The sequence below is a fragment of the Bubalus kerabau genome, chromosome 22 (genome assembly GCF_029407905.1).
Source record: "Bubalus kerabau isolate K-KA32 ecotype Philippines breed swamp buffalo chromosome 22, PCC_UOA_SB_1v2, whole genome shotgun sequence".
In the NCBI taxonomy this organism is placed as follows: domain Eukaryota; kingdom Metazoa; phylum Chordata; class Mammalia; order Artiodactyla; family Bovidae; genus Bubalus; species Bubalus kerabau.
The window spans coordinates 40795087-40867175 of NC_073645.1; the positions used below are offsets into that span (position 1 = coordinate 40795087).

Below are 72089 nucleotides of genomic sequence, written 5' to 3' on the forward strand. Positions count from 1 at the left end.
CTAATGGAGAAAGGAAATAAAAGTGCAGCTGTATGGGGATATTTAGTGAATATGTGAAAGTGCTGTATACATCTGCCCCAGGGACATCCCTGACATCACCATACAGATCTACAAATGATGATTATAGTGATTACTCTGATCCATTACCCAGTCTCAATTACGTTCAGTTAAATCTGGTTAAGAAGGAAGAGACATTTATCACTCATTTTAGAAATACTTCCATAAAGTGTTTATTTTCAACACTAACTATTTTAGGTTACCTGGATAATCTGTATGTTTTGTTTCATCTCCCAGTGATGCAAGATACATTGCATCCTGTTAACTATGTCCTACACTCCCCTGTCCTCAAGGACGTCCCGCAGGTCCTCCTGGATCCTGATCCAGTCATGTCCATTCACTGTGGCCTTGCCTAGAATCAAGAGTTCCTTTACACTGTTTACCCCAGTTTTTGTTGTTTGTTCTTTTAGCTGCTAAGCCATGTCTGACTCTTGTGACCTATGGACTGTAGCCCACCAAGCTCCTCTGTCCATGGGATTCCCCAGGCAAGAGTATTGAGTGGGTTGCCATTCCCTTCTCCAGGGGATCTTCCCCACCCAGGGATCGAACCTGTGTCTCCCAAGTCTCCTGCACTGGCAGATGGGTTCTTTACCACTGAGCCACCAGGGAAGCCCCTTACCCCAATTTACTCTTAATCTATTTGAGTGAGTCTGATAACTTTTTTCTCCTGCACTGGACTGTAAGCTTGCAGAGGAAAGTGATGGCAAGAGGGAAGCCTACATTCTCTTTTCTTTTTCAATGTAAAGACAATTTTTTATAGAGCAGTTTCATTTCAGTCCAAAGACAAATTAACTCATTAGCTTCTGTGGCCCTACAAAATAGGTGAGCCCTGGACCTTCTCATGGAGAAGGCAATGGCACCCCACTCCAGTACTCTTGCCTGGAAAATCCCATGGGCGGAGAAGCCTGGTAGGCTGCAGTCCATGGGGTCGCGAAGAGTCAAACACGACTAAGAGACTTGACTTCTTTGACTTTAGGTTTCTAACAAAATTGAGAGGAAGATTCAGAGCTGTCCCATATGCCCTGCCCCCACACGTGCATAGCCTTCTCCATAATCAGTATTACTTCTCAGAGTGATACATTTGTTACCAGGATGAACCTAGACTGTCACATCATAATCACCCAAAGCCTACTGCTTACCTTAGGGTTCACTCTCGGTGTTCATTCAAATGTATGACACAGATCCATCATTATATTATACAAAGTGCACTCACTGACCCGCAGATCTTCTGTGCTCCACATTTTCATCTCTTTTCTTGTCCCTCAGCCCCAGCCCTGGTAAACCCTGATTATTTTTATTGTCTCCAAATCTTGGCCTTTTCCATAATGTCATATAGTTGGAATCATATGGTATATACACGCTTCCAGTCCAGATGAAGTTGCATTTACAACACTAAATACAGTCTGGAAGAATAACAGACATCTGAAAGGGGCAACATGACCCAGTGCTTCTCTACTGTAGAGAGAAGCATTACATTGTTTAGTTTTCATAACAGCCCTGATGAAGTAGGTATTATTACCCTCACTTACAGATAAACAATACAGGAAAGCTGCCCAAGGTCACACAACTTATTAGCAGGAGAACCAGGCTTGAAATCTATTTAGCTGCATGTTTCACTCTCCCAGACCTTATATCCACTCTCATCTCCTTTATCTTGGATATGTATGGAAGTGAGAGAGCTAACTTTATAAATGCAGCTTTAAGTGTTTGAGCCCCCGTCTGTGGAATTCACCTTTCTCCCCCAAATCCCTTCCCAGACAGGTCCCCTGAGCCAAACAGTGAACCCACTGAAATTCAAAAAAAGACCCTATGTGCATGGTCCATGGCAGGCTAACAGTATATCTCCTAGTTCTGGTTCTGTACCCTTTTTGCTGAGTATCTCCTCATCCTCTTTTGTAAAAGTCACAAATGTATCTCTAAAACTTGAATGCACATGAGTTCCTGAACAAAGACTCATATTGTCTTTCGGGTACTTTTCATTTTTATGTTCCAGAAATTGTTCCTTACATAAACAGGTAGTCTTTCTCTATCTCTCTGCTCAGATACTGTGAATAACGTGATTTCAGTTGCCTGCAAAGCTGAGCAGAGCCAGAACTCCATTTCATCACCTTGAACAGCCATTCTTTGCTGATAAACTTGCTTTACAACAAGCTCTAGGTTGCGGTAGGTCATAGCAGAGCATGGAGAGAATGAATCAAACTGAATCAATGTAAACCTGTGACCTTAAGTTTTACAACCTTCAGAGATTATCTTCTGTCTCCAGTGTTATTTTTGGCACTGGGAAACATGAGGTCAAGTGATGAAATGTTTGAGGGAAGAGGTTTTAGTCAACGGTCACTAATTTTAACATCTCACCCAAGAGTGATCTAACCTTTGCAAAAACCTTTACCTCAAATGCATTTTTAGTGTTAGGTCACACTGATAATTCTCTGTTGCCTTAACTTCCCTGTTTAAAAATATAAATTAAAACCATCTAGGAAGGCAGATAATGTTTAATGGGAAAGGGCAGAGTGATGAGCTAATGGTTGCCTAGCAACCACTAGACATTGTTTTGCTGCTTCACTCTAGAGAAGCCAAAATGGCGGCTCTAATCCTCCTCCAGCCCCCTGGACAGTGCAGGTATGAGCGACAGTTCCCTCTGGGCCCAAATCATTTTCTTCTTTGTTTTGGGCAGCAGATCATTCTCTTTTTTTAAGCTTCCAAATGGAGAAAATTCACTGCCTAATTTGTGAATATGTGAAAGCCTATACTTTCATCTTCTCAGAAAATCTATGCCTGAACTCTTCAGGTTCTTCCTTTGGGCAGTTTTACATATTTTCATCCATTCCCCACTTCTCCCTTTGAATTTCCCTGTCAATCAATTGCCAACCCTGGTGAAGTGTTTTTTGAGGTTAAACATGGCACTTGATGTGATGTATTTTAGAAAGTCTTCTCCTGTTCAATTCTCCTTTCGGCTTCCAGACACGTCTTGACTGCCCAGTTTTCTAGGGCCCAGAGAAGGCTGATAATTCTTTGACCATTGGGTGTTCCCACAGCTAGAGAATGGAAGGAGAGGGGAAATATAGAAAGTACATTAAGACTTCTCAGGATGATAAGCATGATCAGTGAGACTGAATGAACCTATTTTTACAAAAAACATTTCCATGAGCTTTTTCAAAGATCACAAGCCTATTTTAAGGAACCTAAAATATCTGAATTCCTTCAGCTTTGCTCCCCTAAATCACAAATAGATGGGAAGTAGGTTTTATGTAGACTTGGCTTTTGCTGTTGTTCAGTTGCTAAGTCATGTCCGACTCTTTGTGACCACCCACCCCACCCCCCGCACCTCCCCAAGGACTGCAGCATGCCCAGGCCTCCCTGTCCCTCTCTATCTCCTGGAGTTTGCTCAAATTCATGTCCATGGAGTCAGTGATGCTATCTAACCAATTCATTCTCTGCCACCCCTCCTCCTTTTACCTTCAGTCTTCCTCTTCACTATGACACATCCATCTTGGGTCATCTTGGGTGGCCCTACACAGCACGGCTCATAGCATCATTTGAGTTATGCAAACCCCTTCACCACGACAAAGCTGTGATCCATGAAGGGGGCAGACTTGACTAGAAGGTGGAAATAGCCACTGTGTTATACAGGTTGTCCATAATAGCTTGTTGATTTGGGACAGAGGGGATGGGCTTTCTTGGCCTTCTTATCTTGGTGGACTGTGTCCTGTAGAACGGAAGTGTTTAAATGGGGTCTTCTAAATTGGATGGGTTTAGGAGAACCAAGAACCACTGGGTTCATGCCAGAATTCTGTGTATATGTTCACATGTGTGTTTTTTCACAGAGAGGGTCTTTCTGTGGCCTGTAGAAGTTTAAAAGCCAGTGGCAGAGAGGAAGTTGAGGAAATGAGGAGCTTTGTCAAGAATTTTTGATTTCAGAAAAATGTACTGAGGACATTTTAGAGCAGAAACGTCTCCAAAGGAAGAGAAAATAGGAATTAGGGTCTTCCCTGGCTGCCCAGTGGTTAAGACTTTGTATTTCCAGTGAAAGGGGTGTGGGTTCAATTCCTGGTCAGGGAACTAAGATCCCACATGCCACATGGCATGGCCAAAAAACTTTTTTTTCAGAATTTATTAATTATATAGTAGATACTTGGGTTTGTTCAGTCAGTCTTTTTTTTTTTTTTTTTTAATTGAACACCTGCTATGTGCCAGCCATTATAAAAAGTCTTTGGGACGCAGTCATGAAAAGGAATGGTCCACTAAACCACACTGTTGCAGCCAAGGGGACTGAATAACATTGACTGAATATAAAGTATGTGCTGGAGTTTTATGTACAGTAATAAAATCTTTACAAACAACCAACCATATAATTGGGAAAGGGGTAAGTCAAGGCTGTATATTGTCACCCTGAATATTTAACTTATATGCAGAGTACATCATGAGAAATGCCAGGCTGGATGAAGCACAAGCTAGAATCAAGATTGCTGGGAGAAATATCAATAACCTCAGATATGCAGATGACACCACCCTTATGGCAGAAAGTGAAGAGGAACTAAAGAGCCTCTGGATGAAAGTGAAAGAGGAGAGTAAAAAAGCTGGCTTAAAACTCAGCATTCAAAAAATGAAGATCATGGCATCCAGTCCCATCACTTCATGGCAAATAGATGGGGAAGCAATGGAAACAGTGACAGACTTTATTTTCTTGGGCTCCAAAATCACTGCAGATGGTGACAGCAGCCATGATATTACAAGATTCTTGCTCCTGGGAAGAAAAGCTATGACCAACCTAGACAGCATGTTAAAAAGCAGAGACATTACTTTGCCAACAAAGGTCTGTAGTAAAGCTATGGTTTTTCCAGTAGTCATGTATGGATGTGAGAGTTGGACCATAAAGAAAGCTGAGCGCCAAAGAATTGATGCTTTTGAACTGTGGTGTTGGAGAAGACTCTTGAGAGTCCCTTGGACTGCAAGGAGATCCAACCGGTCCATCCTAAAGGAGATCAGTCCTGAATATTCATTGGAAGGACTGATACTGAAGCTGCAGCTGCAATACTTTGGCCACCTGATGCAAAGACCTGACTCACTGGAAAAGACCCTGATGCTGGGAAAGATTAAAGGCAGGAGGAGAAGGGGAAGACAGAGGATGAGATGGTTGGATGGTAACACTGACTCAATGGACCTGAGTTTGAGCAAGCTCTAGGAGTTGGTGATAGACAGGGAAGCCTGGCATACTACAGTCCATGGGGTTGCAAAGAGTCGGACACGACTGAGCGACTGAATTGAACTGAACCATATAAACTTCAAATTATTATATTATCCTATTAAACCTCAAATTATATATGAAATGAGAGCTTTCTGCCTCTAAAGTCAGTCCTCTACCCCATCTATAGGAGCTGAATTTGGAGAATTTTTTTGGACAGAATCCAGGAATACACTGAGTAGGTGTTTGGATAGTTGAAAGGCAGCTTCTGCCTGGAATGTGGTACAGTATTGGGGAATGACTTCCCCAAAGATCCAGGGAGAGGGTAGAAAATGCTCTGATCATATTGTATACACAACATATAGTAATGCCAGCAAATGATAACTGAGTGTTTACTGCACACCAGGCCTTAGGCTAAACTTTCTACATGCATTATCTTAATGCCCACAACAAGTTCACACAATAAGCATCATTACTAACACTACTTGACAAATAAGATATTGAGGCTTAGAGAATTCCCATAGTGGGTAAGAGTCCAGAACCTAGATTCAAACCTGCTTTACTGTCTTTCATGTCATCTTTACATAGATATTTAACCTCTTTGGGTCATTAGGAAACTCTCTGAAGGCTGGAGTCACCAGGTGTATTTTTGTTTATTATGAAATTTGGCACAATGGGGAATAACAGCAGCAATACTATCACAGCTTCAGAGAAACATTCATATGTTACCATCAAGAGCTCTGAAAGGGCTGAGATTCCACCCTATTTAAAGCCAGCAAGTCAGCTTGCTACTGTTTCATGGATGTTGCTAGAGGATACTAGACTCCTGGGTCAGAGACCAAGGACAATTTATTACAGTAAATCCCCTGCATATGAATGAGTTCAGTTCTGAGAGTGTGTTCATAAGTCCAAGTTGTCCATAAGTCCAACAAAGTTAGCTTAGGTACCCAACTAACACAATCAGCTATATAGGACTGTACTGTAGTAGGTTTGTAATACTTTCTCACAAATAATATATAAAAACAAAAAAGTAAACATTTTTCATCTTATAGCGCAGCACCTGGAAAAGTACAGTAGTACAGTACAGCCACTGGCATCCAGGAGCTGGCAGCGAGTGAACGGGCAAGAAGAGTTACTGACCGGAGGAGGGATAAGAGGTGGGAGGTGGTCGAGCTGAAGGATCAACAGCAATAGGAGACAGAGGGCAAGCTGCAATCTCACTCACAACTGATGTTGATGGCATAAGTTCTGGTTTCTTGCTGGATTCAATTCTATCTATCCTGTTTTTTAAAAAAAGAAAATCCAGTATGTCTGAGTAGTAGCTCTTTTCTTCCCGTCATAGAAGACACGGCAGCACTGGATTGCATTCTGTACGGCTGTTGCAACCTTCATGTACAGTTCTACGTTTGGACCCTGTGTCTCAAAAATCTAACAGTGCCTCCTCAAGTCAGGAAAATCCCTTTGCCATTTCTTGCAAAGGCAAAGGGAATCTCTTTGGTCCTTCAGGTACTTCTTCTTCTTCTTATCTCTCTTTGTCCTTCCTCTAGGCCTTCAGTTTTATCAGATCTTCACTAGTAAATTGCACATTCACATCTTTGAAAGTCCACAACTTGAAGGTTCTTATGTAGGGGACTTATTGTACTCACAAGCAATAGCCACTGTCTCAGCACTTTTTGCACTGGTTCCAATAGTGTGATACTAAGAGGGTGTGATGACACTTGCCCTGCATGGCTTTCATTAAAGAAGTTCCTTAGAGAACTGGATCTTTATAAAGAGAGTAAGCTTGGCTGCCTTAGCTCCAAAGGAGGACATTCTTTATTATACTGGACAGGAAGCACGGCTGCTCTTTGCCCCAGAGAGAGACACTATCTCAATCTCAGTCTTCTAAGGCTGCTTATACACAATGTGCATACATGTGTGTGCGTGCTCAGGCATGTAGGACACTTTACAACTTTGTGGACTGTAGCCCACTAGGCTCCTCTGTCCATGAGATTTCCCAGGCAAGGATACTGGAGTGGGTTGCCATGTCCTTTTCCAGGGAATCTTCCTGACCCAGGAATCGAACCCATGTTATGTACATTGCAGGCAGATTCTTTACCTGCTGAGCCATCAGGGAATCCTGTTTATATACAAACACTCTCACAAAAATAGTTTGCAACAAACGGTAGTTAGCACCATGCTTGCAAAATGGCAGTAATGCAAGAAACCCCCAGAGAACTATCTCCCTATGAGGATATGATTTGCCATGTGTCAGGATCTTTAAACTATTTTAAACTATTTATTTCTTTATTTATTTGGTTGTACCAGGTCTTAGTTGCACCAGGCAGGACCTTATTCAGTTTGCGACATGCAAACTCAGTTGTGGCATGTGGATCTAGTTCCCTGACCAGGGATTGAACCCGGAACTCCTACATTGGGAGTACAGGACCACCAGAGAAGTCCCCTGAGCACTTTCATATTCATCATTTTCTTTAATCCTCACAGTCCTATAAGATAGGTACTATTCGTATCTCCATTTTTCAGGAGGAGACCCAAGACACAGAGAGGTTGACGTGTTTGAGGCGACATAGTTCATAGTGGGAATGCTGATATTGGAATCTGGGCTCCTCCAGAGTCCGGGGATAATGGCTTCACTGTTTTAACACTTGCTGGTATCAGCCACACCCACTCTGGATGCTCTCCTTTTCTCCACAGCTTCTTACCACGTGAGTACTCAAACTTGAGTGTACATCAGCGTCACCTGGAGGGTTTGTCACATCAGTGTCTGTCCTAGAACTTGAGAACATGCATTTCTCCATCTGCCAGGGGCTGCCGGCCCAGGAGCTCACTCCAGGAACCACCGGAATGCTGTCTAGTTTGTTTATGATCTGTGTTCCCCACTAGAATACAAGCTCCATGATTTTCAGGATTTGTCTGTTTTGCTCACTGCTGTATCCTCAGTGCTTCCACTTGGACCTGGCATGTGACGAGCCCTCAACACATATTTACTGAATCAGGGAAAAACACACGGGGAAGTCCATTTCTTCTGGATTGTCATTTGCACGTTTGGAAAACACCCCACTGCCTCCTGGAGCAGTCAGTCCTTCCCGCCACAAGACTGAAGGCAAAGAAACCAGGACAGAGATCCTGAAGAGGGCGGTAAGCTCCTGATCCACTGATGTCATTTACAAAGCTTTTGACCTCGAGAATTGTTGGAGCCACTTCTAGTAATATATGAATTTCATAAAAAATGCCTTCCAAGCTGCAGAGAAACATCTGAAGATTTTAATTAAACCCTCTGCCATGGGGAATGGAACTTTTATGCACACGGACTTCGGATTTTCTTCTTTCTTTTTGAGCACTGCTGGCAAGGAAGCGAGGACCAAGCGAGGATTCCAATTGAGTTCTTTGACACGGAACCTTTCTTTTTCTGGCCTTTTTTTTTTTCTTTTTTCCTTTAATGAAAGTGGCTTATGAGTACAGCCAGCCTGTTTGGGGATATGAGCATTTATATTAATGGAATTAGACTCAGTATTTTTATACTGAGGTATCCCTCTCTCCCTATGGTTTGTGATAAGTGAAAGAAAAGTGAAAGTAAAAGTCGCTCAGTTGTGTTCAACTCTTTGCGACCCCATGGACTGTAGTCCATGGAATTCTCCAGGCCAGAATACTGGAGTAGGTAGCCTTTTCCTTCTCCAGAGGATCTTCCCAAGCCAGGGATCGAACTCAGGTCTCCCGCATTGCAGGAAAATTCTTTACCAGCTGAGTCACAAGGGAAGCTCCATCTTGTGATAAGATGTGCAAGTTTCATTGGCTTGTTTACGTCTCTTCCATCCCAGCTTCCTACACGGGGAAGTTTACATTTCTAACAAGTGATTCTTCTGCTTGCTGGTAGTTCATGGATCATACTTTAAGAATCACTGGAAGAGGGAGAAAGAGCAAAGGCCTGGCCAGGGCCCTTACCCTGGCTCTTGTACGCTATAGAGAGGGTCTGCTTGCTTTAGAGTTCTCTCCTAAATCTCCCAGCATCTCAGTTTCCTCCTCTATAAAAAATATATAACATGTATTCACTTCTTTAGAGAGATGCTTCCAAGAATATAATGAAAGTATAATGAAAAACATTTTAACTTTTCAACCTGCTAGACTTATATGATGCATGTAAAATTAAGGTGTCTCTTTAAGGCAGGAGCATATACAATACAGAAAGTCCCCTACACATGAAGCATCAAGTTGAGAACTTTATAAGATGCAAACACGCATTTCATCAACATCAGGCGTGAGTAAAATTGCAGCTTGCCCTCATCTCCTACTGCTGATGATCCTTCAGCTCTAGGAATGAAATTCATTTGTATGTAGGGGACAAACTGTAATGATTCTCAACATGTTCAAAAGTTTTTTTCAGTAGAACAGTAACAATAGTCCCAAGGCTTATATTCTCAATCAGCCATGATTATTTAATAAGGACATCAAGAATTCAAATGGTTTGACTGGAAGGACCAGGTATGTATACAATCACTCATCCAACCATCCATCCATCCACCATCCTTCCATCCACATAAAATATTGGCCTGTAATTCTGTACCAGTTTAGCTGCATTAGAAACCACAGAAACCTTTAAAATCAAACAAAACTGTTCCAAGCCACATGCTCAGTAGGTTTGGGTTGGACTCAAAAATCTATACACTATAAGGGTACAGAGGATATGATCTCCATGCCCTGGAAAGAAATATCAAGGAAAACTCGGGAGTAGAGGATGGGAATGGGTGGGATTGGGGCGGGGGTGTGGTTCAGCAAAAATCTAAAGGGAGAAAGCACAGAGGCCCTTCCCAGACAGGTTTCCCCAGAGCAAGAGAAGTGTTATATACTCTAAAATGTTACTATTCTAGATGTTGTGCAGTTAGGTTTTGCCTTTCCCAGAGTGTTGTAAGTAAACATGTGGATTGTTAATAAGTGGTGGGTGGGAAAAAAAAAAGATCACAGTGTTCAACAAATTTGAGAAGCATTGTGATAAACACCAGCAGAGGCTTACTGACTTCTCAGAGGCCTTGAAGTGCTGATAAAGTCACAGCTCTCAAGGTCACAGTGGCAATAACATGCAATGGTTCCCAAATGCATTTGACCACAGAAACCTGTTTTTCTTAATGGCCCAAGGTTCCAGCGAACTTACTTTGGGAGCTCCTCCTGTCTGTAACTATATGTACATATCAAAATATGTACATACATTTATCTATCTATTTTAAGTCACTTCAGTTGTGTCCGACTCTTTGACCCTATGGACTGTAGCCTGCCAGACTCCTCTGTCCATGGGGATTCTCCAGACAAGAATACTAGAGGGGGTTCCCATGCCCTCCTCCAGGGAATCTTCCTGACCCAGAGATCAAACATGTGTCTCTTATGTCTTCTGCATTGGCAGGCAGGTTCTTTACAACAAGCGCCACCCGGGAAGCTGGAAAAAGGATAGAAATTGAAATGATCTGCAACTATAAGATATATACCTATTTAAGCAAATGTCTTCTAGTAGTAGATGGTTTCAATTTCTATCCTTTATCCAGTGTCCAAACCCTTGGACAGCACCTGCTGTACTCACAGTTGCTCATGGGTGTGCTTCCAAGTGCTAATGAGATTTTTTTTTAATCTTTTGCTGTGCCACAAGGCATGTGGGATCTTAGTTCCCTGAACAGTACCCCCTGCACTGGCAGCACAGAGTATTAACCACTAGACTGCCAGGGAAGTCCCTGGTCATGAGTTTTTAAAACCTTTAAGCAGCTTAATTTTCATACATCTCAGGGACAGTTATTAAGGGGTTTCATTTATTACTGGAGTCAATAATCACTTCTGATTTCGAATCCAGCAGGCTTCTACCCACCACTACCAGGCATCTCTGTTTCTCATGTAATCAAGATATCAGACAAGTGAAAGGGAAAGTCACTCAGTCATGTTCAACTCTGTGACCCCATAGACCATACAGTCCATGGAATTTTCTAGGCCAGAATACTGGAGTGGGTGGCCTATCCCTTCTCCAGCAGATCTTTCTGACCCAGGAATTGAACCTGGGTCTCCTGCATTGCAGGTGGATTCTTTACCAACTGAGCTATCAGGGAAGCCCTATCAGATAAGAGGCAGATTCTTTAAACCCTTCTGTCTTCAAGCCACCAGCCCATGCTGTTGGTTCAAATAACCTCCCCTGGGTAGAGCTGAGCCTGCCGCCATGGTCAGGACCGTCTGACCTGTGTCCACACACACATCCACCTCACTTTGCTGTGTGTGTGTGTATGGGGCTGGCGGGGTTTATCCATCCCCCAGCTGCTGCTACAGCCCAATAGCAGTGCCAGGCTGCCCCTCTTTGACAGAAGTGCCCTCCACCAAGGGAGGCCCCCTTGCCCAGGGCAGTGGTGCACCAGGAAAGACCCACAGCCCCCGGCTGACTGGGCTGAGGGTGTGAGGAGCCAGTTCCTTTGAGGTGAGTGGTTCACAAGAGCCATGGCCTGACCAGCTCTTTCACTTCCTCATGGGCTTCACTCTCTCCCTTACAGGTGTTTCCAGAAATGCACACATTTATAAATTGCTTTCAGAAGACATCTGGGACATTACTTCTAGGAAACCTGATCTGAGGCACCACCTATTGGGATCCAGATTTAAATCTTGGATTTGACCCAGATCACCAGGCTTTCTGATGCCACTGTTACCTTGCTCAGTGGCTCAGCGGTGTTGTGTTGCTGTTGACATCCCATCTTTTAAATAAGCCTCTACCTGTTTTCTTCAACAGCCTTCTCTTCTGACCTTCCAGAAGGAAATTCCATGGTGTTTGGCTGGACACAGTGTGTCTAAGTATCATCTACAATCCTGAATATGTAGTTTCTAAGTCACGCCCAACTCTTTGCGACCCCATGGACTGCAGCGTGCCAGGCTTCCCTGCCCTTCACCATCTCCTGGAGTTTGCTCAAACTCATGTCCATTAAGTCAGTGATGCCATCCAACCATCTCATCCTCTGTTACCCGCTTCTCCTCCTGCCTTCAATCTTCCCCAGCATCAGGGTTATTATTAAATGTCTGATTTCACACAACTAAATTACTAAACTCTACCTATATTACCTGCTCTCTGCCACCTGCTTCATTCAACCCACATCACCATCCATGGGCACCCAACCCTACCACGCCCCTGTGCAGTCAACAAATGTTGTCAAGTCTTCCCTGCAAAAACTTCCAGCATTCACGCTTTCCCCACAGTTCCCACAGCCTTGGTTTAGGGTCTCATCAGTTCCTCCCCAGGGTACTGAAATACCCTAGCTGTCCTAGCTTCAGGCCTGACTCCTAAACCACCATCTCTCATATGCCAACATGTACATCTCTTGTTTAATATATGCTGATGCATCCTCACTCCCTAGAGACCTAAGTCCAAACACCCTCCCATGAGAAGACTGTTGAGGGTCCCTTGGACTGCAAGGAGATCCTACCAGTTCAGCCTAAAGGAAATCAGTCCTGAATCTTCATTGGAAGGACTGACACTGAAGCTGAAAACTCCAAAACTTTGGCCACCTGATGCGAAGAACTGACTCATACGAAAAGACCCTGATGCTGGAAAAGATTGAATGCAGGAGAAGGCGATGATAGAGGATGAGATGGTAGGATGGCGTCACCGACTCAATGGACATGAGTTTGAGCAAGCTCTGAGAGTTGGTGATGGAAGGGAAGCCTGGCGTGCTGCAGTCCATGGGGTCGCAAAGGGTCGGACACGACTGAGCAACTGATCTGACTTGACTGAAGCATCGCCTTTCCTATGACCTTGGCCAACTTTCCAGATGGCAACTACATTCTCATTTGAGCCTTGCTGAAATGTGACTCTACTTCAGGATTTCCCATACATCGTAGGAGATGCTTGAGACCTCTATCTACCATGCACATTACTTGACAAACATGAGAGGCTTTCTGATCAGCTCTGTCAAAATATCCAAGTACAATGCTTACATCAAGTCACAAGTAGTAGTTTGTGGTGTTCAACATGTCTTAGCATCACCTGGATACCACACATCGAGGTCATACCACACATCAAGGTCATATGTGATGGTCATGGATGTGGCAGACACGGCTAGCTGTTTACTAAATGTATTTCCCCTCCTTCCAGGGAAACAGTCTACATTTTCCAGCCTCTGATGCAGTTACGTGAAGTAATGAGGTTCTAGCTGGTACAGTGTGAGCAGAAGTAACCCATTCCCTTCTATAACCTCCTCGAGTGTTCCTCTGTGGCTTCTTCCCTTCCTGTTGGCTGGGATGGTGACCCCCAGATTTATTAAGAAAAGAAAGTCAGAGAGCTACTGTTTAACCTGGATCTCTGTATGACTGTGAGGAGAGCCCCCCACTGATAGGGATGTCCCCTGTCCCGTGAGCAGCAAAGAGACTTCTACTGTTCGAGTCATTGTAGTTCAGGGGCATATTTACTGCAGTAGTTAACATTTCCCTACCCTGGGCAGGCACTGTGACATAGTCATTGTAGAATGAAGGACGTGTTGATACAGCCTAAGAAAACCTAAGCTTTAAATTACGGAGCGTTGTACAAAACAGCTGCATTCATTCCCGTTTCACCTCAGTGGGCCTCACCTCTGTGTGAGGCTACAAAATATGGTGAAAGTCAGGGTGTCAGTCCCTGTGAGATGAGTGCTAAGCTAGTGAATGACTGTAGCCAAGCTAACCAGCGAGACTTCACATCCTGCAGAGAAAAGAACGTGTGCCCATGTAATGAAAAATTTTACATCTAGGTTATTTATTATATGTAGGTTATTTCTTGGGCTTCCCTTGTGGCTCAGCTGGTAAAGAATCTGCCTGCAATGCAGACCTGGGTTCAATCCCTGGATTGGGAAGATCCCCTGGAGAAGGGAAAGGCTACCCACTCCAATATTCTGGCCTGGAGAATTCCATGGACTGTATAGTCCATGGGGTCGCAAAGAGCCAGACACAACCGAGTGACTTTCACTTTCACTTTTCTTCCAGGTTATTTCTTGGGTTTTCCAGGCAAGAATACTGGAGTGGGTAGCCATTTCCACCTCCAGGGGATCTTCCCCACCCAGGGATTGAACCCACGTTTCCTGCCTATGTGTCCTGCAGTGGCAGGCAGACTCTTTACCACTTGAACCACCTGGGAAGTCCCTTTGTATTAACAGCCTACCTGAAAATCAAGTTGTCCAAAACACGCTTCCTAAACATTCCCTAGCAGACTGTGCGTGTTCGCTTTTGCATCGGCATGAGTTAGCCTAGTGTCTAACAGGGTAGGTTCAGTGAATGTCTCTCAGATATTAAGTGGGGAGGAACTTGAAGCAACGCAAGGCTTCATTGTTTCACTACTCCTTGTGACATCCATAATTACTTCTAGTATCACTCACATTACAAATGAAAACACTTTTTATTCTGGGCAGTTGTAATTGTATACTATCCATCAAAAAATATAACGTTTATAGCTGAGGCATATTCAGCCTGAAAATGAAGTGATATATTAGCTTCTTGATCAAATGCCAGAACTTACAGATGAATATGAAACAGACATCAATAATTACAGCTTGTACCAGAGCTGTTGCTTTCTGAACCTTTCAGTTCAATGAACAAGTAATAACTGGACAGACACACCTTTCAGAAATTAGAGGTGGGAAAAGATTACCTCATTCCATACCTGTCACAGAGCAGGCCCCCAGCAGCAATTCAGCAAGAGGCGGCCCATGGGCCCCGGGCGGGGGTGTGGGCTGGGCCTTCTAGAATGATGCCAGAGAGGACACAGGAAGGACCCTGGGGCAGCAGCAGCCAGGAGCCAAGGCTTTTCTTGGACACTCTACCTTCCCTTCCTTTCAGTCCCTTTTATTCTGTTTCCTTAAGAAACCTGGTCTGGACATAAAAAGGTATGTACTTAATTTTTTTCTAAATTCCATCCTACTCAGAAAACTCTTACGCTTTCTTACTTGAATGTAAAAAGGAATTACTAATGCTAATAAAAAGATGATTATCTCTCAGCTAATTCTTGATTTGAAAAGCACATCTAAACACCCAGCATACTGCATGGCATTTAATGGATAGTCCCATCAAAGGCCTGTGGTTGTGTTCCAGGGATCAAGGTCACAAAAGCTAGAGTGGCCAGAAGCTCTCTGATAGTACTGCTGTGTCTGAAGAAATTCTAGCAAAATGAACACACATCCCTAGAACGCTCACAGATCAGAGGAGATGAAGAAACAATATACTTCACTGAGACCCAAGGGCACAGATGGTTTGACTCCTGAGTTTCTCCACAGCATCTTGATCTGCTACGTGCTTCCATGTTCTTAACTGGAGTTGGGAATCCTTTGTCCAGTCAGTCTTTGTGCTGATTACAGCCACAGCATTGAACGAGTGCGTGATGCACGAATGTGTCTTTTACAGTGAGTAATATGGAGGGAGGATAAAATAATAAAGACTAAAGAATGCAGCTCTACTCGTTTTATCAAAATCTACAGAGCACCCCACCCTCAAAAATGGAAAAACAGGTCTCACGGTCTCAGAATGTTATCAAGGTCAAGAATAAATACGTAGATCAATAAAATAATCTTTTGACAGTTCACTGAAATTTATTCTATAGAGATTCCATTTCTTAGCAGTTTAAAAACCTGAAAATCTAGAAAGATGCTCTGATTATTTCATAATAAAAATTAATTCCTTGAACTGCACTGTCCTGGTTTTGACTTAGCCTTTTCAAAGTTTTTTTTTTTTTTTTTGATCTATTACCATGATAGAAGGCATTGATGCCACAAATACTAATCTACACTTAGTCTTGGAAAAAGATTTTCGTGCACATATTTTGTCCAAATATTACTATTTGTTTCATGGAAGTCAAGGCAAAGATTTCAGTAGAGTGTAAATTTTAAGCCAATGAATAAACAGTTGGCTTCAAAAAACATTAAATTGACATGCAGAGCATTTGCTGCTCTGCCAGATACTAAAAATAAAGCAACTTCTGCCAACATGGAAAAACTTGAATTATTTCAGCTGGTTCTGAAGTTAACCAGGTTTCACTAATTTTCCAAAATGGGGCCAGATATTAAGGTTATTACCTTGTTTCCTCAAAGCTGACCTCTGAAGTAAGATGCCAACTGTCAGCAATTTTTTTAAGGATCAACCCGATAGTTTTTTATAGTTTAGCAGGACATACCTTTCTAAAAATGTGACATATTTACCCAACAAATGAAAATTTGAACATCTGAAAATTAATATTCATCTTAAGTTCAGGGGTTCCCCTGGTGGCTCAGTTGTAAAGAATCCGTCTGCCAATGCAACAGACGCAGGTCCGATCCTGGGCTAGGAAGACCCCACGTGCCTCGGAGCACCTAAGCCCATGAGTCAAAACTACCGAGCCTGTGCTCCAGAGCCCCTGCTCTGCAACAAGAGAAGCCACCGCAACGAGAAGCCCGAGTACAGCAGCCGGGGCAGCTCCTGCTTGCCAAATAAATAAATAAATAAAATAACATAAAAAAGAATTACGTTCAAACTTGTCTTATCAGAGTGAAGAATACGCTAAGTTATTACAATATTTACAAGTTAACATTTTAGACAAAAGGCATCAGGGAACTCAGTACATTTTAAAGATGAAATTTTAAGCTGTTAGCCAAAGTTCAGGTAACATTTTATTCCTGTCCTTGGCCTGCTCCTTCCTTAGCTGTCTCTCTAAAAAAAATTAGCGCATTTAAAATATGGAGTTTGAGATTTATGATCAGTTGCAGAAACCTGTTTAACTACTGATTTACAGTTTGGGCCAAGGTATTTAGGTCTGTCATCAGAACTAATTATAGCAAACCTGAGATTATATATTCAAACTCTCCTTTTGGTGAAAGAAATGAGAATGTTCTGCGGAAAATCAGAAACATCCTGAGGGCTTCCAAGGAGGAATGCACTATCAACTTTACTTCTCAGAACCAGGGCTGCAAAGCCCAAAATTATTGTTCTTTAGTAAGGTGTTTTAGCCTGAAGTACTCAAACAGTAAATCATAGTTACATTAATGGCATACCCATGGCCTGAAACATATTAATCTCAGTTAACAATAACTGACATTTACATTACTAATCTAATTCAGGCATTCTGATGGTAGTAAATGCACATGTTAAAGCTTCAGGAACTGAAATTATTACTGATCCAAAGAGAATCCTTATTTCACTGTCACCAAACAGAGAGGACAAATGACTATACTTTTGGGGCAATCTGGGTTTTCTAAGAATAATGTCCCCATTTTAATGCTTTAATGAGGAAAATTCAAATTAAAGCAGATTAAAAATAGAGTGGTCCCAAATGATATGCCAGCAGGGCTAACCCAAGAAAACCAGTGCCTTCCTCTTCCTCAAATCCTCTTCCCCTCCCACTCCTTCTTCTGCTGGATGATCTTGGACTCTTTCACAAGCCAGGACTTGAAGAGATCTTGGACTCTTTCACAAGCCAGGACTCGAAGGGAAAGGGACTTCTGCAACATGGCTCCTCTTATCCAATGAATCCCCTGAGACCTGATTCCACCATAATGCCATCCACTCAGGGAAAATGTCCTCATCCAAGTGGGACTCCTGAGTGGAAGGAATGAGTGACTGCTGGCCCCAAGGCAGGTGGAAGAAGGGTTTAGACAGCTGGACTTTGGGTCAGGGGCTCCCAAACCAGACCCTAAAGGTGACTACTCTGGCCAGGCCTCACTATGAGAAGAGAGGGGAACTGTGCCCATAGGGGTCAGGAAACGTGCTAAGGAAGTAGGTCAGTGGGAAAAGGCGAGCAGACAATGCAGGGGGGACGACTGTCTTGGAGCCCCGAATGTGAGAATGTTACACTACCTGCTTGCTCAAAGAGAACGTTTTTCATGTTTCAGACAAAACCAATAGATATTTCCCCCATGCTGAGTCTTTTTTTTAGAGGAAAATCTCCTATATTCTACGTTTGCATTCACCTACTAAGAGCCTAAAGTAAGATGTTACAGGTGAAGGCTGTATGATTGTATCTATAAAACTCAACAGGGAATATTGTCTTAAAATATAAGATTTTCCAATACTTGGTCTGAATATCTTTTCACAATGAAGTCCATAAGTAGGGACACAATTTCCTAAAATCTCACTTTCTCTACTATATTAGTTTTCATCATCTAAACGGAAGCAAGATATGATTTTTGTTATTTCAAAAGCAACAAGGTGCTCACTTATTCCAGAACAGGAAAAAAACATTAAATATGTCACCATAAATTACTAAAATTTGGTTACTATTTGTAAGTCTAAAATTAACAAAATAATACCATCACCATGATTCATCTTCTATGTTCCTGAATTTATACTACCAACAGAGAGAAAGTTTATCAGATGGTTAGAAAACTTCTGATGAAGTAGCAGGAAGGAACAAGATGGAAACCACAATAAGCAGTTCTTTACCTAGACTGGGCACCAAGAGGGAGCTGCCAAAATAACCCAGGCCTGCCAAAAAAAAAAAAAAAATCACAGCATCCAGCTGTGGGCTTGTCCACCAGCTTGAGACAATTTCTCAAAGCCCTTTCTAGTTGGTACTCTGAAACACACCTGTAGTGAAAGCCACTTAGCAGGGCGCCAGTCTTCTTTATCCGTATGCAAGCACTCAGTGGTTCCCGGAGCAATGGGGGAGAGGAGTGAAAACAGTCCAATCATGTTTGTTCTTAGAAGGTTCAAGGTTTCAATGTCTGGAGTTATCACTGTCTAGAACCATTATATCAATTTCTCCAAGAACCATCTCATAATTTAAAGAGTGACATGGCTGAGAGAGATATTTAGGAAGACATTTCTAGGCAGAGAACCTGAATTTAAATCATTCTCCAAATACTGTTAAGATTCTGTCCTTTTTTAAAATGGTGTTATTTAACCTGAAGGTACACAAAGATTAATCAATTACCTTTATTATGTTACTATGAAATATCAACTCTACTGCCTATAATAAAGAACCGATAATTACTTTTGTAACATTAAGATAAAGGCATCTGTAAACACAGGATCTTTCTTCCACTTATGACTAATCCATTATAAACAAATGCCCATCTTAAAAACAGCTCCAGAGTGAGTGCACTTACACCGAGTGCAGATAAGAAAGTACCAGGAGCTCACTGGCTATGCTCCAGCAGATGGAGGAAAAGTAAAACTGATTTTATACTGGAGGTCTATATAAATAAATAAATAAATCCTAATGGGATGGTCCATTTCACTCATTTCAGTGGGATAGACTCTTTAGAAAAAGACTGAAAAACGATTCGATAATCAACTCCCAAATTTTATGCTTATTTTTTCTATTTCCATCAATTTTCTGACAAAATCTTTTTTAGTAAATTGAGCAACTGAAGACTCGAGTGAAGCCTCAAAGGTCTTGAAGAACTCTGCCAAGTCACATATATCCCATGTTGCTTTTGGTTTCCCACCTCTTCTTTGCTTCAAATCTAAAATGAAGAACATGAAAATCTCGATTCATTGCTAAATACTTTACTGAAGTAACATGTTTACTAAGTGCCAAAGTAAAATAAACTTAAAAAAGTTTTCGCGGTAAATTTCGCGATGGAAATTGATGTAATTTCCATCAATTACAAAATAAATATCAAATAGGATGAAGACATGCCCCTATATTTATAATCTGATAAACATGCAGCAAAGATCCAAAGAATAAAATGAATAACAATTATGCACAAACTGGATTCACAAAATGCATCACAGGATTTCTGTAATTGCTATGAAGTTGGCAGAATCACTAATTTAAAAAAAATTCTTAAAACTCACCCCCAGGCAAGTTTCTTCTTTTTTCGTGCAACCTGTGAATTTTCAGCCTCCTTTTTGGCTTTCACGAAGTTGTGGCAGGCAATAGCTTTGGCAATTTTTACACCAAGCTAAGAATTACAAACAAGAAAAAGTGAAAATAAATATTCTAGCTGATACAAGAATTACAATGATACAGATACTCGAGAATTTGTGGGTAAGAAAGCCAGGTCAACCTTACTTTACACGTGCTAAGAATGGAAATTCTTAATGCTTGGGCCTCTGAAACCGCCAAAGTACCAGCACAAATGCAAAGACGCAGTCCCTTTTCTCCTCTGCTCCCTCAGCCAGCCCTTCACCCTAGCTATGCCAGTCTCCCGGATGGAGCGCCTTCCCACACCAAGGCCCCTCGAGGGCCCACCAGGCCTGTGGATGAAGATCTTGAAGCGCTTTCAGCATTTCAGTAGGACAGACAGGAATTTACCCTGATAAGGCAGCGCAGGCTGACAGAGACATCCAGTGTCTTTGCTTTGGGCTAGAATTATAGCAACTCGGTATGGGCGCACCCGTTATCTCACACTGATCAGAAGCTCGGATTGGCAGTCATAGATGTGATTAATAAAACACGGGAAAGCTAATTACTACTTGATAAACACAGTTTGTGTGATGGGCAATCGCTTTTCACTCACTGACAGAAAAAAGAATATAAGGGGTGCCAGGAGGTAAAAAGGCGGGGCCCCAGGACCACAGCGTTCCCTGCCAGCAGCCCCCTTCACACTCCTTCCACTCATCTGCCCCAGTCCTAAAGGTCCCAGCAGAACAAAGCGTCCTCTCGGCCCCGCCCCGCAAGACTCCTCTAACTCAACCCAACACCATCTTCGTTTTTGTATTTCTCCAGCCCTTCAGCTTCTACGCCACAGCCTACAGTTCTGACAGTGGACTCTCCATGGCCCTCTGGCCACAGAGCTGTTCCTCAGTGAGTGTCTCCAAGACAGGCATGGGGCTCTTCTGTTTTTAGTGGGCTCTAATTTTTAAAATGCCCACCTACATGGAAGGCTCAAAAGTATCTGTTAAAACAACAAAGGCTACAAAAATCTCTTCCTGGTGTTGCTTTCCTTTTCTCTGACAGCAGCCTACTGCGTTTCAGCAGCCGGCAGACTTGTGGACGAGAGGAAAGGACTCAGAAGCCACTCTCCGGCCAAAGCATCAGAGCCCAAGGTTTGGGGACCTGCTTGCCGACAGTGAGGCACGGCAGGCAGTTAGGGGCTCACGTGTAAGGAGAGAAGCTGACCTAGGAAAGTGAGGTTTGGCTTGCCTGCCACTCCTTTCAGCTCACCTTGGAGGACAGCTTCTTTTTAGGATGAAAGAAATAAGCGGTCATCAAGCACTGTCCGGGGTTTACAAACGAGAACAAAAACAGATCCAATTTTTCAGTCCAGGAAAGAATACACATAAAGAAGGTAAGCAGACGGAAGCAATGTGCCAGTCAAGCCAGTGTGCTGAGGTGGTCGAAACCCAAAGGAAAGCCACTGAAGGAAGGAGGGCTTGTGGCTGGGAGCCCACCTGGGACAACAGACCACGTCAGAGTCTTCCTGATACCCAAGCCAACACCAGCACCACTTCCGTCGTCACCATCTTTTCTCACAAGGACATTCATGCAACCAATATCATGAGGGCACCAATGCATTATTTTGCCAGGCACTGTTGCGGGTGCTGCAGACATGGCTTTGAACAAGAGGGCTGGGGTGGAGGGAGCTAGGGAGAAGGGGCTGTCAGTTACATCTGATGGCTTCAATCCCTGCCCTGTTCTCTTGGCTCTCTTTTCACTTTCAGTTCTTCACCACGGAACAGTTCATTTAAGTCAACTAAGAAAAGGCTAAGAATCAAAGGGCTGTAGCTTCCTCTTCGAAGGAGAAAACAAAGCTCAGAAGAATGCTGTGGCATCATTCATCATGAAGATGGATTTCCTATTGACTAAAAGCCAACCGTTTGTCATAAATGTAAAAAAAATCAAGTTAGTGCCTGTTGGGTTAGGCTAATCAAAACCGTAGTATCCGACAAATTTCCAAATCTCACTGGCTGAACTTTTATTTCTGTTTCACTTCACATCAGCTGTGGACTGGCCAGGCTCTCCATCTGGTGCTGCCAGCATCTCAACATGCGGCTTTCAAGTCTCAGTGGCGGAGAAGAGCTGGCTGGAGGGGCTCATACTGGCTCTTCGGTGCTTTAGTCCAGAAGCGCACACAGCGTCTCTGCTCACAGCCCTCTGGTCAGAGTACAATTCCACCTGGCGAAGGGGTGCTGGGGGATGCGAGGGGAGTAGGAAGTGCACCTAAGGAGCTGCCTACTATCAGGACACACAGCTCGCCTTCTGTTTAAGAGGTACGCCGGGTCTCCCCACATTCGTGCAGGATAGTCTCCTTCTCTGTCTCCCACCTCCAAAAGGTAAAACACGGAATTCCGTATTTGTCTAATTATATTCCTATGTATTAGACAGCAAATACAAATCTCATATACGATAGCTTTGCTGAGATCACCCCACCTCAGCTAGTTTATCTTCTATTTAAATTGAGCCTATACTTTTGAGTATGAAACAAAAATGACCTGAACTATACAGCTGCTATGTACCATTAATCGTGAGACAAAATTATTTCCTGAAACGGTTGTAAATTAGGGTGCAACTTATATTTTTAACTTACTGAAATTTCCCAACATGGGTTTTCTGGATTTGGAGTAGAAAACCAAAGGCCATCTCAGTATGTCTGGACCCTGACTGTGGTCATTTGATTCACGTGGAAGTCCTTTCAGCACAGTCACATACTCTTAGAAGGGAGAATTTCTAGCAACATGAAGGCCAAACCAGCACAATCAGCATAACAGATAAGACTGAGAGCACATGCACACGCACCACGTAAGACACAGAATAAACTTAAAAATACTTCATGACAACGTAAGAAACATGTATTTACATGGGAGGGCTCCATCGTTTTGTAGACTGAACAGCGTAAGCGATTAGGTACATAGGCAATACTTTCAAACAGACTTGTTTGTAGGAAAGTCTGTGTTTTCTAACTGTATTTTGCCTGGGGTTAGGTTCAATGAAATGTTCTTTAACTGATAAACATTAAACAAGCCTGGTCTATGTATTTAACTGAAAGGATCTTTTAGCTTGTAAGGATAATGAAAAGTCCTATCAATGCTGGGGCCTTTGCATGCTTAAGATGAATGTGTTTTACTTACTCCCAAGGAGAAAAGAAAAAAAACGGAAATATTTGGAAATCTGAAAGGATCATAAGATCTTCTACAGAAAAGACAGTTGAGAAGAAACATGTTTTCCCAGGCAAGAAGACTAAGCCAAGCTCCAGAAGAAAAAGAATACCACGCTATGTTTCAATATTACAAACAAACAGAATAGGTCCCCAAGAATCCCCCTTTTGCGTCTCTAAAAAGAAAAAAAGCATCTTTGGGCCCAATGTAAACATCACAAAAGCCTGGTCAATGGTTTTTATATTAAAAAACGGCTTCGGGTCATCAGATAACTAGAGCAACACCATGTGGGAAGAAATTTTTTTCAAGAATAAAAATATATACAGAATTTCTTCTGTGTGTCGTCAAAGTATCAGCATTTTCCATATAGAACATCCAATATTTTGCTGCATTTTAATTAAGGTGTCTAAACATTATCACAAAGAACTGCAAATTGGTCAGAGCAAGCGGTAAGGAAAATTAAGCTCTAAAGGCTTTTTATCACCATATTTCAGGAACCAAGGGTGTAAAATGTTCTAATTTGGGATATATTAAAAGCCATAAAAGGTCTTTCAGAAAGATTAATGGTACTTTGCTTGGATTTCAGATAAGGGCTTTAGCTGGTTGGGAAAGCAGGGCCCCGGCTGGACCCTTGAGGCGTTCATCTCTACAGCCACTTGGAAGATTTGTAAAAGCGTCTGCATAACCTCAAGCAAATGCACGGCGACACTTTTTTAATTCCTTTCAATTTTACAGGTTGAGCATGTGTAAATCATATTGGGTTGTAAAACAGATATAATGGCACATCGTGTAACATAGTCAAGATTTTTAAAAGACAAACTTGCAAAATAAAGTTAGTTTTTCTCGCTAAACCTTGCCCTGCTAAAGTTTGCTGATAATCATTTAAAGAATCTGATTCAAACAGCTTCATCTAGCATCACTGTAAACTTCTTATCCATTTCATAAAATATTTTACTCATCTTCAAATTACTAGCTTGTAACAGATTTATGAAGTTTCCCTCCCTTTTGCACACTTTCAAGGCACTTATTTAAAAATACCAATTATCATACTTTAACTTTGGAATAATAGGTCTCTATGAAAAATATTTATGCCATTCTCTTTTGTTCTTTAATTAAATGAAAACAGATGTTTTCTGAAGTAAAGCGGAACCATTACTGGAGTACTTAAAGTGTTAAGGTCTTTAATTTTTATATCAGTTTGGTCGACAATTCCTGATTGTCTTTACTCAAGCTCAACATTAATGTCAAGCAAGTTACCTAGGAGACGAAAGAGATCAAAGAGACAAAAACCCCTCCAATGTCTGATTAATCAAGCCTGCAAACAGCTTATTTCTTTTCGCCTGCATGCAAGTATGAAAATGAGATTCTGGGAGCCGAACATTGTGCAGATTTGTTCATTCTTATCAGAACAAAGCCAGCGGCAGCTTATTTCATGGATCATTGGCACTGGCATCAGTGCTGCACACAACGGTGACAGCTCCTCATTTTGAGGCTTGAACAAAATTAGCAAAAAGTCGGCACAAATTAGCCTCTCATCTTTTTGGTAATATGACATTATTCATTTACTTTTTATCCAATTTTTAATTTTTTCCTTGTCAGCTATCCCTTTCTAGTGTCTCTTGCAAGGCATCATAAAATGCCTTCTTAAAAACAAGCAGAGAAATAGCCAAAGTTGAAATAACATGCAAAGTTCAAACAGCAAAGAAGAAAAAGCACTTCCAAGGACCGATGATGCTTTATTTTTTTCTTTTTAATAACTTTCAAAACTTTGCAAAATTACTGATGAACAGCTCAGAATACCATGAAGTTAAGTTTTATGAAATCGATAGTATATTTCAATAAACAATATGACGTGGCTAATGTGTTTTATTCAAACCACAGGTTAACATGGCAGGTGCTGCAGTGAATTCAGGATGTCTTCAGTGGGACTGGCACATTTCCACGGACATACCTGAGATGCCGAAGCTCTGAGGACAGCAAATAAGCTACGGCATATCCAGTCATTTAAATACTGACTTTAAATCAAGTCTTCTTCCCTCTGTTAGAAAGAACAGCCTAATTTCACTGTCACCTTAAAATGTGCATGCACAGGTTTCCATGTTTGTGTACTACATATATCTATGTTGTGTGCACAACTGCACAAACACCTGTTATTTAACACCTATTTAACTACAAATCAGTTAAAGCCAAATGGTTTTTACTTCAAGGCATAACCCAACAAACCCTGTTTTTGAAATATAAGATATATTTGCATAGACATATTACATATATTGTATATTTACATGTATAAATATATGATTCACCTTGCAATTTATTAAAAAAAAATGTATTGTGTGAGAAGATATATTTTGATTCATATCCTCAACTCTGATTTCATAGTGAAATAGTTTATGTAACACCTGGTTTAATGATGACTATTAAGGCTTCAAATTATATGTAGATTACAGTATTCCAAAGGGGGGAGAAAAGACGTTATACTGTTGAAATTACTCCTGGATAGAGACATTTATAATCAAGCAACTTATTCCATTCATAAGGGAAAAAAATTAACCATAAGCTGTTAGATGCTTTACACAGTCCCCATCAGAAAGACAGTTTTTCTTTTTTTTAAAGAACTGTAGTACTGTTTTCAGCAATTTCTTTATCTCTGTTCTTCTAAGTAAGAAAGCTTATTAACAAGCTTTGAACTTAAAATCACATTTACAATAATGTGCCATCAACAGTTTTATAAGCTAATTAGAAAAAGATTAATTAATGACTGGCTGCTAATAAAATGGCAATCATGAAGAAAGAAACCAAGGGTGCTAAGCTTCAACTACCACCAATTAAGAGCTAATTACAAACAAATTATATATGTGTTTTGCTGTGGGCTTTAATTTACTAAAATGGTTTTAATTAAAAGAGAAAACATGCTGATTAATTGAACTGCAGAAAAAATCTACAGTATAAACTGTGCTTTGTCTGTCTCTTTAATTAGACTTGTAACATCTGAAATCTTTTTTTAAGGTTTGTTAAAAGCACCATAAACATAATTAAAAGAGAGCATAAGGAACACCACTCTAGGTGATCACCCAATCATACCCCAGAGGTTAAAAGAAAACGTCCTCAGTGCAATGAGATCTAAAAAGCACACCTAAAAGCTTGAGAGGAAACCCCATCACTGAGTACCATTTTTATTTTTCTCATATTAAAATGCTCCCACTTCAAGGATGTACACCATTTTTTATAAGAAAGAACAGAATCTTTCAGCTCCACGTAAAGGAATTCAACTAGGCCTTCCCTCACCTGGACAGGCAGAGCTTATTTTCCATACTCTGTGCTACCTGTTCATCTATATGAAATAACTGAATTACTTTTAAGAACTAAGGAGAACAAGGCTTCAAAGAATTAAAATCACCATTGAAAAGCCCCCCGGACTATGCACAGACTACAAAATGACACAAAGAGGAATGTTTAAATTAAAAAACCACTGAGAAATGACCAAAGTTAATGAAAGTGAGTCATTTCTACATGATCCTTAACGGAGGCACACACCCCTCCCCCCGTGGCAGGCAGCTTCCCCAGGTGGCTGATCACCGCCGACCAGCAAGAGCCTGTTCCGTGAGGACTTCTTTTCCCCAGTGTCCCAGATTCCCTCCCAGTGCTAATCAGTGAAATATACTGCAAAGAAAATGGTCCTACACTCTGCTGTCTAACGGAAAGACCAAAAGAAAGTAAAAGAAAGGGGTGGGAGGTAGGAGAGTAAAATTTCAAAGAGGGACATAAAATAAATTTTGCCAGTTTGCAGGCATTAGATGACTTTGAAACAATGTGTTCTTCATATACACTCCTGGAATTCACAACAAAGGAAATCTCCTTTCTGTAAAAATAAGATGTTGAAATGGAGATATTCAATTTTAAATTCTTAATATGTACCAACGGGTACTACTTAATGTATTTGTACTTTGTTTACCCTATCTTCAGTGGCTAGAAATCATAATAATTAAGAAAATAGGAAGCACCTGCTGGCCTTCTTAGAGTCACAGGTTCTAGTGATAAATTCTGATAACAGCTAATTGGAATATATGTTCAGCTTCATATGTGAACAAATAGCCTTACCTCTGGAATCATGGTTGTTAAGAGAGTTCTAAAAGTAGTCACAAAAACAGGAAGAAAATAATTTTGCCCTCTGGATTAGAAAATCAAGAGTTTAGAACCACAAGACTTTCTTCACTATAATATCCATCAACTCAGCTTTTTTTTTTTTTATGTGATGCAAGCAAACAACTTTCCTAAAATATCAGAGCTCTGGAAACACCACTGATGAGAAGCAACTTCAAACTTAACCAGGTTTGGCAGCATCTCTATCTCAAAAATTGAAACAAATGTGTCAGTTCTGAACTCTGGATATGCAAATGCTCCAGGTACTTTGATAGCTACATCTGTCAAAACTGTTCTATTAGGGGAGGTTATTTTGGGGGGAGGGGGGTGAACTGAAGCTCTTATTCCATCAAGACAATGCAGTGTGTACATCAACATGAAATTAATAATCAAAATCAAAGGGTGAATTACAGCCAGAATCCTCTCAAGGAAACTACAGCCCAACAATGAATTGTAATGGAAAAATTCTGAGTGCCAGAACAAGTGCTGAAGCATAGGAAATATTTCTGAGAAATAGTTCTTCTTACACATTAACATAAAATAAAAAAACTAATGCCTCAAATGTGTATATATACCCCTCTCCAACAAGAATGCCTTAAGGTTTTTCTAGGAAATGGCTCTAAAAATAGAACTTCACCAACAAATTACTAATCTGCCCCAAATTTAGAGAGTATTTAATGTATTTAGCTAGGAAAGAATACAACTCAATCAATTCAAACATTGGTTTTTTAAAAAGACCATTCCTACCTTGCCCTATTTAAATATTAACAAACTATTACTATTTCAACACTATTAACTTCACCTGTGTTTTGGAATCCAAAAATCTAAGTAGCCTATTTAAGAAATTTAATAAAGCTAAAATTAGATTTTCAGTTTAATTCATACTGCCAATGAAATATTTATCATTACCTATAAGAAGAACACTATCAAAGTGAGACACCGTTTTTTATCATTTGTACTTGTGACACCTTGGTTAGATTCTAAATAAATACTGTATTTAATAGTACAAAAGGCTGAAGTTATAAGTTGGTGCAAAAAGCTTTAAGATATGAAACATTTTATATCATTACTCCAACTGAAGGTTACTGACCTTAGCAAAGATAGCAGATTATAACCAAAATATTTCAGATATGAATATTAATACCTTGCAAATTATTTTTTTAAATTACTCTAGGTTACATAAAATAGTTGTAACATTACAACATAAAGGATGTACTGATGTTTCCAAGGAATTAAGTTTAGTTGGTGCTGTCAAAGATCATCCTGTTTGAATCACTTACAGAAAAGATAACCTTCAGGGGCATGAGCTATATACAAAGCTCAAACAAAATTCACTGGCAGCCTCTCCTCCCGACTCATTTTTGCCCTAACATGGCACAGCTATAATTGAAAGCAATATATTTTCTAGTTAATGTAGGTGTGACTCATTCAATGGTAGAAATTCACTGTCTGCTGCCAAACCAAGTTGTTTTTTAGGTACAGCAGGCTAACATGAAGATGCCTAGAGACAGAGTCTGTTTTCAAAATGTGAGATTCAACTCAAATGCTGCTTACTTTACTAAATCTAGGCTTAGCACTTAATTTTAAATACTTGTTTCTACAAATTGGTATGATCTGGACTGTAACAAAGTGTGTCAGAAAAGATAAGAACCAAAGGATGGCATTTTTGAGGATCACTATCAATAAATGGAATGTTCTTCCAGTTCAGGCCTGAGGTTAAGAAGCTATAAATGTGCTCAAACGTGTGTGCGAATGTGCATGTGTATGTATACATACATAGATAGTAATTTTTTAAGAGCTATTTTTTTTCAAATTAGAACATCTTCATCGGTATGACACAAACCCAAGTGTATTTTTCCACTTTTATCTCTCCTCCAAGATTGTTAACAACAAAGAAGGATTTAATCGATAGGATGGACTTTCCCAAAGCAACCACATTACTACATGGCAAAGCCCAATTTGACAGCACAATCTCGGTTTCCAACATGTGAACTGAAGCCATCCCCCACGCCAGACTACACCCATCTTCAATGTCATCATTAACCTAAGGGTCTATGACGCTGGAAAAACGCGCGCCTGCTGTGTCATGCTAGCGCACTGACGGCTTCATTTTGACCAGTTGTTTCGTTTTGCTCTCGTCTGCTTTGAGGAACTGTTTTCAAGGCCCATTCTCAGACAGGGGTTCTACTTTGGGCTTCACTCTTCTCAATACTGATACTGCCCTGTTGGTTTCACAGGCTTATAAATGTTAAACATCAAAAATTAGTTTCACTTATTACAGTTGGAAAAGGCTTTAAGAACTCTTGAGATCTGTGCCTCTGAGCAAAGGTTTTATCAGCACATCCCACTCACTGCTTCTTGAAAAAAGAAAATGGTACTGATTAAAAACCAGTATACCTGATTTCCAAAAGGACACCTACCATGCATATATACCTTTAATTCATAAAGGGTTTCTGCCCCAAACTCACGATTACTTACTTCTCAAAATCTCATCTTTCATATCCACAGTGATTGGCACAAAGGAGATAAACACAAAAAACTTAAACCTCAAACTAAACTATTTATTCAAGAATTACATCTCGATTACTTTAGTTATTCTTCCATGGGTGTTTAATTAACATGTAATCAGTATCTCTCCAGTGTCTGTGGCCAGTAAACACTTTCCAGATGTCTTTCCACTTATACAAGGAAAAGAGGAGGGCCCAGATTACTCTTTTTCCTTTTAACCAGAAGTCGTTAACCCCACACTAGATAAATTTTCTTTCACTAGAACAAAGCGTTATGCTGGTATGGAAGTAAAAAGAACTCTTGAGAAAACACTTACTATCCTTACAAATGCTGAAAATGGGGTATATTTTTAAAGCAATCTCATTTGTCATAAAGCGTGACAGGAAAGAATAACCTAAATGGTTATTATTATTTATATAAATATTATTGTTATTATTATATTATATATTATCATATAATATTATTATAATTATTTATTACTATTATTAAAATGGAAAATACCTGGTCAGTAGTACGCAATTCCCGTTTCAAAAATAGCAGTATGACAAATAAAAACACAGAAACAGAAATTCAATACCCTCAAAGGAAACACACAAGTCTGAGGCCTCAGAGGCTCTACTTCTGCTCTCTGACACGCGGCCTCCTGCTCACAGGTGACCACGGATGAGACAGACAAGGAGGGACTGAACATGCAACCCTGGTGGACACGAGAGCCCACGACCCCAGCCCTCCCAGCATACCACTTAGGGAAAATATACCCATCACGTAGGGAAACTATATACCAACTGTCCAGGTTACTGAGAGACTTAACATAGATACATAAGAGATTCTAGAATCCAGTATCTCACTGAAGACAAATTTTAGATCTGAGTTGCCAGGTAAAGATGAGAAGTACACTCCAATAATGTTTTCAAGATCTTAATTATAATAGTAATTGTCTCAAGCTGGAAAACAATCAGCAATGACTGCTAAAATTAGTAGGCAAAGAATAGTGAGAAAAAGAATATTCAGAGTCTCAAATCATCTCTCACCTCTCTGTGAGATACTTATTAATTTACACAGGGAAGAATAATGTTAGACAGAATAAACCTGGAGACACCACCTTAAGCAAATAATCAAAGGAACATCATCAATAAAGTAGACAAATAGATGCCACATGCATTCTGATATCCTGCACTGAGGATACTTCTGTGATTTTCCCACCAATACATGCATGACATGAATCTAATCATGAGGAAGCGCCAGACAAAGCAAACTTGACAGACATCCTACAAAATCATCAGCTACTCTTCAAAACTAGAGGTCCTGAAAAACACAGACAGACGGAGGAAACATTCCAGATTAAAGACTAAAAAGACAACAACAAAACTCAGCGTCCGAGACCGGAAAAGAGAAAAATTTTCTTTTATTACAAAGGCAATCACTGACATATTTGGCAAATCTAAATAAGGCACATAAATCAGAAAAGAATGATCAAGCAAATGTTGACTGTTAACATTTCAAAGTGAAGGTCAAACAGAAATTGTTTTACAAATTTTGCAACTTTCTTCCAGAGGGTACAAGTGAGAATCTTCTGGATGCCTTGGTACTTGGGAAAAGAATATTCAATATACCTATTAGCTTTATACTACAGACTTTAGGTTAAAAAAGGCTGAGACTTCTTTAGAGCTGAGGGAACTATTTAGAATATGCAGTAAGAAAGCATTCTGGGGAGAAAGGGTTAGGAACACACAGAGAGATGTGACCCCAGAACACACGGCTGCCCTCAGGGAGAGTTAAACTGAGTTAAAGATGAAAATGGAAAAAGAAAGCTAGCCTTTTCAGCACAACTGGCAGACAGAGCTCTGAACTAGATGAAATCTAGAGGCTGAAGATCAACCGTGGATTATTTCCAGCATTAAGATTTATATAAGAATAATTTATTAACATTAAAGACAAAAATAAAACCCAGTATTTCAAAATAAATGGGAGATTAAGAGGGAAGAAAATGGACAGAAAGGAAAATCTTAGATCAAATATTTGAACTGCACTTACTCATGATCAAGCAAAGAACATACACTCATTTCAGAAGATCTGAAAGCACAGCAGAGCATCATGGTGGGGCCGACTCACCTCGCGAGTAGCTAGCTGGTTGCTGAGTTCCTCGGCCTTCTCAATGTTCCACTCTTCCACAGCTTGGTCTATCCTCTTTTCAAGTCCCGACTAGAAAGAAAAGAAATCTCAAACTTAGAGCCAGGAAAGAAAGGCAAACCCTTGCTAGCAAAGACTATGTCACGGGACCACACCAAACACATTATGTACTTAGACTACTGCATTCTCACAATGACCGCATACGGTAGTTGCTACCACTCCCATTTACTGATGAGAAAGTGAATCAGCAATATTAAATGACTTAGCCAGGGTCAGATTAATTGAATTAAGAAGAAGGAGATGCAAATCCACATTTCTGTGATTCTAAGGACTACACTTTCCCTTGATAACAATATGTTAATAATAATAAGTTAGAAATTATGGCATGCTTATTATATAGCACATCTTTTCTCACTATAAGAAAGCTCATTTAATCCATCTAACAATTTAATGAAATAAAACTGTTATCCTGTTTTGAACACAAGGAAACAGAAGCTTGGACTCATCAATTTATCCAAGTCAGAGTCTGTTAAGTGTTAAGCCATCACATGAATCTATTAATAGATTTGCCCAGAGCCCATATTCTAAACCACTCTTTTCCTCTGCCTTTCTCTACTGCCCATACTTTCATTCACCAGCCCCACCTAGTCTCTATGGGTACTAAGTTGGATATTAAACATAGGAGGAAAGTTGTATTTTACTTTCCTATGGATATGCTATTTATTAGCTGAAGCCACTTCATGAAGTCATAATTAAAATGTTCATGGGATTACCAAACAGACTAGGTAGGATATATCATATCCTATGAAAAGATACTTGTTAGACTTAAATAACTGAGTTTTAGTTTGTAGAAATAGTTACCAAAGAAAATACAAATTTTTTAAAGAGATAGTCTAATATATGTTTCTTAGAAGAAAAGTTTATCCCAATGGCTTATCTAGTGTATCTTCCTCATTTTTGGTTAATAGACTTCTCCCTACTTAACCTAATAAAAGAAGTCCAAGCAATGTCTCTTCCATCAGAGTATTGCTTGATTATAAGAGAAACTTCACTCCCATGGAGCCTCTGTTGAAACAAGACTTTAAGAATGCCCACGCATAATGTGCCTAAAAAGATTACGGAAGCAAAGAGCCAGGAGGCTATCACTGATGACATCTGTTAAGTGAAGACTGTTCCTTCTCACAGTCATTCACCCCACCCAGGCCTGGGGGACGATGTGGTTTTTCCCTTGCTCTGGACTGGAGTTTCAGAGTGTCGTTCAGTAGCCTCTCAGAGGCTCTGAGCCCAGGCCATGCTGCTCGACTGTCCTTTTTCCACCCTGGTCTTGTGATCATCCACCAGTCTCCAGAAATTTCTCTTTTTTGTATTGCTGCAGAATTCCTCTCTTGATGATCCAAACAACATGCTTGGACTCACTCTTCCAACATCCTTCATCTTCAGGGGCCACTAAATAACAGCCCCCACCCCCACCCCAAACCTACATTCAAGGCCAGGGACTCTACAAGTGTGGTCTATGTTCCAGGTCAAGTCTGCAAATGATGCCAGTCTGTGAACTGAGCTTGTGCCAGAATGCAAATCAACTACATGACTATGCATAGGTTTGCCTAGGTGATTTTTTATTAGAAGAGGATGGGTAAGGGATGATGAGGACAATCAGACTTCTTCAAAGAAAGAAGGCGTATACTGGGTTACACTCAGGCACAAGTTCATTATCTCCTGGAACCTTTGAATACTCTTGCTCTAGGCCACATAAGAGCTTCACAATCTAGAATTCTCTCCAAACACAAGATTCTGCCTTTCCACTTAACTCGAGTCCTCAGAGAAAGTGAACCTGTCGGGGCTTCATTTGGACCCCATACTCGAGCACCATCATATTTATTTTCATAGTCCTTCAGCCCCTTCCTGAGTCTCCCCTCCTCCCTTCGGGCCTGCAACTCATGAATAACTTTTCAAACTAGACTCTAAGCCTTAAGTTCTCAAAGTTCGAGTCTGAACCAGCAGCATCGGCACTATTTGAGAACTTGTTAAAAATTCAAATTTGAATCAGAAAACTCTGGGGGTGAGGCCTAGAAATCCATCAACTTAACTCCCTTTGGTTACCATGGAGACACAGCTTACAGTGAAAGTCCCCAAAATGGAAAACAAGAACATTCCCCTTTTCTGGAAACATGTGAACTGCTGAGCTGATTGATATAATTTTCACTGAAAAATAAATGAGCTAAAATTACAAATCTCTCTACTATCGACGAACTCCCATTCCCCGAGCCATTCCAACCAGCCTCTAATATAGTGGGAAGAGCACTAGGCCAGAAGTCAGAGAAGGTGATCACAGCACCGGGCAAAGGAGGTACTTAACCTATAAGCTTCAGTTTCCTTAGAGAAAATCAGAGAATCGGCATGGACGACCAAAATTCTCCCCTAGAAATAAAATTCTAGAATTCCCCTTAAATGTTCAACTTTGTTTTTAGCTCTTTTAGAAGTTTTTTTTTTTTACTATCAATAAGTTTCACTAGATATGACTTTGCTTTCTTCTCCCCCTTTTCTCCTTTCTTTTTTCTTTTTAAGCAATTTATTTAAGTAAAATATAATAGCTCCTTTTGGCTTTGAAAAATTTCTGCTTCCATACACACACCCAGACTCTGCTTCTATAAGAAGACAGTAACATTCCAAATATTTTTAAAATGCTTAAATAATAATAATAATAATAACAACCCTGAGGTTAAACATTTCTATCACCTTAAGACCAAAAGCTAACAACAGTTTACAAAGAACACAGTTGCTGAGGTCAAACCTGGATTCAAATTCCAGCTCCTCTACCTACTGGCCAAGAAACCCTAAGTTTTGTTTCCAAACCTCTATAGGCTGCAGTTCTCTCACCTGTAAAATGAGAATACTACCACATTCTTTGCAGAGTTACAGTAAAGGCCAAGAATACTTAGCAAAGTTTTAGAACATAGTAGTCACTCAATAAATAAGGTATTCCCATTATATCTATCAGGATACCATTAAAACAAAGAGAAGGTCTATATAACTACAGAATTTGTTACAATTAGTCAAGGGCTCAGACACAGTGTAAGACCCAAGATTTCAACTTTGAGTCAGTCAGTCATCTCACGAACTAAGATTTGAGTAGTAATGCTTTCTACAGGTCGTAAGTTGGACCCCAGAGTAAGCTTTACTGGAAATATCTTTCCAGTAAAGGGCATCTTTCACACCACAGGAGTGGCAGGAGGCACAGAAGCACTGCTGATCCTCTGAAAGGCCTCAGTCCGTCCGTCAGTCAGTTCAGTCACTCAGTCATGTCCAACTCTTTGCGACCCCATGGACTGCAGCACGCCAGGCCTCCCTGTCCGTCACCAACTCACGGAGTTTACTCAAACTCGTGTCCACTGAGTCGGTGATGCCATCCAACCATCTCATCCTCTGTCGTCCCCTTCTCCTCCCGCCTTCAATCTTTCCCAGCATCAGGGTCTTTTCAAATGAATCAGCTCTTCGCATCAGGTGGCCTAAGTATAGGAATTTCAAATTCAGTTGAAACATCAGTCCTTCCAATGAATATTCAGAACTGATGGGGACAGGACTGATGATAAGGCCTCAGTGTGCTCCTAAAATACCTCTGGCAGGACTCAGAATTTAGCTTAAGATATATCTCAGTACAAACTTACTGATGGCAATTTGGTCACAGGTGGAAAATTATCTAAGGCCAGTATTTGATAGGTTCCCATGAGGCAATAAGTGACCGCTAACTAACAGTTTTGTTGCAGATGTCAAGGCAGTAGTACTGAAAGTATCTAAGAAACTTATGGGTACTAGGCTTAACATTAAGGATTAATCATCCGTATGTGTGTAGTAAAATCTCTTTTAATATACCGATTAAAACTGTTTAGGTCAAACTGTAACATAATGCATTTCTACAGACATTTTGCTACTGAATATTCAATCAGATAATACATTCAACTTTTAAACCTTAATACAAATGAACTGTTTACTCAAGTTTGCTGTTCTATGATCAGATCTAAATATCATAGGGAAAAAATTAGGTAATCTCTCCATAAAGGAGGAAGAAAAAAAAGAATTAAGTGTTGTCACTTTTACATATAAATCACACCCACTTAAACTACTTGAATCAAGTCAGAAAGACCCCCAGGAGAAGGAAATGGCAACCCGTACGCCAGTCTTCTTGCCTGGAAAATCCCTGGACAGAGAAGCCTGGTGGGTTACAGTCCATGGGGTCACACACACACAAAAAAGATGGACACAACTTAGCAAATAAACAACAAAGTAAAACTAAGTTGGACTATTACTTCAGAAGAATCTAGATTTGGGACCATTTTCCTTTTCAACCTGCTCTGTTTTCTTAGACAAATTATGCTGGGCTTCAGTTGCTTCATCTGTATTAAGAGAATAATAGCTGGTGGGTATTAACCCACCCAACAGGGATCACATAAAGACCAAGAGAGAAAACCCGGTACCTGATAACAGGGGAACACGGGGTACCTCTACATTCCCACCACCAGCCACCCGACTCCCTCCCACTCCAGGCAGCCAGCCTGTGATCTGTGTACCAGATCTCCATGTGAGAGCCTAGTAAGAAAAAGTATTCTTCTAAAAAAACAAGTTTGAAAATAGCCACACAGTACAACAGCAGCTTCCTCTCATAAACAAAAATTATCAAAGACCTTGTGCAGTTACTCTACAAATTATTAAATGTACCTTTGATTTTTCTTGCCAAAAAGTACCCATTAAGTAGACATAAAACTACTCCCAAAGATGACTGCTGACTAATCAAATTGATGCAACTAAAGAATACTTAAGGCATTTATAATGAAATTAATGAGTAAAATTTATTCTAAAAAAATTCCCAAATAGATTCAACATTAACTATGTTATGATTATATAAGTTTTGTAAGACCCAGAACTGCTGCCAGAAACACAATTATAGCTATGTTTAATACAAGAACACTTGAAAACAGCTCTATATTAGGAAGATTACACTTTAAAACACAAGCCTCTCTGCACTGTCAGGGAAGCAGGTGGCAGCAGTGTTATAACGCACACCTTGGCTGAGCAAGTTTCAATAATCTGGCAGTGTTCCCAAAAAAGAGGGGGAAAGAAAAGAATAAAAAAGATGAATCACACAACAGACTTAAAAAGTTCGTTTTGTTTTACCATTCTTGAGAGTTGAGTGACTGAGTGAAAAGGGGACTAAAAAGGGTTGAGAAGTAAAATAATGGAGCAGAAATCCATGCTGGTTTTGTCCAAACGGCATCAGGGATTTTCATGATCCTCTCGAGATTTCTCCGGCAGTGGCTATTATCTGGTGGACTGACATTTATTCTTAGCCTTTATCTTGGTGGCTCCAATGTGGACATCTTTTACTGTCTATTTACTCTGTTGGCTTCACAGTGGAGACTCGGGCATGATAGCCCAAGGGGGCATGGAAAACAGTGATCCCAAACCAAAGAACAAGGGTGAACCTGCTGGCATGCAATTAAGCTGAACTACCAAGAGAATATGAAATCATCTGGCTTCACTGAATCCTTCCTTTCCTCTTATGCTTACACTTACTAATAGAATATTAAGTGCTGGCAACATCCTGGGCAATACTAGCCTGGCCAGCATCGGTTTCCTTGTGCAGGAGATGCCATGGCTTTCTTAGTCAGATGTCACTCATACAGAAGAACACTGCTGTTAAGAAAATCCAAACTTCTAAAACAGATCAGTGAATATATATAAAAGGATTTATAGCAGTCTTCCCTTAAACAGAGATTTCTTTTTAAAATGGAGCTTGACTTATCTTTCTTTTCTAGAATACATCTAATATACAATGTGAAACAGAACACTAGCTCTTAAAATTGAGCTGTACAAAAGTCTTTGCACAAGGAATCCTAGTATCCTTTATTCAAGTTACTCTTCACGAATTCCAAACTTTAGACAAAGGATAACTTAGCTATATCTTGCCAATTATCAAGAAGGTACAATTTCATACACGTAGGGAAATAATACTCTAATACCGATAGGCTGTAAAAAATACTCTCATAATTTCTATGTTTTGAAAAGGCTAAAAGACTGAATTTTATAGCTTTAACTTCTCTAAGAAACAATTTAGATATTCTAAAGTAAATACAGGATTCCCTGGTGGCTCAGATGGTAAAGAATCTGCCTGCAATGCAGGAGACCCAGGTTCAATCCCTAGGTCAGGAAGATCCCCTGGAGAAGGGAATGACAACCCTTTCTTGCCTGGAAAATCCCATGGACAGAGGAGCCTGGCAGGCTACAGTCCATGGAGTTGCAAAGAATCAGACATGACTGAGTGACTTACAATATAGTTATGAGAAAACATAACAAACATTATAAACAACTGAAGATCAAAGACCACCTAATTCACAAGCACAGCTTTAAAAGCTATTTCTGATGAGAACCAGTATTTCACCATTTCTGGGAATTCCCTGGTGATCCAGAGGTTAGGACTCGGCGCTTTCACTGCAGGGGCCCAGGTCTGATCCCTGGTTAGGGAACTAAGAGCCTGCGTGCATATAGCGTGCCCGTAAAATATTAAAAAAAATTTTTTTGAATTAACCATTTTTTCCCTCAAAATAACAATCTAGTCAGCAGTTAGGACTCGAAAGCAGGTGGGCCAGAGATGGCCTGGGGACCACTGCTGTCAGCATGAGCCTCCTACCTCACGCTTTGGAACAGGTCTGCTCAGTCAAGAGCATCCTCCCCACAAGACCCCTCCTCCCAGCCCACCAGAAGGGGTCAAGAGCACAGCAATCACGTTAAAATGCTTATCAGCCTCTTGGATGGTGAAGCTGGAGAACTGAAAATGGGTTTTAAAGTCTGGGTTTTAGCTTCAGCTCTAACCAGTGATTTCAGTAAGAAATTTAGCATTTCTGTACCTGCTTGAACATTTGGGAAAAGGAGATTGGCTCAACATCTCTAACTAGTTGCAGTACAAGGTGATCCTGGTACCAATTCCCCAGTGTTCCACGGACTAGGTGACAAGAATTCTTGGCAAAGTTCGAATCAACGGTTCACATGTAAACACTCTGTTGTGTCAGTTCTTTAATGCATGTGCCCTCAGTGAGGCACCCAATTTTAAACCCCAATGATGGGTTTAAAAATCAAGCAGTTTTTCCCAAGAAATACTGATGAACCAGAAAACAGTAACGATCTCTACGTACATAACAGAAGTATACAGCAGTGATCCTGTCCGTATATGCAAGACACAATATCCTTGGGCTTTAACCAAGAGGCCTCTGTACCTCCATTCCAGCTCAGAGCTCAATTTCCATGCTCCTGAAGTCTGTCAACATTCCCCTAGATAAATGTGTAAGTTACTCATTCATTCTGCTGCTGCTGCTGCTAAGTTGCTACAGTCGTGTCTGACTCTGTGCGACCCCATAGATGGCAGCCCACCAGGCTCCGCCATCCCTGGGATTCTCCAGGCAAGAACACTGGAGTGGGTTGCCATTTCCTTCTCCATTGTATGGAAGTGAAAAGTCAAAGTGAAGTCGCTCAGTCGTGTCCGACTCTTAGTGACCCCATGGACTGCAGCCTACCAGGCTCCCCCGTCCATGGGATTTTCCAGGCAAGTGTACTGGAGTGGGGTGCCACTGCCTTCTCCCATGAATCCCTTGAATGGTTCTCAATTGCATTGTGACGAAAATGCATCCTTTAAGGTCCTGCACAGTTTGGGCCCTGCCTGCCTGCTTCTGCAGTCTTATCTTGGGCCATTCACCCACCTTCTTCCTCGCTGACTCCATCCAGCCAGGCTGACCTTCTCACTGCTACTCACATGTCCCATGATGGCTCTTCCTCCCCAGCAGGATCTTTACCCAGGTTATCACCTCTACACTAGTGGGCCTTACATAGATGGTTCCTTGCTATCCTTCAGTCTTAATGAGACAGGCCTTCCCAGACCACTCAGCTAATGTGGGGCCTCCATATTAATTTCTTCACAATACCCTGTTTCTTTTTTAACAGTTTTAAAAAATGATTTGTAACTATATATTTACTTGTTTATCTAGCATCCTGCACACATTAACTTCTTCACTGAATGAATTAATGAGGAGAAATACCTTAGGCAAAATTAATTATAAACAGTTCTCACTGGTGAATAGAAGATGCAATAAAAAAGATCTTACCTTTTCAACTTTTTTCCTTTTAACAGGGGGGTCAAATCTCTCATTGACTCCAAAATACTGGGTAAGCTCCTTCCACTGGGTTTCACTTGAAGACTGTTCACTGTAAAAAGACAGACAATAACTTATGTTTCACATAAAATGTACTCATTATTACAATTACCGTTTTTAATTCGTTACTACAAATATATTACATCAACTACTTCTTAGGTTTCAGAGGTAATTCAACTATTTGTACAAGTTCTGCAATACTAGGACAGACAGATATTTTAAATTCCACCTACCTATGAGATTCTTCTTCATTCTTCAATTTACCTGAAAAGAATTCACAAAGTGTCAATACCTAAGCATTTGGTTATTTCAAATGATGGTTATTAAAAATTGTTAAGTCCAACTGGTCACAATTTAACACTATTGACAATTAACCTAAATTAAAACACCTTTTCTGGAGCGTTTTCTTTTTTTCTTTTCGGATCTAGAAGCTGAAGTTTTCTGTTCAGAATGCTTTTTATGCAATTCTTGAAATTTCTACATAAAAGCAAAAAAAAAAAAAGAGCAAATATGTTTTGAAGCAAAGTACACATCTGAAAAATAACGTCAATAAAAACTATATTCTTAACATTTATAAAAATACAAATATAATGAAAGTAGTTTAGTTCTTCTTAAGAAACTCTATTGTCTGAGACTTTTACAACCTGAATTATCTTCATTTATTTCCAAACAAGTCGATCTGATAATTTAGGGGTAAAAGTCAATGACTCATAGACTTTATAACAAAGAGATTTAAGACTGAAACTCCTTGTGTATTGTGTTAAGCAAAGTAGTTAATCCTACTGAATGGTTTTCTTCCTCTTTTTATGAAAAACAGAACAAAAATGAACGCAAGTACCTGAATGACCAATGAGTTGGCCACAGACCCAGAGAGTAATAAAACCATTCAGAATCCATCTTCCCTACCCGTTACCCACCAAGAACACATACATTCTGACCCTGGCAGAGACACACAGGCACAGACTTCAATAAGAACATATGAGAGAAAACCTACATTCCACATATTTAAGGGAATTCCAGAGGGACACTCTTCATATGCATTTATATTTGCCTCTGCTTCCGTGTTTGATCCATCTGTAGGAATATCTACGATCTCTGTCTTTTCAAAGGTCCCATCTTCTTTACCCTCTTGTAAGTTAAGTTCAGAGCTCTCTAATGTGGTATCATCTTCAGAATTCAATTCAACATCACTTTCATTTAGGCCAGGAGGTAACAGCCCACTCCACATCTTTTCTGCTCGAGGGAAAAAAAAATGAATTAAGATATATAGACTGGAAAGAATTTTAAGACCATTAAAAGATATACCAGGAATCTAATAATTATATCAATGGTTTGGGAAAAGTCCATTTACACTTTTAAAAAAAAGGTATAAAGCAGAATACACTCTCCATATCAAAATAATTTAAATATTTTGCTTATATAAATTTTTTAGAAGTGTAAGGTAGTTTAAGTAAGTCCGTTATAAGACACACCTACAGCTGAATGACTTAATAACAATAAAATCTTGATTCTGTAATACATGAATAATTTTGTCCAAAAAAAAAGGAAATTCAGTAAAAGTATTCATAGTTCAAGAATGTTAAAAGCCTAACAATATACACTGCAGGTAATTTAAGAATTGTAACACTACATTTAAAGCTGTAACAATTAGAAAAGAAAATAAAATTGGATTTCTCACCTGTGTTTGAACGTATAAAACTTCAGAGGACTATCTATGGAGGAGGAAAACAATTACACAAAGGAAAATGTTTGAGCTGTGCAAGCAGTTTGAGAAAAGTATGGTGGTAAAAAGGATGTCCCCAGTTTTACATTTTACAGTGCTTGTTAAAGTAATAGTAAATAGAGTATAATCTTTACAAATTAACAAAAATGTATAGCTTTTTAAAGTAAATATACTGTATTTGAAAAACAAGTTCAGAGTGATTTTATCATTAGTTATACAACCCATTGGTAGAGAGAATCATTAACTATTGTTAAGTCTAATAAAAATAATTTTTAAAAATTGAAGTTGTAATCATTTTCTAAAATTATGATAATTGAGTACATTTCACTCTTAATCTCCATGGCACAGTCTAGTTTAGCATACATAATAAGCCAAAACGAGTTCATTTAAAAGATGCCTAGAATAGAGAAGCTGGTTGTTCTGCTCAGGATTTACCGTCAACTGAAGGAATAAAACGGAAGGGTGGAAATGTTTTTCGCTATCTTTCTGCCCTCTATTGTGTTAATCGAGTATAAGAAAACCACCAGCACTGTCTCCGAGACAAAGTATCACGGCATTTTGCATACTCTGAAGGATGGATTCCTGATAACTTTTAAGGACCTCCTCCCAAGTCCAAAGAATCAGCTCTCACTTTTCACAGTTTAGCTGCTGGCTCTCTGAAAAACATCCTCACCAAAACACTGTCATGGCTTTTTCAGAGGAAGATTTCTAACTTCTAACTACTCTAACTGTAATTTTGAGGAAGTCATTTTTAACACCTCTGACCCTGTTTTTTCATCTGTAATAGGGGGCTAATTACCCAGCACACAGGGTTATTCTCAGAATGAAATGAGGTAAGCTACTGAAACACTCTACATAGTGTTCAGGAGGTTCTGGGGACTTGATCAATGACTGGTTCTTTTTGCCATTATCATTTATTTCTGTGGCCATGTACTGCATTTTTATCATTTCTATTATGGGTGGCAGCATCTATATAAGGTAGTTTTGAAATTTCTAATGTTTGAGGTGCATTCATTTAGTAACTGATACAAGTCATTTAACTCCCTGATTTCCAGTCTAACATGAACTTTCAATTAAAAATGCTGATGTCTGATTTTCTGAATGGAGCAATAAAATCAGAAGCAAATTACCAGGAAGATAACAGAACCTAAGCTTCAAGGCTCATCTTTTGCATAAGTTCTTCCAAAGCACTATGCCTGATTTTGTATTTTGAATCTGTATTCCTTTTTTTAAAGAAGAGGACTCAAATTACATAAATTCCAAGCCCTATAAAACCGGCTATGTGTCTGCACGCTTAGTTGCTCAGTCATTTCCAACTCTGCAACCCCACGGACTGCAGCCCATCAGGCTCCTCTGTCCATGTGACTTTTCAGGCAGTTGGACTGCCTGAAGTTCAGACTTTTCTGAAGTGGGTTGCCATTTCCTCCTCCAGGGGAATCTTCTCCACCCAGGGATCGAACCCACCTCTCCTTCACTGTAGGCAGATTCTTTACCACTGAGCCACTGGGGAAACCTGAATCCATCCCTAAATCTGGACTGAGGATTTTAAAAGTTGGAAGTGGAGGTAGTACTGAGATACTGTTAGCACAAAAGATATGACGTATAACATGCCAATATAGAAAACAGGTGTGGAGTTATTAATAAAAACATTTCTACTGTCCCGCAAAGCAGGAGGAAGGCTGTGATAATCCACTCGACCATGACTTTGCCACTGGCATATCATACACCTTCAGACTCACTATCCATTTCCGGACTTTAGGATGGTAACAAGTTCACAGTTAGCTTTCTCAGCACTGTTTTGGAGCCACTGTTTCTTCTCCCTGTCCACAGCATCTTCTGCATGTCCACTGTGTGCCAGGCACTAGCAAGACATAGAAACAGCAGTATAGAGAATGGACAAAAATGCCTAACCTCATAGAACCAACATTCTTATACATTCTTGGCAAGCTTCTGTCCATCAGCAGCCAAGTACCACCCAGCCCAGACTTCAGCTGTGGCAGCTCAGATGGGCACAGTCCTTCCACTGCGCCACTGCTGCAGCATCTTCACAGGGTGAGTCTATGCTCTGGGCACCCCAAGGGGCTTCACCTTGGGAAGCAGGGCTAGTAGCCGTGAAGAGGGCATGCCTTTCTTCAGCAGCCCTTAATCATTTCTAATCACTTTTGGACTTCCTCAACTTCTTCCATATTTAATAAGTTCTTGCTGATGTGGCATTAAGAACTGTCCTCAGCAGGCTATTGGCTAGTATGATAACTTCCTGTGTGTGCCCATGCTGGGAGAAAAACTAAAATAATTTTTAAAAAGTGGACTCTATGTCCAAATCCGTAAAAGAAGGCAAAGATCAAATAAGACATGTTTCTGAACTTAATCCCTAAATATCCTTAAAGCGACGTGCCATTCTCCTGTGACCGTAACATACACACATACACAAACAGCAGGACAAATTGGTGGCCGCTGACAAACACAGATAGTTAACTGAGCAGCCTGCAAAGTGAAGCTGCCCGCTTGAGCAGCAGCTCTGACTGCAAATCAGCCAATATGGAGTGGCTGCTTTGTGACTTGTTTGGGGCTTAGGTTCAAAATCAGTGTCTTTCTAGTCAAAGCATATGCATGTTATTTCTACATTTCCAGTTGTACTACAGTACCAGTTGGTCCCATTAGGCCTCCTGTTACTTCTGTTTGGGTTGCTCTGGATTCTGATTCTCTAGTTCTTTGAAGCATCTTTCATCTCATACCTTTCAGGGTGCATTCTTTCATTTTAAAGCAGATAACCCTTCAAATGTGAGTATTACTCAGCCATTCTCAAGAAACATCACATACCAGAGACCAAGAAACAAGTTTTTTAGTGTAGATTAGAGTCAAGTCTATATAACAGTCCATGTGTTGATATATTAACTTTCATGTTTTTAGCCTGTAAGTCAAATACTTTAATCATTTACCCCCAAAGAAGATATGAATCATTCAGAATCCCCCTATTCTCTGTGATTTTGAATATCAGCTTCTCCATTTCACATACTCTGTACTGCTGGATTGAAGATTCTTCCCAATTCACAGTTATTCTACAAAGAAAAATTCAGTGTGTGCTATGCAGTCCAGGGTTGACATGATTTATGATGAACAAAAATATTTATGTCACATCCTAGCCTGAATGGCTGGGCTTTCTTTTGCCCTTGGAAACTAAGCACAGCTACTACTTAGCACACCTGGGCAGATATCATTGTATCTAGAAGAACATGGCACAGCTCAGCAGTTCCTCAACTAAGCGTTTCAAAGTTTTATGAAGACAGTAATGGAGATTTCTAAGCTAATTTCAATACTCAAAAAGCCCAACATATTTCATTTTCCCTCAAACAATATCATGTACTTTTAGGTTAGGAAACTTAAATTCAATGAAACATTATTCTTCACCACATTTTCATTCATCTGATTGGTAGCTAAAGGCCTGAGTTTTACTAAAAACGAAAAAACACAAATTAATGGGTATAGTTTAGTAGAAGCAATATTTCAAAATACAGCATCCATGGAGATATCAAATTACAATAAATGGGATTCTAGGTTGTGAAAGGATTGGGAGCCAGTGGTAAGGCAGGGGAAAAAAAAAAACAGTTTTAGAAGTCAGAAGATGGGTTTCTAGTCCTGAACAACATAACTGTAGAAAAGCCACTGCATCTGTCTGGGTCTTCACCCTTAACCTAAAACATGAAGGGTTTGATCAAATCTCTGAGCCGTCTTGAGGCTCTAATATGCCTTTTTATGGATCTCAATATTATGTGTGCCCAAATGCCCAGAATCACCTCATTCTTTGATATAACACTCCATTCCCTCTCAGTCAGAACAATACTAATTAAACCCCAACACCCCAGAAGATAAGGTTTCTCTCCTAACCCAGCCACCACAGCCACGCTTGCTAGTTTTCAGTAAGACCCTGCACTTCAGAGAAAACACCTAAAAGACGCTCTGGAGAAAGGTAAAGAAACCCCACTGTGACCGAAGAAACAGAACCAAAAAGAAAAACAAACCATGTCATCGCTATAAATGGCATACAGTCAATGTGACAGGCACTGTTCTACCCTTAACCCTCACAATGACCCTACCACTAGGAATTATTATCTAAACTCCTTTTACAGATGCGCTAACAGACTCATCCAATGGTTGGTGATCCACTAATCTTAGAAAAATAGAACTCTGTAACTCAAAACTCTATAGAGTGCAGCGTTTAAGTAATGTTATATTCTTGGTGACAGAGATTTGAGAGTGGGTCTGAAGAATGTCCCCAGCCTGTAATAATGTTAAAATTTGATCAAGAAGAAATTTTTTTCTCACTTTTTAAGGGAAGAAAGCTATATAAAAATGTTATACCAAATTGAATACAGGCCTGGGTAATAATACCACATTCTCTAAAGTCCAGGTAACTGCTTATAATCAAAACTCAATCTAAGCACTTTATAGGTAAATGTCCCCTGACGCTCATATTCTAGACTTTCAATTCCATTTTTACTGGATGAAGTTGCCTTATTTCCCAAATTTTGTATTCAATTAAAAATAATCACAGAAAACTGAAAATCTTGTCTGATCTGAACTTAAATCTTACAGAAATCGTAAACCACCACCTACCAATCTGAAGATCCTGTTAAATAACTTACACAATAATCAGTTTTTGTGACTGGGCATTAATTACTTAACTGAAATACTTCTAAGCATGTTATCATCAACATTAATGCCCTGTTCACGTTTATGAAATAAATGTGCTCCGTTTTCTCAAAAAGGTACAGAAAGTACAACTGAATCTCAGGCCTGACTTCGGATTTAAGTTACCAATCCGATTACCCAGATATACTATTTAGCAGGATTTTCCAAGTATGCATATTTCAAAGCGAGTGTCTTGTTCAGCCTAGGGCCAGAAAACACTCCCCGAGATTCAAGACCCTGCAAGAAAGATTTACAGGTAGCCAATAATATTTCGAGGCCCATTTTAAAATTGGATGTCTCCGTAAGAATACTTATAGGGTGCAAGAATGCAAGTGGGGTGGCTCTAGAAACGTACACCTTTCGCTGCACGGCTGAACCACCCGGAACTCTGCAGGCTCTCCTGCAGCTGGGCCACACTCCGATGCCCAAATGGGAAGCATCCCCTCCCGGCACAGAACTAAGCGCCACAGATTCTGAAGTAGGATGTTTACCTTGCTGACTCTCCCATCAACTGCAGCTCGTTTCCGGGTACGGCAACTGTAAACAAGAGCCCATTTCCCGGGTCGAAAGCCTTCTTATCCCGTCTCACTCCGGTCGGGGTGGGACGGAGAACCCCTCTCCCACCAACAGGACGGGGACTCCGCCGCGACGCCGCGTCAGAGCAAGGCGGAGGCCGGTTCAGCCGACGCTCCCACGGGCCCGGTCAAAGGCTTTGCGGGCCTGACCAAAGGTTTTACGGCTCGGCCGAGAGGCTGTGAGGCCGCCCGCGCTTGCTCCCTCGCTGCTGGCACCCTGTCTTCCCTGGGTCCGTCTCCCTGGAGCACAAGAACCAGCCTAGCAATCAGCCGTACTCACCAGTCTGGACGGTGCCGCCCGGCAGCCATCTTAGGGCCTGCCAACATCGCGCCTTCTCATTGGCTCCGACATCTCGGCCAATGGGCTGGGGCCGTACTGGTCTGGGGTCGCCATGGTAACCGGTCGCGTCTGGCTCGCCTTTTAAATAAACGAAAAAGGGCGATTCGTTTCTTTCTACTTCTTTTTTCCCCTCTGCTTTTCTCTCGCCATTTTCTCCTTTCTTCTAGACGTCTTAAAGACTTTTTTCTTTTTCCATCCCCTGCCGTACTCTGGTGCTCTGTGGTGAGGAAAGTGCTTGGCCCTGAGTTCATTCCCCAAAGACCGGGACTCGCTGCAGAAGCTCTTAGACCCTTCTGGGAACGTTTCCATGCATTCAAACTGCTCCCCCCACCCCCCGCCCCCCAGCTCGCTCCCTTACTTTCCTACCCCCTCCCCGTACGTATTTTTTTGAGCAGGCACCGTGCCAGCCTCTGTTGAGAGCAAAATGGTCTCTACCCCTGCTCTCGTGGAGCTTAGCGTCTGCTGATTTGGCCAAAAGCTCCTTGAGTTCCTTTTCCCTGGCAGCCACTGGCTTAGGCTCTGCGAAGGGGGTTGGAAGGAACATAGAAAATAAGCAAGGGGAAAAGAAATAACCAAAAAAACTATGAGGAAAATAAAACAGGATATGACCATGATGGGAGTGGGACTATTTTAGAAATGCTTTCATACTCTGAAATAATATTCTGTAATAATAAAAATACATTTCTGTTTTCTAGTGTTGTAACGATCATGTAACAAAATACATATAAACCCCTTAAGGCATTACCTGGCCCCCATTCATTTCCAGTCTTTCAGCTATTTGTTGTTATTGTCACTAACCTTATCAATAATGCCTTTGAAGCATTCCAAAAATGTGTAAAAATTGCATATGGCATATACTAAATTAGTATATTTAGTATAAACAGGTGTTTAATACTTAACTATCCACTACCTAACCCCCACTGTTTTCCAGAAGATGTGCTAGGTGTATGGAGTAGTTTTCTATGCCCCTAGAATGACAGCAAAATCTGAATTGACAAGGTTGGGTCACAAAGACCCTTTCTTACATTCACATTCTCTGATTCTAAAATAGAAGCAGGGCTGAATGATTTAAGGATCTGTATGAAGCTCTCCGGGGCAAGTGTGTCCAGCCTCTCAATAGTGTTTTCCCTGCATCCAGATACGTAAACAAGTTAAGCAGTTAAAGAGTGTGTCGGAAAATTCTGCTGTGGCTGTTACATTAAGCCTCGTAACTGCTATCTTAGTCTGCTGGGGTTGCCATAATAAAATATCACAGATTAAGTAGTTTTGTTGTTGTTACTTAGTCACTAAGTCCTGTCTGACTCTTTTGTGACCCCATGGATTGTAGCCTGCCAGACTCCTCTGTCCATGGGATGTTCCAGGCAAGAATACTGGAGTGGATTGCCATTTCCTTCTCCAGGGTATCTTCCTGACCCAGAGATGGAACCCTCATCTCCTGCATTGGCAGGTGGATTCTTTACAACTGAACCACCAGGGAAGCCTATACAGCTTACACAACAAAAATTTATGTCTCATAGTTCTGGACGTTGGGCCATCTAAGATCAAGGGGCTAGCAAAGTAGATTTCATTCTGAGACCTCTTCTCTTGGCTTGGAGGCAGCAGTCATCTTGCTGTGTGCTCATAAAATCTCTGTGCACTATTTAAGGAGAGGAAAAGGGAGAGAAAAAGCTCTCTGGTGTTTCTTCTTAAGAAGACACTAATCCTATTGGATCAGGGCCCTACCCTTATGACCTCATTTGACCTTAATCAGTTCTTTAACCACCCCGTCTCCAAATACAGCCACCCTGGGTTTAAAATTTCAGTGTTTAAATTTTCAGTCCATAACAAATGCTGAGAGGAAAGAACTGAGACAAAGGATAGGAAGGAAGTATTGTCGGCCTATTTAAGAACTGTCTAGATTGTTTCTATATAAATTCTATCATAGAATACTCATTATTTACTGCATATAAATCTGCAATGGATAAATGGGGAATATAAGTACTCCAAAGACTTACAACCACCAGATTTCATACCAAAGATTTTTGGAAAGTCCTACTCCCAAAATACATAGTTTAAAATGTTCTCAATGTTAATTTGAGAATGCTCAAATATCTGATTAACTTACTCTTGTGACATTATTGGATTTCTATAATACACGTAAATAGGTCAGACTTTTCTTCTGGTTTTGGTTGTAAGACTTTCAGTCTCTGAATATTATTATTTTGCCAGTTTTCTAAAGGAGATGTCAGTCATTTGATTTATTTTAATCAATAAATTTACCTTCCCTCCAGCAAATTCCTGCTTTGGAAACCTGCCAAACCATGCATTTTGTGAATGAAATACTTGTTTTTGTGAGATTTCTATGAAATACAGAATTATTGAATTCCTTTCACTAAATCATATTAAATGTGATTCAGCTAGATAATTGTGCTTGAATTGTGTTACATCTGGCACTAATTTCAAACATGTAAGTTTCATTTAAATTTTCAAACATCTTAAAAATCATAAAGCAGTTTTTCTTTGCTAAGAAATATTATAGTTTATGAATTGTTTTTCCTTATATTTAGTAATATTTGGAGAAGGAAATGGCAACCCAATCCAGTATCCTTGCCTGAAAAATCTCATGGACAGAGGAGCCTGGTGGGCTGCAGTCCATGGGGTCGCAGAGTCAGGCACAACTGAGCAACTAACACTTACTTACTTATCCTAAGCGTAGAGATTACAAGTCACACTCATGTTATAAAAGATTAATTGTGGAGGTCTTTTTTTGGTAGCTGCTAAATCTCTGATGAAAATTTCCCTAAATATATTGAAGTCCCTTAAATTTGTCTCAGTTGGAAAAAGTAAATGCAACTTTGTTGAACACATGATAAATGTACTTCTTGCTGAAACTGAGAAAGAGAACAGTTCTTTCCATCTGTATAAAATGCCTTACTTTCTGCATTGAAGAAAAATTAGGCTAATGACTTATGCAAAAAAATAGAATCAAGGGAGTTCTGAATTTCGATATTGCATGACAATTTCTCCGTCTGGATTTTTTAAACTTGCAAATTGAAGCATCTCTAGGTAATGTTAATCTTCCAAGAATATATTGAACAACTAATGCTATGACATTAGCAACAGTTGACATTTCAGGAAAGGAAATTTCTGTAATACAGGATGTTGCCAAAGAAAAGTACTGTTTCTTGATTCATCTTGCCTTACTTTTAGATTCTTCTGGTCCAACTGGGTTGTACATAGGAAGATAGGAGAGGTGCTTGCTATTATGTAACTAATGTCATATAAACCCAAGAGGTGGTTATTATAGTATCCATTTGACAGACAAAAGAAATTAAGGCTTCAAGAGTTTGCTAACTGCTAAGTCACTTGAGTTGTGTCTGACTCTGTGCGACCCCAGAGAGGACAGCTCACCAGGCTCCCCTGTCCCTGGGATTCTCCAGGCAAGAACACTGGAGTGGGTTGCCATTTCCTTCTCCAAGAGTTTAAGAAACTGATCTAATGTCACAAATATAGTCAAAGGTCACAATCAGTTCAGCTCAGTTCATTTCAGTTGCTCAGAAAGTCCGACTCTTTGCCACCCCATGAATTGCAGCACGCCAGGCTTCCCTGTCCATTACCAACTCCCGGAGTCTACCCAAAACCCATGTCCATTGAGTTGGTTTCATCCTCTGTCATCCCCTTCTCCTCCTGCCCTCAATCTTTCCCAGCATCAGGGTCTTTTCAAATGAGTCAGCTCTTCGCATCAGGTGGCCAAAGTATTGGAGTTTCAGCTTCAGCATCAGTCCTTCCAATGAACACCCAGGACTGATCTCCTTTAGAATGGACTGGTTGGTTCTCCTTGCAGTCCAAGGAACTCTCAGGAGTCTTCTCCAACACCACAGTTCAAAAGCACCAATTCTTCAGCACTCAGCTTTCTTTGTAGTCCAACTTTCACATCCATACATGACTACTGGATTTGGGATTTGATCCCATACTGGATATGGGATTTAATCACTCATGACGTACCATGACTAGACGGACTTTTGTTGACAAATAATGTCTCTGCTTTTTAATATGCTGTCTAGGTTGGTCATAACTTTCCTTCCAAGGAGTAAGTGTCTTTTAATTTCATGGCTGCAATCACCATCTGCAGTGATTTTGGAGCCCAAAAAAATCAAGTCAGCCACTGTTTCCATTGCTTCCCCATCTATTTGCCATGAAGTGATGGGACTAGATGCCATGATCTTAGTTTTCTGAATGTTGAGCTTCAAGTCAACTTTTTCACTCTCCTTTTTCACTTTCATCAAGAGGCTCTTTAGTTCTTCTTTGCTTTCTGCCATAAGGGTGGTGTCATCTGCATATCTGAGGTATTAATATTTCTGCCAGCAATCTTGATTCCAGCTTATGCTTCCTCCAGCCCAGCATTTCTCATGATGTACTCTGCATATAAGTTAAATAAGCAGGGTGACGATATACAGCCTTGATGTACTCCTTTTCCTATTTGGAACCAGTCTGTTGTTCCATGTCCAGTTCTAACTGTTGCTTCCTGACCTGCATACAGGTTTCTCAAGAGGCACAATAATAACATGCAAAACTAAGATCGGAAAGTCTCACTGGACTGTGAAGTTCCTGCTCTTTCCACTGTGACACTGCCCCTTTTACAGTGAAGTTCCTGGTAAATCCCAACACAGTGCAGTCAATAAAGTGTAGACATCATCACTACCCGGTGTGGGTGGGAACTCATGGGAAGAGAGGCTTCAGGAGCAAAATGTGTCTTCTCTCTACATCTTTCTCAGTATGTAGTGAGTGATCAAATCCCATCCTATTATCAAATCCCATCCTATTCAACAATTCATTGATTGCTGCATTGAAATATGTGTTACTCTCCCTTTTCCTAATTCTTTCATCTTCCAAAACAGCCCATTGTCTGCTTAATCTCTCTAAAGGGAGAAACACATGTAAAGCTTTTAACATTCATCTTGGAATGTAGTTAATAGTCAGTAAACACCAGTTTCCTCCCTTTACATGTAAAAACTAGGGAGTGTGTGTGTGCATGTTTGAGGGGAGGGGAAGTGAATAGGCAGAGCACAGAGGATTTTTAGGGCAGAGAAAACACTCTATATGATGCCATAATGATACCATAAGCATTTGTCCAAACTCGTAGAGTGTACCACACCAACAGCAAACAGTAATGTAAACCATGGACTTTGGTGATTATGATGTATCACTGTGGGCTCATCAGTGGTAACAGATGCAACACGCTGGTGGGGATATCTGTCATGGTGTGGGGGGAGGGCAATTTACATATGGAAGAATCTCTGTACCTTGCTTCCGTTTTGCTGTGAACTTAAAACTGCTCTGAAAATACTGTTTAAAAATCATTGGAGAATAATATTACTTGTGAAAACTGCATGAAATCCAAATTTTAGTGTCCATAAAGTTCTACGGGAACACATACACGAGAAAACCAAGTATATAAATGTTGACATATTTGCCAGATTAATCTGTCAGCATCTTTGTGGTCCTTACTTTGGACCTAATGCTTAGCATTTTGCTAAGGCTTGAAGAAAATACAAATGAAGTATGTAAACTGTCCTGTCAAGAAGTCTTTAGTGCAAGAAATGTAATGTAGTTTTAAATGACACATTTTGTACCATAATTACTAAAATTATGAGGTCCATGATATAAGTAGAAATTACACAAGTCCCAAAGAGGAATTTTTTTGACTGCTCTGTATAATGTGTGGGATCCTAGTTCCTTGGCCAGGGATTAAACCCAGGACCCCTGGAGTGGAAGCACAGAGTCTGAACCATAGGACCGCAGGGAAGACCCCCAGAATGGAATTTGGCATGTGCTATCTCTTTTTCCTGGAATGCTTGTCTCTTTATAGCTGTTGAGCTCAAAATCTAGATCAAAATATTATCTCCTCAGTTAAATCTTTTCTGACACACAGTTCATGGCTTTCTTCTCTGTGCCTTTATAATAGCTGATGCATAGCACAGCTAGGGCTTCATCACACTGAAATGCAACCAGTGGTCATAGCTGAGTCCAACCTTGGTGGACTGTGCACTCCTTTGAAGGCAAAGCACTTGTCCTGGCACCGATATCCAGTAAGTGTTTGTGGAGAAGACAGATGGATGATGGAAGTGAAGATGTCAAGGCATGCGATGAAGAGAAACAGGGAAGGTGTTTAGGAACCAATGTAGAGTGGCAAGAATGCTGTGGTTTAGGTCAGACATAAGAAACCAATTTGGGTCAGCGTCTTAGGGCACTTCCCTAAGGCAAACACACAATTTCTACCTCGATACAGAGGAGGGAATCAATGGATTCTGATCAAGGGAATAATTAGAAGAAGCAGGTACTCCAACGAGATTAATATTATAGTCTTGTGAATAAGAAAGATGGATTTGGAAGTAGGTAAGCCAACATGAAAGATGTCTAGCTAGAAGACCATCGTGGGATAAATGATAAGCATCTGGATAAAAGTAATGGTAATGAGGATAAGAAATCTGATCATCAAGGGTAATATTTTCCTCATTCATTTATTCCCTTTCATTCTCACTTTTATGCTTTTGCTCTTTAACTGCTCCCTCCTTTCTACCCATTCCTATTCTGCATTCAGTTTTATGAATTCAACACAGTCTTCGAGGATCCCTTTCATTAAGGAACTCCCTTAGTCAAATCTGACTTTGAAATAACCTGATCAAGCAAACATACTTGTTGTATGCCACCTCTCACCTCCCTTCCACCTTCAGTACCACATCCTCAATTTATTCCAAGAAATAGCAAAACTGTTCCAGGTAAGCAATGGTCATGTAGGTGGCCTGCTTGGAGGCTGGCCAACACATATCCTCTGGTGCAGAGAATGGAAAAAGGATGCTCTGACTCCCCTTCAATCTTTACAGTTCACAAGATGGAATTTCCAGCTAATCTCTTCCTCATAGACACAGGTACCCCATTTGGAAACTTCTTTTCCAGTTTTAACCCAGTCATATTGGTGTCTTATTCTCCATCATCTTTTTTGTGATGCATAAAACACCACTACTCACCACACTCATCCTGACTGCCAAGCACAAGGTGATGATGTGCTGATGAGAAAAAGGAAAGCTGAAAGTTTAAAGTGAAGTAATTAATTACAGAACTAGCATCTCACCTTGAATGTGTCGAAAAGAGCCTTTCAGAAAGCTTTCCAGAGTTTCCATCATTCAGAGTAAGCAAGAGTCATTTCTTATTTAGTATTATTATTTATTCTGTTTGGTTTTTATTGCCATGTGGCATTATTTTCTATGGCCTGGGAACTGCATTGGCATTTAGGATATTGTCTGTCTCTAATAAAATGGCTTTTCTGAATTTCTTGTAACTATTTGGAAACAAACACTTGAAACCATGTATTTGCTAAATTGAGGCCATCCTGAGTGACCTGTCTCATACAACTTTACCCTTGTTAGGTTTTAACTTGGACATTTTTTTGAATTGCTTTCTACCATTAAACTGTGGGTAAATTTACTTATTTAACTCCAGTTAAGAAAAGCTCATTTTCAACAATGACCTACCATATAGCACAGGGAACTCTACTCAAAATATTTGGTGGACTTCTCTGGTGGCACGGTGGATAGAAATCCACCTGCCAATGCAGGGGACACAGGTTCAATCCCTGGACCGAGAAGACTCCACATGCCACAGAGCAACTAAGCCCGTGTGCCACAACCACTGAGCCAGCGCTCTAGAGCCTGCACACCGCAACTACGGAGCCCAAGTGCTGCAATTCCTGAAGCCTGTGTGCCTAGAGCCCATGCCCTGCAACAAAAGAAGCCACCACAATGAGAAGCCCAAGCACTGCAATGAAGAGTAACCCCTGCTCCCTGCAGCTAGAGAAAGCAGGTGCAGAGCAATGAAGACCCAGCACAGCCAAAAATAAATACATTAAAAAAATATTTTGTAATAACCTGTAAGGGAAGAGAATCAGAAAAAAGAATACATTGAAAGAGATAGAGAAAGAGAGAGAGAGAGAAGTCGCTCAGTCGTGTCCGACTCTTTGCGACCCCGTGGACTGTAGCCCATCAGGCTCCTCTGTCCATGGGATTCTCCAGGCAAGAATACCGGAGTGGGTTGCCATTTCCTTCTCCAGGGGATCTTTCCAATCCAGGGATCAAACCTGGGTCCCGAAAGAGATGGAGATAGATGTAATCTCTGAATCACTGTGCTGTATGCCTGAAACTGACAGAACACCATAAATCAACTATACTTGAATTGAAAAGAAAGGAAAGCACATTTTACTCCATGGCTATGTTCTCAGCCCATCCAACCAAATCAGTAACTGAGTCACACAGACTCTGCCATCCTGCCTCCCAGCTCTGAGCCTGACCATCCCCAGAGCAGTGTCTTCCCTCTTTCCAAGTGCATTTCCTAGGTCCTTTCTAGAATTTCATTTAAACTTATATATTGGCTTTTTATTTTTACCTCTTCATCTTATATTTTGGTGGTCACTCTAGGGGTTACAGTATTCATCCTTAACTATTCACAGATGACTTAAAGTTCGTATTTTAACAGTTCATGAAAAATGTAGAAACCTTGGAGCTGTACAGGTACATCTGCTGTTCTGGATACAACCTCGATATTGTCACAGATGCTAGAGCTACCCACATGGTGAATCCCACAATCCAGTGTTTGCTTTAAACTATAAATGTATTTTAAAGGAATAAAGAGGTGGAATTTGTTTTTTACATCTACCTACACATTTAGTATTTCTGATGCTCTTCACTCCATCTTATGGATGTGAATTTATATCTGCTTTTATTTACTTTCATTCTGAAGAATTTCCCTTACCATGTTTTGCTAGCGTACGTTTGCTAGCAATGGATTTTCTTTTACCTGAAAATATCATTCTTTTTCTAAGTCAAGTTCATTGAGGTAGAATTTAAGTACAATCAAATTTACTCCTTACTGGTTTTTAAAGTATCTTTGATATTAATTTCTCATTTTGATATTAATTTCTCATTTGAATGCTTTCTTCTCTGCAATCACCCTCTGCGTTTTTTCAGTCTTTTAACTTTACTGAGGCTTTCAATGGCTTTGTCAAAGATCTCTCTTGGTAAATGTCCCATTGCACTTGAAAATACGTGGGTTATTTTCAAATATCTTTTGATATTGATTTTAAACATAATTCTATAGTGATGAGCATACAGACTCTGTATGGTTTCAATATCTTTAGACCGTGATATTTTTGCACCTCGTTTTATGTTCCTGGATGTGTTCCACTGTCTCCTGGTTTATGTCTATGGGAACTTGAATTTGTGTCCGACTGTTGTGTGAAAATTGTATAAATCTTCATTACGTAGAATTGGATCATAGTACTTTTCAGGCCTAGTATATCCTTCCACTTTTTTGTCTATTCATTCTATTAATTTTTGAGAGTTTGATATTGAAACTGCAACTAAAAACCATAATTTATCTACTTAAAAATAATTGCAATATACAGTGGAGCTACCAATATATGTAATTTTGTTCTGTATTTTCCAAGTCTCCTGTAAATGTGTTATCATACTGTCATAATTTAAAGAAAAAAAAAAGATTTCTATTTCTATTACCCCTGATAGCGTACATTCTATGAAATCTGACAAATGCATGCACTCATGTAACAACCACTGCAATCCATACATGAAGTTTTGCCATCGGCTCACGTTCCCTCATGCCTCTCCAAAGTAAGTTATTTCTTCCACCCACAGCGCCTGGACACCACTGAGATGCTTTCTGTCCTCATGGTTTTGCCCTTTCCAGAATGAAGTTATACAAGTAAAGTCTAGTTGTGTGTAGCCTTTTGAGTCTGGCCTTTCTCATGTAATGTAATGCATTTGAGGATCATTCATGTTGAATCCATCGGCAGTTTGTTCGTTTTTATTGCTGGGTAGTATTCGGTTACGTAGCTAAAACACAGTTTATTTATCCATTCACCAGATGAAGGGTATTTAAAATGGTTTTCATCTTCACCAATTCTGAGTTATGAACAAAGAATACTGAAAACACTGATGTAGGTTTTTGTGTGGATAAAGGTTTCCATTCCCCTTGAGTCAATACCTAGGGGCGGGGTTGCTGGGTTATATGGTAATCGGTGTTTAACTATATAAGTAGCACCAACTGTTTTCCAAGGTGGTTGTACCACTGTTTATTCTCATCAGCCATGGGTGAAAGCTTCAGTTGCTCCAAATTCTTGCCAGAGACACAAAAAAGAATTTTAGCCACTCAAATAAATGTCTAGTGGTATCTCTTTGTGGTATTAATTTTAATTTCCCTAATGACTAATGAGGTCTGTGGTTGTGTCTTTATTTTCTTAAGTGTCTTTCAAAGCACAGAAATTTCCTCACATGCTTCTAAGATTGCCTCTTTACCTTTGGTTTTCAGCAGGTGGATTATAATGTTTCTAGATGCACATTTTAGATTTTATATGGTTTGCTAAGTGCTCACTGAACTTCTTGAACTAGAAAATTTATGTCTTTAAACAAATTTGGATAGTTTTCAGCCATTATTTCTTCAAACACTTTTTATATTCCCCTCTGTCATTCCATTTCTCAAATATTTGACGTTCTGATATTGATCTACAACACCCTGAGGCTCTGATCATTTATTACAAATGTTTTCCTCTGTTCTTCAGATTGTATGACTTATAATGATGTATCTTCAAGTTCTCTGAATATCTTTTTTTTTGTCATACTTATACTGCTATTAAGCTATGTAGTAAATTTTTCATTATATGTATTTTATTTCTCAGTTCCATCATTTGTATTCAGTTCTTTTTATGTAATTTATATATCTTGACTGAGATTTCCTAGTCTCCTCACTCATTATAGTATAGTATTCTCCTTTCAAGTCTTAGCATAACTATTTAAAATTTTTTATTTTTCAATTCCAACATTGGGGGCATTCCAGGTTAGTCTCCATTGACTTTCCTTTTTTTTTAATGTTTCATATTTTCCCATATCTATAGACAATGAAAAAATTTGGATTTCATCCTGGAAACTGTGAAGGACACGTTGTAGAAACACTAGATTCTCTTATGTTCCTCTAAAGAACATTGTTGTGTTCTTGTTGCTGCTTTTGCTTTGTTTCCAAGCAGGCAGTTAACTGGCTAAGCTCAAAGCACAAGCTCTGTCTCCCTGTGATAGGTGGCAGTTAAAATCTAAATTCAGTTATTTTTGTGTTAGCTGGGCTGCTAGGAATCTGTCCTTAACTTGCATAGTTCAAGGATTATCCAAAGAGTCTTGTTGTTGTTGTTGCTGCTTAATTGCTAAGTCACATCTGACTGTTTTTTGCAACCCATGGACTGCAGCCACCAGGCTCCTCTGTCCATGGCATTTCCCAGGCAAGAATACTGGAGTGGGTTGCCATTTTCTTCTCTGAGGGATCTTCCCAATTCAGGGATCCATCCCGTGTCTCCTGCATTGGCAGGCAAGTTCTTTGCCACTGAGCCACCAGGGAAGCGCTGTCCAAAGATCAAGGCATAGTTTATAAATAGAATAGAGAGGGCTTACCCTCTCTCTCTTCTTTTCGAGACACCTTTTTACTTTTTAGCAGCTGTGACTGACCCAAACTCTTTCCCCAGTAAGACTGCATTTCCAATATATTTCTAGCCTTTAAGCATAAAGCTGGCTATGACCTTCTCTCAGGCTAACTGGAAAACAATGATAAACTCATCCTTTTGAGTCCGCTTCTTCTGGGTATCTGAACTCTCCAGTGTCTGACTGCTTTCTTTCACTCTCCAATGTCTTCAAGAAATAATTTTGCTTCTTCCAGAGTCTGGAGTTGCCTTCAGTAGAATGGTGGGCCACAGAGGAGCTTACTTGGCCATGACTGGAAATGCAAGCATTTCTAATTCAGATGGGTGTGTATCTTCTTAAACATTCTTATGTTTTTCATGGAATCTTATTGCTGTTTGTTGTTGTTAGAGTTTATTCATTTTTGGTTACTGTTTTTAAGATAAAGATTTGGGGGCTTCCCTGGTGACTCAGACGGTAAAGAATCTACCTGCAATGCAGGAGACTCAAGTTTGATAACCTGAATTGGAAAGATTCCCTGGAGAAGGGAATGGCTACCCACTCCAGTATTCTTGCCTGGAGAATTCCATGGATAGAGGAGCCTGGTGGGCCACAGTTCACAGGGTCACAAAGAGTTGGACACGACTGAGCGACTAGCACTTTCACTTTACTACTTTTTATATTACCACCACTCCAAAATCACTGAAGATGGTGACTGCAGCCATGAAATTAAAAGACGCCTACTCCTTGGAAGGAAAGTTATGACCAACCTAGATAGCATGTTCAAAAGCGGAGACATTACTTTGCCAACAAAGGTCCATCTAGTCAAGGCTATGGTTTTTCCTGTGGTCATGTATGGATGTGAGAGTTGGACTGTGAAGAAAGCTGAGCGCTGAAGAATTGATGCTTTTGAACTGCGGTGTTGGAGAAGACTCTTGAGAGTCCCTTGGACTGCAAGGAGATCCAACCAGTCCATCCTAAAGGAGATCAGTCCTGGGTGTTTATTGGAAGGACTGATGCTGAAGCTGAAACTCCAATATTTTGGCCACCTCATGGGAAGAGTTGACTCATTGGAAAAGACCCTGATGCTGGGAGGGATTGGGGGCAGGAGGAGAAGGGGACGAAGAGGATGAGATGGCTGGATGGCATCACAGACTCGATGACATGAGTTTGGGTAAACTCCAGGAGTTGGTGATGGACAGGGAGGCCTGGCGTGCTGCGATTCATGGGGTCACAAAGAGTCAGACACGACTGAGCAACTGAACTGAATGTCTGCCTGCTCTCTTGTCCTATACACTGGACATTCAGTCAATAATTACATGATGAAAAATGAGTTAATGTAGCATAAACTTTTCCTTACCTATGTAGAATACCTTCTTGTTGAGAAAATTTTTTCTATACAAGAATACTTAGTTAATCACAGGCATTTTTCATTAAAAATGCTATTAAAAAAAAAAAACCCTTACAATTCTTTCAAAAATACAGGAACCTACTTTCTTGCATTTTTAAAATGAAGCTTTAATGCAATTTATTCAATATTGATTTAATTTCTACTAGATACAAGGCACCATGGGAGACTTTGACTATTTTAGGGTGAAAGGGAAGGACGATTAAATGAGAAAGATAAGAACATGGTCCCTGCCACCCAAAAATCCAAAATCTTGTTGGAGTGACAGACAGATATAAATAACCCTAACATATAAAGCAGACAACAATAAGTGCTATTTCAAAAACAGAATAAAGTGTTATGATTGCAGTAAATAGGAAGCAGTGAAATCAGATTGAAATTCCAGGACAGTTTCTTGGTAGAGGTAGGATATACACTGGCCTTGAAAAAAAAAGGGAAGTAGGAGGATAAAAAGAATTTAATAGGCATATCTGGTAGGGAAATTTCATTCTAGGAAAGTCTGGGAAATTATAGGTCTTGTTTGGGGAAAAGTAGCATGGTTTAGTGATAAGATCTTGGACTTTGAAGTCACAAAGTCACATATCCTAAGTTGCTCATTAGTGTCCGACTCTTTCAGACCCTATAAACTGTAGCCGACCGAGCTCCACTGTCCATGGGATTCTCCAGGCAAGGATGCTGGAGTGGATTGCCATTTCCTCCTCCAGGAGATCTTCTTGACCCAGGGATCGAACCTGTGTCTCTTACATCTGCACTGCAGGGAGGTTCCTTACCACTAGTGCCACGTGGAAAGCCTAAATATATGCATGACTCTGCTCAACTCCTTAAATTTCCCTGCGCCTCAGTTTCACCACCAAAAAAAAAAAGGAGGGGGGTATCAAGTAGAGATCAAATTATGGAGAGGCTTAAAAGAAGTTGATAGAAGCATGTAGACTGAAGTTGGGGAAGCCTTTTAGGAAGCTATAACAATAATCTAGGTAAAAAATGCTTGCAAGACTAAACCTGAAAAAAAAAAGACTCTTTTCTATTTCAGCCATAGACTTTGGAAGAAATTAAAATGAGGATACAAATATAAACAACTTGGCAATAGATTCTATGGAGGAAAGAAAAAGTGAAAACTCAGGGAATTTAGTGGAAACTCAGGGAATTTAATGGAAACCAGACTGTAGTTTACAGTAATTTTGTTAGTATAATATATATGCAGGTTCCTTTTTACAATATAGAGGCAATTATCTGATGTGTATATTAATATAATATGTAAACTATTTTTAAATGGGACTTTAAAGAGATTGAAAGAATAATTTTCAAAGTTTTCCAGTTTTTTAATTAAAAAGAAACTCAAGGAACTTTCTTCATAATTTCGCTTAATAATAGAATTTCTACTTTTTCTTTTCTCTACTCTCTGGTTCATTGAAGTCTTATTAGCATATACTTCATACTTTCAGATATACTAAATTTTTCTTTTTAGTAACAACCCTCTTACTAGCACCTCCATAGCATTTCATTAAAATGTTTGTCCAATAATACTGTTGTGGTTTTCTGTTATTGTTTATTTGTCTTGGATAGTGGAAAAATATTTACGTAAAGAAAATGGGATTTATGATTCATAAACCTGGAAACTCTCAGTATTTAAATGCAAACAAGCTGACATTCACATTTAGCTAAGTGACTATAAGAGGCAATTTAATATTTAGAAAACTGTGCTGCGACCTCAAATACATGTATGTCTTTTGCCTTTGAGTGAGTGAGTGCAGTTGCTCTGCTGTGTCTGAAGGGACACAAAGTACATAAAGGACCTAAAAATCAAACCCGAGTCTCCTGTGTCTCCTGCATTGGCAGGAGGATTCTTTACCACTAGCACAACTTGGGGAGCCCCTTTGCCTTTATTGGCACCAAAAACAACAATTTATTAATGTGCACTTGCCAGGTACAAAATGCTTTGCTAATCATAGCATACGCACAATCTCAATTTTCATGACAGTAAGATAAGATACTTTTATCATCCTTATTCTATAGTAAAGGAAATAAAAGTTCAGAAAGGCTATGTGTCCTTGATCACATAGCTAGCAAGTGGCAGAATCTAGATCTGCCATCTGCCAAGATCACCTGCTTCCCAAACCCACGTATTTTTCCTATGCCACCTTGCCTATCCCAGGAAGAAGAGGAAGAAGATCTACAAACTGCCCTGAGTACTTCCTAAAGGCCAGTACCATTCCAATTGCTTTTACACATAATCAATTATATCATCACCACAATCATGAGAGAGAGTTCATTTTTATCCTCATTCTGTATAAGAGTAAATTACCCACCCCTCCTCCACCCCACCAAAAAAAAGAGAATTCTAAGCTGTCACACAGGCCAAAAAAAAAAAAAACAACAAAAAACTGGCATTCAACATCCTCGTGGCATTCAACAATTTTACAACTAAAATATCCCTAATCCCCAAGAACCTGGATCCAAGTCACATCGTTCTATGGTCACTGGAAATGTTTGCCTGGCGCCTAAATATTTTCTTACTAGGATTCATTCCAATCAAAATGAAGATGATCCTGGGAGAGAAAACCTAGGAAGCGCTATTAGCCGCTGCCCTGCATTTTGACTAAACGACCAGCTGATCTCCAGACAGGAGGAATTTAACAAGGGGAGGGGAGATGAGGAGGTCACAGGGCACATAGGGAGAAGGGCAGGGTCAACTGGAAGAAGGAAGGGGGGAGACACTTCTGGGGATGGTTGAGGTGTAGAATCCCAACCCTGCCCACTTCATGCTTCTCAGAGCTTGGTCACTATAGAACCACGCCTGCACTTGAGATTCATGAATGGAGATGAGACAATGAGGTGAACATACTGTGATCCAGAGAAGATGCTCAAAGTACATCTGGTTTCTATTAACAGAACATATAGCACCTTCTGTGAGATGAGATGTTAAGAGCTGTACGTCTGGTTCTGCCAAATATTAACTCGGGTTAATTGCAGGCTGCCCAATCTGTCATGGGCATGACGTTTCAAACTTTCAAGTGATAGATTAAATGGTTTCTCTAGGTTGATGTTCCTCCCATCGTGTAAGTCACATGTGACGTGCCATCCTCACTCCCCGGGTGTTTACCACTGTAAGTGACCCTGAGGCCAAAAAAGAAGCACAAACAGTGGGGAAGGGCTCAGCAGCACCTCACTCATACTACATCCAGGCGTTATATTGAATTAAGTTCACCTGTGCGCATTTTCTGACCTGTGGACTGAAAAAAAAAAATCTCCTTTTCCAAGAAGTTGTTTTGACTTTTCAGCAGAGGATACTATAAAAGATAGACTATTATAAACTCTCCTGAAGCAAAGTATTTGCTTTAGGTAAATAGCCTTCTTACAGCTATAAATAATTAAGGAAAACTCAATATAAAATAATGTACGAAGCTCTGAGTTTCTAACCAAAAAGGTTTCCAAAGCTTTACCTTTGGAGGGATCTGCCCTTAAAGAGAAATACTGAAAAGATCCCAAATGCCCTAAGTTCCAAAGCCATACAGGACAAGGATTGAAATGAAGACCTCTTCTAGACCCAAGACCTATTCTTGGGTCTAGAAGTCACAAAGACTCGGAAACTAATTCTTTTCTCCCGGGAAGGCCGCTTAAACTCTGGTACCTGAGATGCTTTCATATGTGAAGCAGGAACGACTGCACCTGCCCCGCCTGTTCTCACAGGGGGTTGTGGAAATCAAGGGCAGAGACAGCAATTAGCATGAAGCAGCACCCATACCAATAGAACACCGTGTATGTAAGGTCTGGTAAAGTCTGGTGCAGGGACCCAGCCTTCAGACCGTGCCTGACATGCCTGTGACTTGCTGTACTGTTTGTGAAAGATTATTCAGGAAGATGGTAAGCGCTGAGAGTATTTTCGAGCTGAAGCAGGAGGAGAACTGGCTTGAATATTCTGTTGAGGAAACAGGGATGGAAGGAGCCAAGGGCTCAGCCCTTGAGACTCTGGGAATCTCTCCACTTTAGAGGAAGACAGCAAATCGCATCTTAAAATGGGTTCATTTGGAGACTTAGGAGCAAACAGGGCAGATGCTCCTTGTCCTAGAAATGGGGTGAAGAGGGACCTAATAAGACTGGTGATTTTGCTGCCATCTTAAGAGCTTATGTAAAAGTGTGTAGAAAGCTAGTTTGTAAAAATAGGTACCAGACATTATCAGTGACTCTCGCTAGGTGACAGGATTTTTTGTGAGAATATGTGTGATTTTTAGTCTTTTTGTTGATCTATATTCTCTAGCTCTTCCATAGTGACAATGTATTCCTTCTGCTTCCCTGGTGGCCCAGATGGTAAAGAATCTGCGTGCAGTGCAGGAGACCAGGGGTTCGATCCCTGGGTCAGGAAGATCCCCTGGAGAAGGAAATGGCAACCCGCTCCAGTATTCTTGCCCAGAGAATCGCATGGACAGAGGAGCCTGGCGGGCTACAGTCAGGGTCACAAAGAGTTGGACATGACTGAGTGACTAACACTGTCACTTTCATTTCTTCTGCAGTAAAAATGCTATTTCTATAAAAAGTAGACATACATTTAACATTTCATACTATAGGCAAAGACTCATTTTTTAAAAAATTATTAGGCATATTACTTTATAGGTAACTTCTTTTAAAATGGAAAATGTGTTTCTTGATCATCAGCCATTGTTTATGGTAACCAGTCCTTCACTTCTCCTTTGGAAGGCTACATTGGCCTCCTACTCCACTTGGGGACTGGTCTGCCAAGAAGGGATTGGTTGCATGAAGGGGTGTGGCACCAATAACCCTTAGGAATACAGGCCACAGAGCTAATGAAGTGCCCCAAGGAAAGAAAGTCTTACCCATCAGCTATAAGTTCTCTCCCCCCACACCAGAGACCTGAGGGCACGTGACCTAGGAATGTGCATCCCAAGATAATACTACCTTCAGAGAACTCTACTTATAGGTAAGTAACTCTCCTTTATAGGAGGTATCTTTGTGTGGCAGACTGTTTATGGGAGCAATTTGAATTGAACTTTAAATGAAAAAGGCCTATCTCTGTAAGTGGTAATAATTTTAGTCATCTCGCTGTGGCTAGGGGTTGTGGAATTCATTAGCACAGATTAACATATAAAGTGGGTGAGATATCTAATAGCAAACGGAGAGGTTTAGGGGCCTTAATTCATCACTGAATGAACAGCGTGTACAGTATTAGGGACTATGAAATTTTTAATTTACACAAAGTGTCCAAGAATATAGGGAATAAATTTAAACCCAAAACAGATAATGGAGCTATGCCCTGCCTGGCTGGCAAGTTGAATTGTTTTTACACTGAGTGAAGAAAGCTAATTATCCCAAGCACAAGGAGACTGCTAAAAATAATAAGATTATAAGGAATAATTTGCTGATATAATTACAACAAAATTGGGTACACACAATCGTCAGATACATGTATTGCTTGACCTGGGTGAGAAAGTGAAATAAATCCTTCTTCTATAGCCTTCGTAAATTTGTTTTTATCATCTCCAAGTGGTGTTTGCACAGGCAGCACAATTTGCATGTGTAATGTGGCTGTACAAATTGACAACAAGTAAATTATTCAAGGAAATAGGCTGGTCGCGGGTCTGAACTATCTCGCAAAGCCTATTCATTTTGAAGAATCACTGAGACGTGAAGCTCATACATCAACCGTTTTCTGACAATCCTCAGACTTATTGTCTCCTAAAATGTCATTATGGCTATTATTTATGAAGCTAATTCATTTATTAATATATATTTAACTCTGACTTGTCATGCACCTTAGCAGACATTCTGTGCACTGCATATTTTTGAATAGATGAAAGACTTTTGCATGCTTTAATGACTACTGTAAGCCGCTATAGATTTATAGAATGCAGCTTTATTATCTACTTGCATTAATACCTTTTATAACTTTTTTTGCTTAAGGCCATCAAATATAAATAGCAAATGACATATTCAAAAGATTGTATGGAATAAGATTTTCCAAGAGTTTGTTGAATTTTAGAACAAAATGGGCTAGCTGTCAGTTAAGACCTAATTCACCTAAAAAGATGGGTATATACCAATTATGTTGAATTTTCCTGAAAAATATAGGCTGCGATTTTTCAAGAAAAAGGAAGAGATGCATGATTCATTGAACTCTTTCCTTCTATGTGCTGAAGTTGAGTAACAGTTCCCAAGGAAGCTGGCTTTTAGGTGTTCATTTTTCCCTGGGGCCTTGCACTGTGCCCTTCACATTATCTTTAGCCAGTACATGTTGTATGAATGAAGGAAGAAATGAATGACCTCCAGCCTTTCTGATGATGCCATGAGCGAAATCAGTAGAAATAAGCATTAGCATTTCTGACCTCTCAAGAATGTTCTGTGACCCCGCTATGATTCAGAAATAAACCATATATACATGCAATGAAAATATACAACACATGTTATTTTTATAGGGTGCCTAAGAGCAACTTCACTTTCACTTTTCACTTTCATGCGTTGGAGAAGGAAATGGCAACCCACTCCAGTGTTCTTGCCTGGAGAATCCCAGGGACGGGGGAGCCTGGTGGGCTGCCGTCTATGGGGTCGCACAGAGTCAGACACAACTGAAGTGACTTAGCAGAAGCAGCAAGAATGTGTCAGTTCTATATTGGACCTGTATTGACACTTTTGGTTGTCATTGCATAAAGTTTGCTCTCTAGCATCTTCCACTGTATGTGACCATGGCTACTCTGTGTGCATACATGTGTGTGGGTGTGAATATGTGTGTGTGAGCGTGTGTGTGCACATATGTATGTGTACATGTTGGTGAAGTAGAAGGAACTGGAGAATGAAACAGAAGGACAGTGGAGTCGCTTGAGACGTTCTGCTCTGAGTATGCTTCATGCTAATCATTGACATATTCACCATTTTTCTAATGTAACACTTCTGCATTGGAGTAGGTATAGATACAGCACTTTCTGGTACTAACCAAATAGAAGGGCAGCACAAGCAAACATAATGCTACTGTAACTTAACAATGGATTTGAAATCATTGCAAATAAGAGGCTTTATTTTGAGGATAAAATCAGTGAGAAGATAAAGAAAAAGGCCCTTATTGACTGTATTGGTTTTAATAATGTCATAAAATCACCAAACTTTTTAGATAATTAAAATTATCTTTTTTGAATAAGATAATGTATTTTTTTAAATACTGCTTAATCTATGGACACAAATTAGGTTCGTAGTTGTCTAGGGCTGGTGAAGTGCAGAAAATGGCAAGTGACTGTTAGTAGGCACAGTATTTCTTTTGGGGGTGACAAATATGTTTTAAAATTAGATTGTTGTGATGGATACACAATTCTGTGAATAGACTAAAAACCATTTAAATGTGTAAACTGTGTGGTATGTGAGTTATATCTCAACAACATACTACTTGACAGATGCCAAAATTACATATTTTATTATATATACCCAATATCATGTACTATAAATAGTAGCATAAGGAAATAACTATTTATGAAACTTGCCTGCAAATGAAACTTGAATGAAATATAAAGTAAGTAATCTATCCATAAAAGGATAGGAAATAGGCCTACCTTTCAGAAATCCAGCCTTCAGCAAGAATAGTATTCATGTTAGGTGATCTGATAAGAGGAAAAAAAATTCCCTGCATCTCAAACACTGATATAAGCCATCAAGAATAGTCAAGAAAAATCTTTAGTAAATACATAGGAAGGTACTATTTTTCATTTAGAATTATTTTATTTGGTCAACAAAGCATCAAGAATCTATTTTTAAAAGTAATTTTCTTATATAAAGTATTCTCTCAAAAATGCCCTATTTGATAGGGAAAGCAAACCACACACATACAAAATATCTTTCTCACTGCATAACCTTGGCAGGGAAGACTGATGACATTTTTATTAGTAATATTAATCACTTGCTTAAAGGGAAAAATGTCTCACTTTTCCAAGAGCTATAATATTTACCTATTTACACCTTTTAAAATTTCAATAACTCCAACTCAGAACCCTTAACCCCCATAACCTTCAAAAAACAAGTAAAATGAAAATTAATAAATGTTCCTTAGTGTGCTATGAACCATTAATTGTAGGTTGAAAAGCTTGAGTCTAATAAGAAACATGCCTTCAGCAGAAAGGATAAAGTCATCTGTGATGCTCATGATTTAATGATAAAAATGTGCAGTCAATTTCCAATGAAGTAAAGACCTATAACCCAGGAATATTTTAACTCACAAATTCTTGCAGATACCTGAGGAACTCAGAAAGGTGAACAACCTCAAGTACTGAAATGTTCTCAGCATGAATTAAATAATTCATCTCCAAAGTGGTCTGGAGATAAAGGCAATACGATTTCTAGCAATAACAGATGATCAGGAATGGATTTGGCCCGCACTCCAAGAAAGCACAGGCATTTCCTTTAATCTAGTAACAAAATGATTTTGTTAGTAGTTTTTTAGAGAAGTATATAATATTAGAAATAAAGACATGTTAATAACATCATTGACCATAAATCCCACATAAAATTTTTAAAAAATCAGCTCTAAACAGTACAGAGGTACCTTAAAAAGCTAAAACTAGAGCCACGGTATGATCCAGCAATCCCAGTTCTGGGCGTATATCCAGAGAAAACCATAACTTGAAAAGATACGTTCACTGAGATACGTTCCAGTGTTCACTGAAGCACTATTTGCAACAGACAGGACATGAAAGCAACCTAAATGTCCATGAACAGAGGAATGGATAAAGAAGATGTGATACAAATAGATGATGAAATATTTCTCAGCCATAAAAAAGAATGAAATACTGCTATTTGCAGCAACACTGAGATTGAAGAGATTGTAATACTGAGGAGAAGTGTTCTAGAGGAATCAGAGGAGAAGTATCATATGACATCCCTTTTATGTAAAATCTAAAAAAGAATGATGCAAATGAACTTACAAAACAGAAAGAAACTCACAGACTTGGAAGATGAATTTCTGGTTGCTGGGGTGAGAAACAGGAGGAAGGGATAGTTAGGGAGTTTGGGATGGACATGTACACACTGCTATATATAAAATAAATAGTTAATAAGAATCTGTTGCATAGCACAGAGAACTCTACTCAATACTCTGTAGTGATCTATATGGGAAAAGAATCTAAAAAAGATATATGTATTATATAGATATGTATATTTCTAAAAGATATATGTATTCAGTTCAGTTCAGTTCAGTTGCTCAGTTGTGTCTGATTCTTTGCGACCCCATGGACTGCAGCCTGCCAGGCTTCCCTGTCTATCACCAACTCCCAGAGCTTGTTCAAACTCATGTCAATCAAGTTGGTGATACCATCCAAGCATCTCATCCTCTGCCATCCCCTTCTCCCCTGCCTTCAATCTTTCCCATCACCAGGGTCTTTTCCAATGAGTCAGGTTTTCGCATCAGATGGCCAAAGTACTGGAGCTTCAGCTCAGCATCAGTCCTTCCAATGAACATTCAGAACTGATTTCCTTTAGGACTGACTGATTTGATCTCCTTGCAGTCCAAGGGACTCTCAAGAGTCTTCAAAAGTTCAGAAGCATCAATACTTCAGTGCTCAGGTTTCTTTACGGTCCAACTCTCACATCCATACTTGACTGCTGGAAAAATTATAGCCCTGACTAAATGGACCTTTGTTGGCAAAGTAATGTCTCTGCTTTTTAATATGCTGTCTAGGTTTGTCATAGCTTTTCTTCCAAGGAGCAAGCATGTTTTAATTTCATGACTGTCATCACCATCTGCAGTGATTTTGGAGCCCAAGAAAATAAAGTCTGTCACTGTTTCCATTGTTTCCCTATCTATTTGCCATGAAGTGATGGGACCAGATGCCATGATCTTAGTTTTTTGAATGTTGAATTTTAAGCCAGATTTTTCACTCTCCTCTTTCACTTTCATCAAGAACCCCTAGATATATGTATGCCTAGATGTATAATTGATTCACTTTGCTGTACAGCAGAAACTAATACAAGATTGTAAATCAACTATATCCAATAAAAATAATGTAAACAATAAACAAAATCAGCTCTAGGTTTAGCTATAAAAGTTCTAAGCATAATTCCTTCATTCATATAAAGATCTATTTAGTTCTCACTATAAACCAAACTTGGAGTAGACATATTGGAGCTATAGTGGATAGATTCTGGAGGAGATAGAAAGATGAATGCAATACAGTCTTTGTCCCTAATGAACTTAAGACCATGAGAGGAGTGTGACATGTTTGCCAAAATGTTGCCATTATTGTTTGACTTATTTACAATAAGCAATATTTTATTTATTTTTGTAATCAGAACTGAGAAGATTAATATGACTTTTTAAAAGGCACTTAGCATCTGAATGCAGAGTTCCAAAGAATAGCAAGGAGAGATAAGAAACCCTTCCTCAGCGATCAATGCAAAGAAATAGAGGAAAACAACAGAATGGGAAAGACTAGAGATCTCTTCAAGAAAATTAGAGATACCAAGGGAACATTTCATGCAAAGATGGGCTCGATAAAGGACAGAAATGGTATGGACCTAACAGAAGCAGAAGATATTAAGAAGAGGTGGCTAGAATACACAGAAGAACTGTACAAAAAAGATCTTCATGACCCAGATAATCACGATGGTGTGATCACTCACCTAGAGCCAGACATCCTGGAATGTGAAGTCAAGTGGGCCTTAGAAAGCATCACTATGAACAAAGCTAGTGGAGGTGATGGAATTCCAGTTGAGCTATTTCAAATCCTGAAAGATGATGCTGTGAAAGTGCTGCACTCAATATGCCAGCAAATTTGGAAAACTCAGCAGTGGCCACAGGACTGGAAAAGCTCAGTTTTCACTCCAATCCCAAAGAAAGGCAATGCCAAAGAATGCTCAAACCACCACACAATTGCACTCATCTCACACACTAGTACGGAGAAGGCAATGGCACCCCACTCCAGTACTCTTGGCTGGAAAATCCCATGGATGGAGGAGCCTGGTGGGCTGCAGTCCATGGGGACGCGAAGAGTCGGACACAACTGAATAACTTCACTTTCACTTTTCACTTTCCTGCATTGGAGAAGGAAATGGCAACCCACTCCAAAGTTCTTGCCTGAAGAATCCCAGGGACGGGGAAGCCTGGTGGGCTGCCATCTATGGGGTCGCGCAGAGTCAGACACGACTAAAGTGACTTAGCAGCAGCAGCAGCAGCACACGCTAGTAAAGTAATGCTCAAAATTCTCCAAGCTAGGCTTCAGCAATACGTGAGCTGTGAACTTCTAGATGTTCAAGCTGGTTTTAGAAAAGGCACAGGAACCAGAGATCAAATTGCCAACATCTGCTGGATCATTGAAAAAGCAAGAGAGTTCCAGAAAAACATCTGCTTCTGCTTTATTGACTATGTCAAAGCCTTTGATTGTGTGGATCACAATAAACTGTGGAAAATTCTGAAAGAGATGGGAATACTAGACCACCTGACCTGCCTCTTGAGAAACCTGTATGCAGGTCAGGAAGCAACAGTTAGAACTGGACCTGAAACAACAGACTGGTTCCAAATAGGAAAAGGAGTAGGTCAAGGCTGTATATTGTCACCCTGCTTATTTAACTTCTATGCAGAGTACATCATGAAAAATGCTGGGCTGGAAGAAGCACAAGCTGGAATCAAGATTGCTGGGAGAAATATCAATAACCTCAGATATGCAGATGACACCACCCTTATGGCAGAAAG

General features: G+C 40.0%; 1 protein-coding gene across 14 annotated transcripts; it reads right to left on the reverse strand.

The window, feature by feature from the left end:
• Positions 1-19460: 19460 nt before the first annotated feature.
• FAM204A (family with sequence similarity 204 member A) lies at positions 19461-47605 on the reverse strand. 14 transcript variants are annotated; one of them, XM_055561000.1, is made up of 10 exons: positions 47462-47525; positions 47098-47143; positions 41873-41906; positions 41189-41427; positions 40584-40671; positions 40428-40458; positions 40147-40246; positions 31982-32071; positions 19979-20085; positions 19461-19644 (listed from the first exon to the last, which is right to left on the reverse strand). In XM_055561000.1, exons 4-10 carry the CDS (start codon positions 41420-41422, stop codon positions 19593-19595), a joined length of 702 nt encoding a protein of 233 aa, XP_055416975.1. In that variant the 5' UTR covers positions 41423-41427; positions 41873-41906; positions 47098-47143; positions 47462-47525; the 3' UTR covers positions 19461-19592. The 14 variants fall into 14 exon arrangements, with proteins under 14 accessions (XP_055416975.1, XP_055416982.1, XP_055416976.1 ...); XM_055561007.1 differs by lacking the exon at positions 47098-47143 and adding an exon at positions 43657-43778 and having other exon boundaries at positions 41873-41902; positions 47462-47515; XM_055561001.1 differs by lacking the exon at positions 47098-47143 and adding an exon at positions 43657-43778 and having other exon boundaries at positions 47462-47514.
• Positions 47606-72089: the final 24484 nt, after the last annotated feature.

Bases quoted from the DNA above. Each gene is read 5' to 3' on its own strand.
- FAM204A (XM_055561009.1), bottom strand. From the start codon at position 41,422: ATGTGGAGTGGGCTGTTACCTCCTGGCCTAAATGAAAGTGATGTTGAA. The intron at 32,072-40,146 runs GTAAGATCTTTT...TTTTCTTTCTAG, and splicing joins AAAGGAAAAAAGTTGAAAAG to TCGGGACTTGAAAAGAGGAT. The intron at 19,645-19,978 runs GTGAGTTTTAAG...TCTTCATTTTAG, and splicing joins AAGAAGAAACTTGCCTGGGG to ATTTGAAGCAAAGAAGAGGT.